Source organism: Malus sylvestris, chromosome 16, assembly GCF_916048215.2.
Source record: "Malus sylvestris chromosome 16, drMalSylv7.2, whole genome shotgun sequence".
Taxonomy (NCBI): Eukaryota; Viridiplantae; Streptophyta; class Magnoliopsida; order Rosales; family Rosaceae; genus Malus; species Malus sylvestris.
This window is the reverse complement of record NC_062275.1, coordinates 37,660,731-37,732,819: the sequence shown is the minus strand read 5'-3', so window position 1 is coordinate 37,732,819 and position 72,089 is coordinate 37,660,731. Positions and strand designations below refer to the sequence as shown.

Genomic DNA, 72,089 nt, shown 5'->3' with positions numbered 1-72,089 from the left:
AGCTTAACCCACAAAAGCTTGACCTACAAAAGCTTCACCCACAAAGGCTTCACCCACAAAAGCTTCACCTACAAAAGCTTCACCCACAAAAGCTTCACCTACAAAAGCTTCACCCACAAAAGCTTCACCTACAAAGCTTCAACACAAATGCTTCACCAACAAAAGCTTCACACTATCTTGATCAAGATAGTGTGAAACAAAATCAATTCATGGTGCCCAACAAAGCTTCAACCTCAAAGCTTCACCTACAAAGCTTTAAAAAATATACATATATTTATTTATTTTTTATTTATTTTTTCGGAATTTTGAAAATTCGAAAATTCGAAAATTCGAAAATTCAAAAAAAAAAAAAAAATTTAATTCGAAAAAAAAAATTGCCTAGGCCTCCTCTTCGTTAGGCCTAACAACTTTCATAACAAATATATATGAAGAAGGAGTTTTGGGCTACCACTTAGAAAGGAAATGCCTCATTCGTCAACTCCCTCGACTGGAGACTTGGGGGACTCCTACCATATGCTACTACACCTTGATACTCGGAAGTTTCACGACCACTCAGTGACTTGGATTTTTCAAGTCTCCAAACGAGAAGTTTTCCTCACTCAGGAAATTAAGGAAGCACTACCTCAACCTACATGCTTCACTCACAAAGCTTCAACATACAAGCTTCAACAAAAGGAAAAATTCAAAGAACTTAGTGAAGAAGGCCTTGGTGTATTTAACACAATACGTTTAAATGAAGCAAAGATTGTTTATTGATATCTCCAATAGGTTACAAATATGGACATATACATGAATCAAAATAAACAAACAAAAGGGAGCCTTCACAAAGGTTGCTCAGGAGAAGTCTCAGCAGTCGGCAGAGCCCCAGAAAGAGGAGGCACCGAAGGTTGATCATTTGGAGCTTCATTACGCGGTACAGCCCCAGAAGACGAAGGTAATAAATGCCTTTGGAACAAACACACAAACCTCTGATGATCAAGTAAAATCTGACCATCAGATTCCTGCAGCTGGTCGAGCTTCCTCTTCATGTTTGTAGCATAGTCATGTGCGAGCCTGTGCAACTGTTTATTATCATGCTTAAGCCCTCTGATCTCCTATTTGAGACTTATCACTTCAGCCGCCACTGATTCAACTTGGTGGGTTAGAGAAAATAGGCGTTATGCCATATTAGACACAGAACCTGCACACTAAACACTGAGAGCCAGAGAATCCTTAACAGCCAACTCATCAGACTGTTTGGAAAGTAGTCTGTTATCTTTGGGAGTGAGAAGGTTCTTGGCCACCACCGCAGCGGTCATATCATTCTTCATCACAGAGTCCCCAACGGTAAGAGGACCAGTAGGGGATAAGAAGGATGTGCACCATATGTTGTCTTGAGAAGGCATGGCTACCTCTTCACCAAAGTTCAAATCAAAACGACGGTCGGATGGGCCGGACATTCTCAGAAATGATGAAGGAGAAATGAGGTGCAATAAATCTCTGAAGTAAAGGGAAAATTCCTACAAGCAATAACTCTCTGAATGTACTCCTTGCACACAATTGGTGCCCTTATAAAAGAAAGGGCAATAGGGCCGTTGATTCAAAAATAGAAGAGGCACCATTCTCCGGATTCCGAAGAGGTACCATTCTCCAGATTTCGAAGAGGCACCACTTTCCACATGCAACATCAGCTCCTCGGGTACCATAGATAACTTTGCCAAAGATCTCTGACAAGTTTAGACACATAAATTTTGAAGGTCCAGCTACCCTACTATTACCCACAAGGGTAAAGGAACAAGCAGCGTCAACCTCCGTGCTCCGTCGCAAGGCAGACTGGTAAAAATGCCCAACCTTTACTCATATTCGAGAAAACACTGCCAACAAGATTGCTTGCTCAAAAATCGAAGAGGAACCACTCTCCGAATCTCGAGAGCCAGACTCCCAACATGATTACTTTCTCAAAAATCGAAAAGACACTGCTCTCCGAATCTCAAAAGTCAGACTCCCAATAGGATTTCTTTCTCAAAAATTGAAGAGGCACCGTTCTCTGAATCTCGAGAACCAGATCCCCGACAGGATTGCTTGTTTGAAAACTGAAGAGGCACCGCTCTCCGAACTTCGAGAGCCAGATTTCCTTGGATAAAGCTTGTCTGCAATCTTCACACACAACATCAGCTTTCCAGATACCATAGACCACTTTTTTAAAAGCACTCTGACAAAGTTAAAACATGTGAAGCTTGTAGCTCCCACTACATTGCTATGACCAAGAACGGTAAAGGAATAGCATTATTACTTGCTCAAAAATCGAAGAGGCACCGCCCTTCAAATCTTGAGAGCCAGACTCCCAACAAGATTACTTGCTCAAAAATCGAAGAGGCACCACCCTCAGAATCTCGAGAGCCAGAATCCCAACATGATTACTTTCTCAAAAATCAAAGAGGCACCGCTCTACGAATCTCAAGAGCAAGACTCCCAATAGGATTGCATTCTCAAAAATTGAAGAGGCACCGTTCTCTGAATCTTGAGAGCCAGATCCCAGACAGGATTGCTTGTTCGAAAACCAAAGAGGCATCGCTCTCCGAACTTGGAGAGCCAGATTTCCTTGGATAAAGCTTGTCTGCAATCTTCACACGCAACATCAGCTTTCCAGATACCACATACCACTTTTTCAAAGTTCTTTGACAAAGTTAAAACACATGAAGCTTGCAGCTCCCACTACATTGCTACGACCAAGAAGGGTAAAGGAATAGAATTACTACTTGTTGTTATGAAAACTCCTATATATGTCGACCTCCATCCCCCACGGACAGGCAGACCTGCAAAAATGATCAACCCTTCCTCATATCTAAGAGGGCACTCCCAACGAAGCCTCTTGAAATACTCAACTTTCTTCCCCCCTCCCCAATAATACCTATGCAAACCAGCCACACCAAAGCAAGAGTATCTCATATCATAAGGGTCAAAAGCAAGAGTATCCCATATCATGCTTTTTCCCTGTCTTTTCCTTTGCCCTTGTTCTTACCTGCAAGACAAGGAGAAAGAGAGTAATCAGTCAGCACTTGGAATCAAGCTTCTAGTTAGGAACTGACTGCCTGGAACCCTTTGCATGATTACTTACCTGGCATTGCTCTCGAGTACTCATCTTCAACATCTTATGCTTCCAGAAAAGATACCACATCTGCCTAAGGAACATATAGGGCAAGTAAGAAGGATACAAGGAAGCATGTGGAGACAAGCGCAACAGAACATGTGCCGATTCATCTATTACTTCGTCAACAGCAAAAGTATCCCATATCATCAAGGTTGAACGCACTCTTGATTTGATGGACTTGTTTTGACCTTCAAATTCTTGAGTCAGCCTTATACTCTAGAGGAAACCAGAAAACCCTCCAGCCCAGTTCAAGAATAAGCCTGTGGAAAGTTATTTCTTCAAAAGCAATAATATCTCATATCATCTCTTCTCCATTTGCTTCTCCTTATCCTTGTTGCTATTTACGACACAAGGAGAAGGAGAACAATCAACCGGAAGCCGAAGTCGAACCTCTGATCCAAGTTGCTTGCTTGGAAGTCTGATTGTTTACCTTGTCTGTTACCTCATTCGGCAAATCTCCTAGCTCAGCGACTTGGGGACTCCTACTATAGGGTTTTGTATCGCACTTGACCAAGCCCGAAACTATAAGTAAGCTTCAAGTGAAATTGATACATTACCTTGTGCAACTTCATCGGTTAAAGATACCACCCTTGGATGGAGGAAAAGTAGTTCCAGAGAAGATGCCACATCTACGTATGAGACAGATAACGCAAGTGAAAATGATACCACACTTAGGTACTTAGAAGTTTCGTGATTACTCAATGGTTTGGATCTTGCAAGTCCCCAACAGAAGATCTTCCCTCACTCGGGAACTTAGGGGAGCACTGTTTGTACCATACTTGACCAATCCCGAAACTACTGAGCACCGGTCAACGTTATACCGTCAAGGACCCAGAAGAGTTTCCCTCCAACCAAGAGGCCAATCACAGCGCGACACGTGTCGACATCAGAAGCCAATCATAGCACAACACGTGTCAACATCAGAAGCCAATCACAACACGACACGTGTCCATGTCAGAATGAAACTAGAAACTCTCTTCTATAAATAGAGATCATTCTCTCACAATATTTCCTAATGTCATTTGTACTAAATCATTCACTAGTACTCACTAAAGGAGAGCTTGAACCTATGTACTTGTGTAAACCCTTCATAATTAATGAGAACTAGATCATTCTCTCACAATATTTCCTAATGTCATTTGTACTAAATCATTCACTAGTACTCACTAAAGGAGAGCTTGAACCTATGTACTTGTGTAAACCCTTCATAATTAATGAGAACTCATCTACTCCGTAGACGTAGCCAATCTGGGTGAACCACGTACATCTTGTGTTTGCTTCCCTGTCCCTATCCATTTACAGACTTATCCACACTAGTGACCAGAGCAATCTAGCGAAGGTCACAAACTTAACATTTTCTGCTGTACCAAAGTCCTCACAGATTTTGTGCATCAACAACGTAAAACATAACTTTAAACCCTAATTTAAAAAAAAAAACAACATAAACCCTAATTTCAATGTTTATTAATATACATGGATGTTATTTATGATTATACATGGAGAAAGAATATTTGAGTGAGTACTTCAACCCTCATCAATAGAGATTTGAATTTGATAATATTCCTTGATACTTTGACCCAAAATACGTTACAATATTTATCTAAATCTGAAAGCTGCTGGGAAGAAGAAGAAGATTTTTGCAATATGTATTGCAAGGCTGGCAGCTGGTGCAATGACAAGGGAGATGTTGGTTCACTGAAGATAAGAGGAAAATTGAAAGAGCAAGGTTGCTAGAAGCCGTGCAGGAGTAGAAGAAACACTGAAGAGTTCATTTTGTAAACCCTAAAACTAAGGAGTTTTTATGTTTCAATCCTAAAACCGAGGAGTCATGCATGTAAAAAAAAAAATAACTAAAATATCTATATATATATATATATATATATATATATTGGTCGGTATGGTATATCACCGGTATACAAAATCTAATACTAAAGCCATACCATTAATAGTCGGTTCGGTATAATGCCAACCGATTATGAAAATATGCCAAAACTCTACCATACCAATATGAACCGACCGGTACGATTCGGTTGGTAAGTCGGTTTAGGGCAAAATTTCTCACCCGTAATTTTTATACATTTTTCAAACTTCTACAATAGTTATTGTTAATTTTATTAATTTTGCACTCAAATAAAAAACACTATTCGTGAGATTTGGAGTGTTTTAAAAATCTAAACGACCATGTAACCATCGTCTAAGCGTAGAGGATGCAATTATGAGCGTTTATATATGCTTTCACATTTTTCAAACTTATACATTAATGATTATGAATTTTATTTATTTTGAACTCCCTTAAAAATACTATCCATGAGGGTTTGTATGGTTTTAAAAATTCAAACGATAATATACCCATCCTCAAAGCATAGAAATGAGATTACGAGTGTTTGCATATTAATAAAAAAAAACATCTACTAACTTTATTAAATGATAAGGAAAAAGAGGTGGCGCATGACTAGAAAACGCAGTTGCAAGTATCAAACTTAAACCCCCAAAAAAAAAAGAGGTGGCGCATTTCCACTGCACCAACAACTCATAACAACCCAACTATGAGTTTTAACTTCTGGTATATTTATATTCCATTTACAGATCAGATAAAAAAAATTTGGAGGCCCCCCGAGATTGGGGGCCCTAGGTTAGGGCTACCCTCAGGGCCGACCCTGACCTTAGCGATGGGGATGAAGAATGTACTACCCTATGTTATCTTTGAATTTCAAAGTGCTTTTATTTCGAATAGAATGATTTTGGATAAAGTCCTTGCTGCTTTCGAGACTATTCATTGCTTGAAACAGAGGGAAAACTAGGAAGGAAGAAATTAATTTTGAAACTAGACGTGACCAAGGCTTATGATCGCGTTGAGTTTGGCATACTTGGAGAGAATGATGGATACAATGGAGTTCTCGGCCCGTTTTGTATCCTTGGTCATGAGTTGTGTTACTTCGGTATTGTACTCCCTTCTTATGAATGGTACGCCAAGTGGACAAATAATTCCATCCTGAGGAATTAGGCAGGGAGATCCTATATCCCCATATTTGTTCTTAATCGTCGCAGAGGGTTTCTCCTCTCTCTTACAATGGGCGGAGGAATCGTGGCGGAGGGTTTCTCTTCTCTATTGCGGTGGGTGCACCATCGATTAATCACCCCTTTTTTTGCAGATGATAACCTTCTATTCTGCAATGCTACACTGAGGGAAGTGAATGAATTAGAGATGATTTTTCAGGTTTATGAAAATGCACCGAATCAAAGCATTAATTTTACTAAGTCTGCAGTTTGTTTTAGTCCCTCTACTAGTGTTGAAGCAAAGCAACAAATCCAACAATTGTTAGATGTTCCAATCGTTCCGTCCCATGAAAGATACTTGGGATTACCGATGGTTGCTGGAAAAGATAAGAAGATGATGTTTCGGACCCTGAAAGACCAGATATGGAAGAAAATAAATGGGTGGGAAGGGAAATGATTGTCACTGTATTATTGTAACTTCCGTCTCACCTACTTCTTCTCTATCTTAACCGGAGAATTGCATATCTCTAGGGCTAAAGAATTTGTGGGATGTTTCATGAGTTAAAATTAAATTTCGATATATTTGCTCTAATGTGTTAATACGACTTCACTTTATTGTTTTGACTTATAAAGCATTTATTTATGTTCATGGAATGAACAATGGTACTAAAACAACTACCACACCGATTTTGAAAATCCGTGATACATCCCAACTAATGGATCGAAGTTCAACTTTTTTGGCCTTTACCATTTAATTAAGTTCCGTTATTGCAATGACACCGCCTATTGATGCGTCATGATTATTTTTGTTGAAACGAATACTACTCATGTCAATTCAATCATGCACGGGTATATGGCTACTTGTATAACGTGATCTTCCTTGTAACTGTCATATGTGTTTTTTTTGTTTCCAAATCCAAGTTGGGAAAGAATAAACCCTCGCTCTATCATATAATCGAAGATCAAAGTCTACTAAACTTTTGATTCATAATGTTACACACATACTACACTTCATAAAAGTATATTCATTTTTCACTTATCCACATTTTTATTGTTTTATCTTTTTCCGGCGGCCTGAATAAACAAATCTAGAATATTTTTTGAATAATTTACCACTTATAATTGATGCACTTGTGGCACGTAAATGCTACATTCCATGTATAAGACATGAGTATGGTACCAAATACACTGGGGTGATGTACTATTTTTGCTAATACTGTTTACTAAAATAGGGGTTCTCGCTTAATCTATTGTGCCATATACTGCCGAATAACAAAGTCTAGTTGCTTAATTTTTCCAACTAGTCTGTTTTTCACGCATGATATCGGACGATTATGATAGTTGTGACCACAACAATCAAGTTCAATATAAGCTTAAAGTTTTACTGCAATAAGCTAGTAAATCAATTAATTTCATAAAGGAAATAGTTGTGGCAATTAACAAATAGTTATGTGATCGTTGAGATTTAGATAAATAATTACAACTTGTAAGTTGCTTTTATCATACCAAATAAATACCAAATAGAAAAACTCTTGGATTTGTTAACTCATATCAATTAAATACGTTGATACCTCACTTCTGAGGTAACTGTATTCCGATCCGCCTTACTCCGACCTTGGAAAATCATGGATCCACAATTGCCCCTAACTATGTATATGAAAGGAATTTGTTCCCCTTGAGAATGGATAGTTATCTAAAGACCGTGACTTTTGGAGTAAGTTGGAATATGTACCGTTTATTCTTGTTTCTTCACATGTCGATATGAGTCTGTGGAGTAGTCGAGATGCTCTAGATTCAAACGTGTTGTGCCGTAAAAGTTGTAATGATGAAGAGCGATTTGCATGCACATTTTGCAATAGGCGGCCATTTGTATCTTTGAGTAGCTTCATTCTTGGTATACACAAATCTCAAGAAGAAACACTTCAAATTCAACTGTGAGATTTATTAGTATCTTGCCTTTAAATAGATCCTTCACAACAGTGTTTTTCAGATCAGCCCCCCTTCTAGCCGTCAGCCTATACTATGAAATCTCTTTTTTTGCATCATGACCTTCCTTTCAAACCCAGTTCTCTCTTTAAGCCTTCAATGATTAGGATTTTTCAGTCAAGAAACCTATTTTAACCATTTGTCTATGTCAAGGAAGATTAGGCAAGACAAATGTATAATCCACCTCCAAGAAACCTGGTGATTCGAGCAGTTCACTTGCTTTGGCACGACCATTTGGGACACTTAGGTCGAACAATGATGCAACGACGCATCTCCTTACCCAAAGTAAAGATCTTGTGCCTACAAGCACACTTTGCCAAGCATGCTTGTTAAGGAAAGTGAATTTCTATATCATCCCTAGCAAGGATAGTACATGACCCTTTTTTTATCAATGGATTGAAGGGAATAATTGTGGACTTATATAACCAAAATGTGGACCATATAAATACTTATGGTTTTGGTTGATGTATCGGCAAATTGGTCACATGTTTGTCCACACACATTGTTGCTAAACCTCATGGCTGATTTTAAGGAATCACCACCCTAATTAAACCTGGCAATTTCTTACACAACCCGTTAACACGACACGTAAATAACACGAAAATAACGGGTTTCAAGTCAACACAATAACTAATCTAGTCGTTATTGGGTCACACAATAAGAACCTGTTAATAACGAGTCCTTAACATGTTTACACAAAGGTGACACGCGGGTAACTTGTTTCGACATCTTAAGAAAAAGGTTATTTTGTTGATTTTAACTTTTTAAACTACTAAAAAACTTGCTATAAAATACAATAGCCATAGTGTATATGTATATTGTATATTAAATATGTATTATTGTATTATTATTCTATATAAATTTAAAAAAAAAATTTATTAATTGATTCTTATAGTATACTATAGGTGTCACATCTCAGTCTTGGCTCCGCCGTAGCACGATATTATCTGCTTTGGGCCTCGGCCACGCCTTCACAGTTTTGTTTCCTAGGGAGGTCACCCATCCTAGGAATTCTCTCACCCGAACTCACATAACTTCGGAGTTTCGATGGAATCCGAAGCCAGTGAGTCCCCAAAAGGCCTCATGCTATATGAAGGTGGGCATGTACATATAAGGCACATCACGCCCTCTCCGTTGGTGGATATGGGATGTTACAATCCACCCCCCTTAAGGGCCCGACGTCCTCTTCGGCACACTCACACCACACAGCAGAGTGGTTATGATACCATTCTGTCACATCCCAGTCTCGGTTCCGCCGTAGCACGATATTGTCTGTTTGAGCCTTTGCAACGCCCTCACGATTTTGTTTCTGGGAACCCGTATGAGAACTTCCTAGGGAGGTCACCCATCCTAGGAATGTTCTCGCCCGAACTCGCTTAACTTCAGAGTTCCGATGGAAACCAAAGCCATTGAATCCCAAAAGGCCTCGTGCTATATAGAGGTGGGCATGTACATATAAGGCACATCATCCCCTCATCGTTGGTTGATGTGGGATGTTACAATAGGCAAACAAGCGAGATTGAAAAATTATAAAACACATTAACAATAAAAGTATCACGTAATTTAAAAATAATAAACACATTAAAAAAATTATAATAATTAATTTACAAGTGCAAAAAATGTGAAGAAATATGCAAAGGCTTGCGATCGCAACCTCTACGTTTTGAGTACATCGTCGTTTGAATTTTTAAAACCATATAAACCCTCATGAATAATATTTTTAAGGGAGTTTAAAATAAATAAAATTCATAATCATTAATGTACAAGTTTAAAAAATGTAAAACCATATATAAACGTGCAAGGTTCCTCAACCTTGAAACGCAACTCTCTTCATTTTGCATAAGGGTGTGATATCTACACACCTCATTTTACTTCTCACACACCTTCTTAATTTTCGACCGTCGGATCGGATGAATTGAAGAAGATCAACAGACAAATTATCAAGAGGTATGTGAGAAGTAAAATATGGTGTGTAGATAGCACACCCCTTTTGCATATCCTTGAACATTTGGTATTTTATAGTAATGTACTAATGTTTTATCATTAGGCTCTTATTTTGGAGTATGTAATACTTGAAACACAAATGTTTTCCTTTTTTGTTTTTTGTTTTTTGTTTTTTTTTTGAAGTAATATTTATGTGACAATGTGATACAATATATTAATTTAGTATTATGTTTTCTATTCTTTTTTGAGCCAAATTATGTTTTTCATTTTCATTATTTATTGATTTAAAATATATTTTTTTTAATGGGTAACGGGTCTGTCATATTACCTGATAATATTAATAAGTCGATTTCGGGTTGGGTCATATTACCCATTTTCTTTAACAGGTGTTATACGACATGATCCGTTAATATATCGGGTATGACATGTGTTGATGCACAAAATCAGTGAGGACTTTGGTACAACAGAAAGTGTTAAGTTTATGACCTTCACTAGATTGCTTCGGTCATTAGTGTGGATAAGTATGTAAATGGATAGAGACAGGGAAGCAAACATAAGATGTACGTGGTTCACCCAGATTGGCTACGTCCACGGAGTAGAGAAGTTCTCATTAATTGTGAAGGGTTTACACAAGTACATAGGTTCAAGCTCTCCTTTAGTGAGTATAAGTGAATGATTTAGTACAAATGACATTTGGAAATATTGTGAGAGAATGATCTCTATTTATAGAAGAGAGTTTCTAGTTTCATTCTGACATTGACACGTGTCGTGTTATGATTGGCTTCTGATGTTAACACGTGTCGTGCTATGATTGGTTTCTGATGTCGACACATGTCGCGCTGTAATCACTGTTCTAAAAATCCCCGCTTAGCACCACCTAGGCCCTGCCTAAGCATCTAAGCCCCAGCCCACCGCCCCGATTAATGCCTAGGCCCCATCCCACCTCCTATACCATCTAGGCACCCGCCTAGACCCGCCTAGGTTGCAACTCACTTGACAGAAAATACATAACTTTCATTTTGCATTTTGTTTTTTTCCAATAAATTGTAAGAGACTTGTTGCATACTTGAATGAACAAACATTATATCTTTATTTCACACGTTTTCATTATGTTCCAATACTTCATGATATATATGCCTTCTATTTTATAGTTTATGATGAAATTATATATATTTCAAGTAGAAGCAGACACTTATTTACCTGAAATATGATAGATTTACTTAAATCCGCCTAGTCCGCCTAGGCCCCGCCTAGTCGCTAGTCCCCAGCCCGCCACCCGACTAGCACCTAGCGACTTTTAGAACCTTGGATGTAATTGGCCTCCTGGTTGGAAGGAAACTCTTCTGGGTCCTTGACGATATAACGTTGACCGGTACTCAGTAGTTTTGGGATTGGTCAAACAATGCTCCCCTAAGTTCCCAAGTGAGGGAAGCTCCTCGGTTGGGGACTTGCAAGATTCAAGCCATTGAGTAATCACGAAACTTTTAAGTACCTAAGTGTGGTATCATTTTAACTTGCCTTATCTGTCTCATACGTAGATGTAGCATCTTCTCTGGAAGTACTTTTCCTCCGTCCAGGGGTGGTATCTTTAACCAATGAAGATGCACAAGGTAATGTATTAATTTCACTTGAAGCTTACTTGTAGTTTCGGATTTAGTCAAGTGCGATACAAAACCCTATAGTAGGAGTCCCCCAAGTCGCCGAGCTAGGAGATTTGCCGAAAGAGGTAACAGACAAGGTAAGCAATCAGACTTCTAAGCAAGCAACCTGGATCAGAGGTGCGGCTTCGGCTTCCGGTTGATTGTTCTCCTTCTCCTTGTGTCGTAAACAACAACAAGGATAAGGAGAAACAAATGGAGAAGAGATGATATGAGATACTTTTGCTTTTGAAGAAGTAACTTTCCACAGGTTTATTCTTGAACTGGGCTGGAGGGTTTTCTGGTTTCCTCCAGAGTATAAGGCCGACTCAAGAATTTGAGGGTCAAAACAAGTCCATCAAATCAAAAATGCGTTCGACCTTGATGATATGGGATACTTTTGCTGTTAACGAAGTAATAGATGAATCAGCATGTGTTCTGTTGCGCTTGTCTCCACATGCTTCCTTGTATCCTTCTCACTTGCTCTATCTGTTCCTCAGGCATGTGTGGTATCTTTTCTGAAAGCATAAGATGTTGAAGACGAGTACTCGAGAGCAATGTCAGGTAAGTAATCAGGCAAAGGGTTCCAGGCAGTCAGTTCCTGACTGAAAGCTTGATTCCAAGTGCTCACTGATTGCTCTCTTTCTCCTTGTCTTGCAGATAAGAACAAGGGCAAAGGAAAAGACAGGGAAAAAGCATGATATGAGATACTCTTGCTTTTGACCCTGATGATATGAGATACTCTTGCTATGGTGTGGCTGGTTTGCATAGGTATTATTGGGGGGAAGAAAGCTGAGTATTTCGAGAGGCTTCGTTGGGAGTGCCCTCTCAGATATGAGGAAGGGTTTAGCATTTTTGCAGGTCTGCCTGTCCGTGGATGATGGAAGTCGACATATATAGGAGTCTCCCTAACAACAAGTAGTAATGTTATTCCTTTACCCTTCTTGATCGTAGCAATGTAATGGGAGCTGCAAGCTTCACGTGTTTTAACTTTGTCAGAGCACTTTAAAAAAGTGGTATGTGGTATCTGGAAAGCTGATGTTGCGTGTGAAGATTGCAGACAAGCTTTATCAAGGAAATCTAGCTCTCGAGATTCAGAGAGCGGTGCCTCTTTGATTTTTGAGAAAGCAATCTTGTTGGGAGTCTGGCTCTTAAGGTTCAGAGAGTGGTGCCTCTTCCATTTTTGAGAAAGTAATCCTGTTGGAAATCTGGCTCTCGAGATTCGGAGGGCGGTACCTCTCCGATTTTTAAGCAAGTAATAATGTTATTCCTTTACCCTTCTTGGTCATAGCAATGTAGTGGGAGCTGCAAGCTTAACATGTTTTAACCTTATCAGAGCACTTTGAAAAAATGGTATGTGGTATCTAGAAAGCTGATGTTGCGTGTAAAGATTGCAGATAAGCTTTATCCAAGGAAATCTGGCTCTCGAAGTTCAGAGAGTAATGCCTCTTTGGTTTTCGAACAAGCAAACCTGTCGGGGATCTGGCTCTCAAGATTCGGAGAGCGGTGCCTCTTCGATTTTTGAGAAAGCAATCATGTTGGGAGTCTGGCTCTTGAGATTCGGAGAGCGGTGCCTCTTCGATTTTTTAGAAAGTAATCCTATTGGGAGTCTGGCTCCCGAGATTCGAAGGGCGGTGCCTCTTCGATTTTTGAGCAAGTAATAATGCTATTCCTTTACCCTTCTTGGTCATAGCAATGTAATGGGAGCTGTAAGCTTCACATGTTTTAACTTTGTCAGAGCGCTTTGAAAAAGTGGTATGTGGTATCTGGAAAGCTAATGTTGCGTGTGAAGATTGCAGACAAGCTTTATCCAAGGAAATCTGGCTCTCGAAGTTTGGAGAGCAGTGCCTCTTCGGTTTTCGAACAAGCAATCATGTCGGGGATCTGGCTCTCGAGATTCAGAGAACAATGTCTCTTCGATTTTTGAGAAAGCAATCCTGTTGGGAGTCTAGCTCTTGAGATTCGGAGAGCGGTGCCTCTTCGATTTTTGAAAAAGCAATCTTGGTGGGAGTGTTTTCTCGAATGTGAGTAAAGGTTGGGCATTTTTGCCAGTCTGCCTTGCCACGAAGCACGGAGGTTGACACACATTAGGACTTTCTAGTTATCAAGCAGTGGTGCTGTTCCTTTACCCTTGTGGGTAAAAGTAGGGTAGCTGGACCTTCAAAATTTATGTGTCTAAACTTTGTCAGAGATCTTTGCCAAAGTTATCTGTGGTACCCGAGGAGCTGATGTTGCTTGTGGAAAGTGGTGCCTCTTCGAAATTCGGAGAGTGGTGCCTCTTTGATTTTTGAACCAACGGCCCTGTTGCCCTATCTTTTATAAAGGCACCAATTGTGTGCAAGGAGTTCATTCAGAGAGTTATTGCTTGTAGGAATTTTTCCCTTACTTCAGAGATTTATTGCACCTCATTTCTCCTTCATCATTTCTGAGAATGTTTGGCCCATCCGATCGTCGTTTTGACTTGAACTTTAGTGATGAGGCAGCCATGCCTTCTCAAGACAACATATGGCACCCATCTTTCTTATCCCCTACTAGTCCTCTTACCGTTGGGGACTCTGTGATGAAGAATGATATGACCGCTGCGGTGGTGGCCAGGAACCTTCTCACTCCCAAAGATAACAGACTACTTTCTAAATGGTCTGATGAGTTGACTATTAAGGATTCTCCGGCTCTCAGTGTTCAGTGTGCAGGTTCTGTGTCTAATATGGCCCAACGCCTATTTGCTCGAACCCGCCAAGTTGAATCATTGGCGGCTGAAGTGATAAGTCTCAAATAGGAGATCAAAGGGCTCAAGCATGAGAATAAACAGTTGCATAGGCTCGCACATGACTATGCTACAAACATGAAGAGAAAGCTCGACCAGCTGCAGGAATCTGATGGTCAAATTTTACTTGATCATCAGAGGTTTGTAGGTTTGTTCCAAAGGCATTTATTGCCTTCATCTTCTGAGGCTATACCGCGTAATGAAGCTCCAAATGATCAACCTTCGGTGCCTCCTCCTTCTGGGGTTCTGCCTAGTACTGAGGCTCCGAATAATCACCCTATGGTGCCTTCTCTTTCTGGGGCTCTGCCGACTACTGAGACTTTTCCTTAGCAACCTTTGTGAAGGCTCCATCTTGTTTGTTTATTTTGATTCATGTATATGTACATATTTGTAACTTATCGGAGATATCAATAAACAAACTTTGCTTCATTTTAACGTATTGTGTTAAATACACCAAGGCCTTCTTCACTAAGTTCTTTGAATTTTTCCTTTTGTTGAAACTTGTATGTTGAAGCTTTGTGAGTGAAGCATGTAGGTTGAGGTAGTGCTCCCTTAATTTCCCGAGTGAGGAAAACTTCTTGTTTGGAGACTTCAAAAATCCAAGTCACTGAGTGGTCAGGAGACTTTCGAGTATCAAGGTGCAGTAGCATATGGTAAAAGTCCCCCAAGTCTCCGATCGAGGGACTTGACGAATGAGGCATTTCTTTTCTAAGTGGTAGCCCTAAACTCTTTCTTCATATATATTTGTTATGAAAGTTGTTAGGCCCAAAGAAGATGAGGCCTAGGCAATTTTTTTTTCGAAATTTTATTTTTCGATTTTTTTTTTCGAATTTTCGAATTTTTTTTCTTTCGAATTTTCGAATTTTTAAATTTCTGAATTTTTGAATTTTCGAATTTCCAAATTTTTGAATTTTCGAATTTCCGAAAAAAAAAAAATTAAATATATATATATATATTTTAAAGCATTGTAGGTGAAGCTTTCGGGTTGAAGCCTTGTAGGTGAAGCGTTGAGGTTGAAGTTTTGTTGGGCACCATGAATTGACTTTGCTTCACACTATCTTGATCAAGATAGTGTGAAGCTTTTGTGTTGAAGTTTTGTAGGTGAAGCTTTTGTGGGTCAAGCTTTTGTGGGTCAAGCTTTTGTTGGTCAAGCTTTTGTAAGTGAGGCTTTTGTGGGTCAAACTTTTGTAGGTGAAGCTTTTGTGGGTCAAGCTTTTATGGGTCAAGCTTTTGTGAGTCAAGCTTTGTTGGGCACCATGAATTGATTTTGCTTCACACTATCTTGATCAAGATAGTGTGAATCTTTTCTAGGTGAAGCTTTTGTGTTGAAGTTTTGTAAGTGAAGCTTTTGTGGGTGAAGTTTTGTGGGTCAAGCTTTTGTGGGTCAACCTTTTGTAGGTGAAGCTTTTGTGGGTCAAGCTTTTGTGGGTCAAACTTTTGTAGGTGAAGCTTTTGTGGGTCCAGCTTTTGTAGGTCAAGCTTTTATAGGTCAAGCTTTTGTGGGTCAAGCTTTGTTGGGCACCATGAATTGATTTTGCTTCACACTATCTTGATCAAGATAGTGTGAAGCTTTTGTAGGTGAAGCTTTTGTGTTGAAGTTTTGTAGGTAAAGCTTTTGTGGGTGAAGTTTTGTGGGTCAAGCTTTTGTGGGTCAAGCTTTTGTAGGTGAAGCTTTTGTGGGTCAATCTCTTATAGGTGAAGCTTTTGCTTTTGTGGGTGAAGCTTTTGTATGTCAAGCTTTTGTGGGTCAAGCTTTTGTGGGTCAAGTTTTTGTAGGTGAAGCTTTGGAGTTGAAGCTTTGTAGGTGAAGCTTTGGACTTGAAGCTTTTGTTAGGTACCATGAATTGATTTGCTTCACACTATCTTGATCAAGATAGTGTGAAGCTTTTGAGAATTTGTAGTTGTCCTCCATTGATGAAGCTTTTATTGGTGAAGCTCTTGTGTTAAAGCTTTGTAGGTGAAGCTTTGGAGTTGAAGCTTTTTTTTGGTACCATGAATTGATTTTACTTCACACTATCTTGATCAAGATAGTGTGAAGCTTTTGAGAATTTGTAATTGTCCTCCATTGATGAAGCTTTTGTTGGCACAATAAATTGGTTTTGCTTCACACCGTCTTGATCAAGAATGTGTGAAACTTTTGAGAATTGTGGTTGAACTCCTTTGATGAAGCTCTTGTTGGCACCATAAATTGGTTTTGCTTCACGCTGTCTTGATCAAGAGTGAAGTTTTTGAGAATTGTGGTTGAACTCCTTTGATGAAGCTCTTGTTGGCACCATAAATTGGTTTTGCTTCACACTGTCTTGATCAAGAGTGTGTGAAGCTTTCTACAAGTTGTAGTGTTTGTATTGTTACAGAGGGGAAATGTTTGAAGCAGATGCAAGAGGGCTGAATAGCTTGATCTTCGTATGCCATGCATTGAAGTTGTTGGCTTGCAATAAGACTTTGTTTGTGACTATAACTCTTGTTGGGCATAAGTGCTCCTCTAGTTGAGTGTCAAGCTTGAAGGTTTCTGATTATTTGTGAATGCTAGGAGTTCACATGTACAAGTTGTACCACTTGTCTTCTGGTAAGTAGAATGAATGGTGAATTGCTTTCATCAGTTGGTTGGTGATACGAAGGTGAGTTCTTTCTTCCCCTGGTTGGTGACATGAATGGCAAGTTGCCAAATGATATTAGAGTTCGGGTTGTACATTTCATCACCTAGTTGGTGGCATGAAGGAGAGTACAGGTTGTACATTTCATCACCTAGTTGGTGGCATGAAGATGAGTTCCTTCTTCACCTGGTTGGTGGCATGAGTGGCAAGTTGTCAAATGATATTAGAGTACGGGTAGTACATTTCATCACCTGGTTGGTGGCATGAAGGAGAGTACAGGTTGTACATTTCATCACCTAGTTGGTGGCATGAAGATGAGTTCCTTCTTCACCTGGTTGGTGGCATGAGTGGCAAGTTGTCAAATGATATTAGAGTACGGGTTGTACATTTCATCACCTGGTTGGTGGCATGAAGGAAAGTACGGGTTGTACATTTCATCACCTTGTTGGTGGCATGAAGATGAGTTCCTTCTTCACCTAGTTGGTGGCATGAGTGGCAAGTTGCCAAATGATATTAAAGTATAGGTTGTACATTTCATCACCTAGTTGGTGACATGAAGGAGAGTACGGGTTGTACATTTCATCACCTAGTTGATGGCATAAAGATGAGTTCTTTCTTCACCTGGTTGGTGGCATGAGTGGCAAGTTGCCAAATGATATTAGAGTACGAGTTGTACATGTCATCACCTGGTTGGTGGCATGAAGGAGAGTACGGGTTGTACATTTCATCACCTGGTTGGTGGCATGAAGATGAGTTCCTTCTTCACCTGGTTGGTGGCATGAGTGGCAAGTTGTCAAATGATATTAGAGTACGGGTTGTACATTTCATCATCTGGTTGGTGGCATGAAGGAAAGTACGGGTTGTACATTTCATCACCTGGTTGGTGGCATGAATGGCAAGTTGCCAAATGATATTAAAGTACGGGTTATACATTTCATCACCTGGTTGGTGGCATGAAGATGAGTTGCTTCTTCACCTGGTTGGTGGCATGAGTGGCAAGTTGCCAAATGATATTAGAGTATGGGTTGTACATTTCATCACCTAGTTGGTGGCATGAAGGAGAGTACGGGTTGTACATTTCATCACCTGGTTGATGGCATGAAGATGAGTTCTTTCTTCACTTGGTTGGTGACATGAGTGGTAAGTTGCCAAATGATATTAGAGTACGGGTTGTACATGTCATCACCTGGTTGGTGGCATAAAGGAGCGTACGGGTTGTACATTTCATCACCTGGTTGGTGGCATGAAGATGAGTTCCTTCTTCACATGTCATCACCTGGTTAGTGAGAATAAGGGCAAGGTGTCTAAGCATATTGTAGCAAGTGTCGAATGACACAAAATATGTTGAACCCTTTCAAAGCACAGTTGGCTTATGTATGAATGTGTTGGAATGTATGATTGAACGAATATACTATGAAACTGTTCGTTTATTTGTATAGTCTTGTTGACATATACTTAGACTTTGTTTCATGTTGGAAGCATTCATGTTGAAACTTTGAACCCGAGTGTTTCATTGCTAGGAATGTAAGAGAATTAGGATCGAGTTGTCTAAATCACCTCTTTATTGAATTCATGCCAAATAGTCTTCGTTACATAGGATGCCGAACGGCTGAAGCTTAACACTTGTACAATGTGAGTTTACTTGTAATAATACTTCAAGTGATCAGTGTTCCATGGATGGCCACCAAGTTGGTTAAGGTGCATCCAAGTTGGCTTCGTCTGGGCTGGTATTTATGACTTGGTCATGTAAACAAAGGGTTTCCTTGGGCACAGGCAGGTTCTGTTGCTTGACCGAAGTATTGTAACATGATCGTGCACTAAGTTGATCTCCTCTGATATATCCATTGCCATAGAAGGTTGGAAATTTCATCAACAATATATCTGTGGATACCATGGCCTTGAGATCATTGATGCATGTGCGTCCGAAGATGACATTGTATGTAGTTGGGCAATCAATCACCAGGAAGTTAGTGGTAATGGTAGCTGTGTAAAGACTTGTACCAATGGTGAAAGGTAAGTGTATGCTCCCCAAAGGTTGCACGATATCACCGGAGAAGCTTATTAGAAGGGAAATCGAGCGATCGAGCAAGTGTTCAGCTACATTAAGTGCCCTGAAAGCTTCAGCAAACATGATATTGACCGAAGCCCCCGTGTCTACCAGGATTCATCGTACTTCAAAGTTGGCTATGTGAGCTTCCACAATCAGTAGGTCGTTGTGAGGGTGGATGATACCTCTTTCTTCCTCAAGGTAGAAACATATTGGATCCCAGTTAGGCTTTTGATACTTACCTCCCCTGATGTCTTCCACATGAAACATTTGGTGGCCAGACCTTAAAGCTCGTTCACTATTTTTCATGGCCCTGTTGGAAGATTTAGATATGGGTGTGCAACCACTTATGGAATATATCACATTCACCTGGCGTTGGTTACGGTTACCCCTTGGAGGGTGAAGGAGGAATTGATCAATTTTTCCTTCACGTGCCAAAGCTTCAATATGATCACGAAGGGTGATACACTTCTTGCCGCCATGGCCGTTATACTCGTGGTAACAGCAAAATGTGCCCGTGTTCTTCGTGGGCTTGTAATCCGGGTGCTTCGGCTTTAGCTTCGGTACCAGGTGTGCTATGCTGGGTAAATGGCCATGCATGTGGCATTCAAAGGTGTATATGCCTCATACCTCGGGGTAGGGGCTATCTTGACACGTGCTTGACCCACTGTGTTAACTGCCTGGGGTCAGGGATTATCATGGCGATACCCTTGGTTATCGCAGTAGTGTCCCTTACTCCTTTTACTAAAATGAGATTGGTGAGGATGGAAACGTTTCCTTTTGCCCTGAGATTGATATGTCTGTTGACTTGGCAAAGTATTAAGTAAGGTAGGGGAAGGCACCGCTGCTGTTTGGAAGGTCGAGGTCTTCTCATTTGGTTGGATTTAGCTTCCACTCCCTACTTGCTGATAAAGGGTGGTTGTGAGGGGTTTCCCTTTATATGTCCTTGCCTCGGCGGAGGCATGGTTGTAAGCTTGTGCCATCACCTCAGAGTAAGTCTTCCAAGTGTTGGCATTGATCATGTACTTGAAGAAACAATCACGTAGGCCGTCGTGAAGGCCTTGAGGGTGGTCTTGTCATCTGCCTCAGCGCAGCGAGAATACTCATGGCTGAAACGACCAGCATACTCTCGTAGTGACTCGTCTGGCTTCTGGCGAATAGTGTACAAGTCATCTGCAGAATGCAAGCGATCGGTCTGGAAGATGTGTTTAGAGACAAACAGTTTCCTTAGTTCCTCAAATGAGTCTACTGTCTCAGGTGGAAGACGACAATACCAGTTTAGAGCTCTGCTAGAGAGGGTGGAAGGGAAGAGAAGACATCGCTCTTCGTCGGTGTGCATCCGATATGCCATGATGGACTCAAATAGGTTAATGTGTTCAATTGGGTCTTCCCTTCCAGTATAGAGTTGTAAACCAAACTTTTGTTTTGTCTTTGCTTGAAGGGGGTGTTGTGGATCCTCCTTGTGAGAGAGCCAGGCCTGGGTTGGTTCCAATCAGGTATCTCAGCCTGACGTTCGGCCTTCAACTTGTTTACTTCCTCAAGGAACTGTAGGATAATAGGGTCCTGAGTGGAGTCATGTACAACTGGTATTTTCTTTCGTAAGTCTCCATCGCCTCTTGGAAGTAGGAAAGTTTGAGCAAAGACGTGTGATTTTTCCTTGGACTCGTCGTACTGACTTCTAGGGCGAGTCTGTCGGAATACCTCAGAGTCCCCTGTACCTTCATGTTTCTCTGGGACCTGTTGTTCCTTCCCTAGATTGGCAGCTAACCTAGGTCGTGGGAGGGGACCGAGTCTTTCAGGAACCCTTGGGTCATTGATCTTCGAGCATATGTGGAGGGAATTCTCTCGACGTTGCTTTAGGAAGTCTCGGCAGTCACGATAGACAGCTTTCGATCCTTCCAACCCTTCTACAAGAAGGTGTCTTCCTCCACTTCTCCTGCTTCGAGTCAAAGCAGCTGGGTTGAGAGATGTCTCATGTTGATCAATGTTTTGATGATTAGCTCGCTCTTCATCAGGGATACCCATGTCGAAAGAATGTGACCCTCCGTGTTGGAGGGCACCCAGATGATGGTTGATGTCTACAGGGGCAACGAGCTCGTGTGTTTGAGTATGCCTAGTTTCATGGAGCGTCTCAAATAGTTTCTTATACTGCTCCTAGAGGACCTCATTCTTTATTGCTATCTTGTTGTTTTGAGCTTCTAGCTCATCGACTTTAGCTTGAAGAGCAACTCTCTTTCCTTCCTTCTTTCGTTGCTTCGCACTAGGTGCAAGAGGGGTGTCATTCTGTGTGCTGTGGCTTCCTTCGCTCCCCATGTTGGAGAGGGATGCCTGGTCAAAAGAGAGTACGAATAGTGGAAACCAACTTAACAAAGCTGAAGAGAGTGGGAATAAGTGTCGTTCCCACAGACGGCGCCAAATGTTGATGCACAAAATCAGTGAGGACTTTGGTACAACAGAAAGTGTTAAGTTTGTGACATTTGCTAGATTGCTTCGGTCATTAGTATGGATAAGTATGTAAATGGATAGAGACAGTGAAGCAAACAAAAGATGTACGTGGTTCACCCAGATTGGCTACGTCCACGAATTAGAGGAGTTCTCATTAATTGTGAAAGGTTTACATAAGTACATAGGTTTAAGCTCTCCTTTAGTGAGTACAAGTGAATGATTTAGTACAAATGACATTCGGAAATATTGTGAGAGGATGATCTCTATTTATAGAAGAGAGTTTCTAGTTTCATTCTGACATTACACGTGTCGTGTTGTGATTGGCTTCTGATGTTGACACGTGTCGCGCTATGATTGGCTTCTGATGTCGACACATGTCACGCTGTAATTGGCCTCCTGGTTGGAGGGAAACTCTTTTGGGTCCTTGACGATATAATGTTGACCGGTGTTCAGTAGTTTCGGGATTGGTAAAGTATGGTACAAACAACATGAAAACGACACAAACACGAAAAACATGACACGAATGTTAAGTCTGACCCTGATTATCCCATAAAATCTAGAAGATTGGATAATGCTGGGAAGTTTATATCGAAGTTTTTTTTTTTATAATTATTGCATGCCTTTTGAGTTTGTAATTGAACATCGAATTCTCATGTTCACCCCAAAACAACCTTGTAGAGCGATCATAAACCACAATTTAATTGATCGCCTGAGCCTTGTGAACACACCAAGCTTTCGGTTTCTGCCTAGGGCTATGCAATCTTATATGCAGTTATGTTGGTCCACTTTGAGGTCCATTGCCACCCAACCTATTTTTGGTGTTACAGTTGGTTACTAGGTACGAACCTGATGTTTTCGTACTTACGCGTTTTGGGCGTGCATTCTCTGTGCCATCGTGTCGCCACAACGTAGTAATATGGGTCCTCAGAGAAAGTTGTGAATCTTTGTCGATTGCAATTCTCCTTTGAACTAGCTCTTTACAGTTCTTGCAAGCAATCTCTTTATCGTCCATTTTGCGGATAGTCACTTCAATGAGACAGTCTTTTCACTGTTAGGAGGAGTTTAGAATGTCAATGTTCTTGCAGAACGGCATAAATTTGTGGGGACGTTTGTCACTATGTCTCATCCTGATCCTCATACCGCACGAATGTGATAAGCAAATATCATGTATTCTAGCTTTCAAAATGTCATTCCAGACGTATTCCTCTTATCTAGCTAAAGTGACGACACCATAAACTAGCTGCAAACATGCCTGCGAGGATAAACGTGCTTAACGGACGTCAAGTTAACATCCCCGATGGATGTACTACCCCTAAAGGATGGTTTGGTTGCCCCTATTAGATGGTATGATACACCGACGAATAGCCAATCAATTTGTCTTGCCTTGAAGCATGACAGATCATTTGGTTCATAGGATTCACTTCCCTAGAAGAAGAAGAATAAGGCACAAAATGAATCCATACTCGATCACTGGCTCAATCATTTCCATCTCATGAGATTAATCTGGATTACTCCCGAGACTTGAAGTTCTTAGTATGATATCCTACTTTGGATGAGATGTAGATTTGGAATGAGATTATTATCGATGATGTTTTAACTTATATGGTAGCTGCCGACATAAATGAAAAACGACGATATTGAAATATGTTATGTTGAATAGTGACACCATAGAACTGATTGGACAACCGATATCACAATCCAAATTAAATTCTTTACCAAAGTGTGTTTGGATCTGTCGTTCCTACACTGTCTAAGGTAATGCACGGATTATGGCACAAGGTTTTTCTCAAACGCCTTGTCATTTATTGCAACATTATGAATGTGATTAGTGTTTCTCCATAGAGATATTAATACGGAGATTTGCATGTAAGCTCCTGAAGAATTACAATGATTAGTTCAAATAGTTCCAAACCATGGAACATCCTATCAACTTGTTAAGGCGTTCACTTTACGGATTGAAGCAATCTGGCGAATGTGGCATACCTATTTAAGTGATTATTTGATCAGTCAATGATATGAATTATGCCTTTGCGTGTTAAACTATAAAGTCATATTCTAAATGGCTAGGGTCGTAGTTTATGTTCATGACATCAATCTCACTAAGACTTTGGAAGAGCTTGAGAAAATTGTCTCGCACTTGAAGATGAAATTTGAGATGAAAGATCTTAGGAAACTAGTTTATGCCTTGACCTGAAGTTCAAACGTTGTTCTAACAGTATTTTGATCCACCAATCGAACTACCCTCCGAAGGTATCACCTTTGAGTATATCTATGATCTTCCATATGATATATACAAATAAGACCCCTTGAAGAGGTTATGAAATCTGAAGTTCCATATCTAAGTTTAACTTTGCACTTTGTTATACTTAGCTCATTGCATTAGATAAGACATCTCATTCGTTGTTGATCTTTTGGTAAAGATGCAGCATTGAGCCTACATGTAATCACTGAATTGGTATTAAAAACATTTTTCCGCTATCCTGAAGGTACTACGGAATTAGGCTTATCTTCCCGAGCGGATCTTACCCCTATGATTCTCGGAATGATGCTTGCTTTGTTTGTTATACTGACGCTAGTTAGTTATCAAACCCACACAAGATATTTTCCCAAAATGGTTATGTCTTTACCCTTAGGGATATCACAATATTTTGGAGATCCATGATATAACCTTAGCTGCGAAATATTCGAATCGTTCCATAACATAGTTGAGAGCTCTTGTTGAGCATATTCAAAGTACATGTTGTTTTCATCCATTGTTAAGTCTCGACAACAATCTATGAAGACTGCCGCGTGTATCAACTAGACCAAAGCATGATACATCAATGAAGTCAACAAGAAGATATATCGTGTCTATATCTACATCAACAAAGCATCAAGAGATTAAAATCATGCAATTCGATCCCAGACAACTTTACCGACCTCCTTATGACGTCACTGCAGGAGTTTACCTTCCAAAAGCTTGTCCGAGGAATTGGTATGTGTAATTATTCATAATGCAATGTTTGTAGTTCTTATTTGGAAGTTTTGTCAAACGGGGAGTATCCAAAAGTATATTCACTTGATCTTAATGTACTTTTTCCCTACAATTAGAAGCACTTTTCCCACTGGATTTTTACTACCTAACTAGGTTTTAACGAGGCACCCATCCTAGGCTAGTCATACCCTTGTAAGATTGCTACTTGCGTCCAGAAGAAGTATAGTTTTAACTTAATGCAACTTCTCCTATTTCTCCTTAGTCCACCTTAGGTTTTAGCATAGCGAGGTTTTGTGATTTTTACCTTTTATGCATTATGCTGTTAATTTGAGATTTGCATTCGCTTATTGTGCCTACGAGTTCTTCAACTAAACTTACATCATCGCTAAAGACTTGATGCACTATTTACCTGAGTATTTACACACTCAAAGATGAATGTTACAGTCCTAGTTTAGGAGTGTGATCGTATAATCCTATATTACCTTTGGATATCCTTGTGGGATTCTATCATATCTTATCTTTAGATATTATCCTATTAAAGTTGTAATCTTATTGGGGTAAGAAATGAACCTTCCATACTAATATAAATAAAGACATAGTGGGGGTGAGAAAACATACCTAAGAATTCACCCAATTCTCTCTGATTGCCACACCCTCTCTCTCAATCTCTCTATATATTTTTTAAATAATCTCCCTAATATTACCTTTTTTTTTAATACAATGATATATTATTACACTAAGGGCACGGAGAGTTTGGCTAAACCACAAACTGGACAACCTAAGTTGGTATCGAATCCATCATCCACAAGATTCAAACTTAAGACCTCTCAAATCTCAAATGAATATCATCATACCGTAGTACTGAGTAACCTCTAACATTACCTTCTAAATAAAAATCAAAGACTCTGTCTGAGTGAGTGTCTGAACACGATATGCTTCTCATTGTTTTGAAAGATTCTGTTCTTTTCTCAAATTTCCCCAAGACAGTAACACACTCTCTCTCTGTATGTGTAAATGCAAAAAGAAATAGCAGTCATTCAGTTAAATAATTAACCTCTAATATCTGCGTATTCACTCAAACAAAACCATTTCCCTCAACAGAATTTGGAAATTAAGGCAGAATGTTATACCCTTTAAGGGTAGGAATTATATTTGCAATTGAACACCAAATGTAATTTGTCTGTCTTAATCGGATGGTTTCATCAAAAATATTTAATGGGAATATTCACGTGCATAAAAATTAAAATAAGTAAAGACAAAAGCGAAATTATAGTGTGATGGTGGGAATTGGAATATTTAATAACTTATTTACAACGTATAAAATCCAATAAAAAAAAGTATAAAATCCAAAAAACGTATTTAGAATTCCCACCGTATCAAAGGAAAAAATATACATCTAGAATCCAAATTAACAAGGGGAAAAAAAGCTATTGTAGATCAGACAACAACGCGATAAAGCAATAGAAATTAATGTTGTTTGTATACCGATAGAATTAAATGGGCAAAGATCTATCAATATTCCATACATATATTCAAACAAACTCCTATATTAATTTTTTCAAACGATAAGACAATCTACTCTGTATTCATTTAAGCTGCTATATAAATTCACTGCCATTAGCGATAAGAGGATGAATTAATTAAAAGCAATAAATATTCATTGGAAGTGGCCAACCTGTGACGAGATCTGATGAAAGAGCAAAGCAGGAATGCAAGATCCACGAAACCGCCTTCACCGCGGTCTCCGATTCAGTTGATGCAAGGCGGGACCTGTTTTGCCCTGTGGCCGATTACACATCGAGCCACCTAGCTCACAGGCCCAGACACGGTAAAGTAGGGCAAAGCGGTTCCCGACCTGCACCAAGCGAATTAGAGACCGCCAGTAACTGAATCAACACCCAAACACACAGGCTTACGCCTCTACGCCTCCCACGGCAAAAACACGTCCGTCTGTTTGCTTTGATTGATGGAGGGGCTTTTAATCTAACCCTATAAAATCTGTGACAGCAGCTCGGACGTGAGCTACTTATACCCGACACAAACGAACACGATTGCGCCACGTGCTCTGTGAGTTTGAGTTTGCGCGTATGGTGTGATCAGTGGGGGGAATGGACCACGATGTTTACGTTATTTACGTATGTACCACCTCAGCCTAACAGTGCATGCACGTGCGCGTGTGGTGTTGCGGGAGGTGCTGCCACTGCCAGTCTCGCCGATTTCGGATTTAGTGGCAGATTTTTCTCCACTGTGGTTTCTGGTTGCGTAGCCACATCGACGGAACCTTGTGGAAATTCAGATGTGTATTTTTTGTTCAATACGATCTTGTACTTTCCATTGTCATAGTTTTTAGGTTACTTTTTGATACCTATAGAATCAAAATGTTTAAGATTTGTTATGTTAAACATTATATAAACGGAAGGAGATTCAATTAGCTTCTTACTCGTAATAGAATCCAAAATCAAACTTCAGATTTATAATTTCATTAGGATGGAAAAAAAAAATCAATACATTGATTGTTATAACGGTTACATATCTAGTTTTTTTTTTTATCATTTATATATCAGGATATGTGAGGGCTTATACATTATGCAATCTCCATGTTGGGAGATGGGCTTCTAATTTTACTGCTTCTATTGGCTACTCTAGTTCATTTCTTGACTGGTTGCATAATATGGTTTCTAAGCCTCGTCCAACATCTGACACGTGAATACGACTTTTAGAACCAAATAAATGACAAGTTTATTTATACTTGCAACTTTATATGTTAGGTTTAGAGGTGTGTTCATAACTTTCCAATGCAGTGTACATTGGCTACTCAGACCCCTTCCTCAATTGGTGGTATAGTTTGACTTGTGCACACCTTTCATCATCTAACAAGTGGATAGTAACATCTGTGAATAATACTGTCCAGTTGGGGATGAATCTCAAGATCACTGGTGGTTATATGACATTTACGTATCTATATTCTTATCCTTTTCAATCATAATCAAGATGTGTGAGTGGATTATACATTACATAATCTGCATTTATCAGTGAGGTATGGAGGTGTACTTCTAGTTGTCTTGCTTCTATTGGCTACTCTAGTTCATTTATTGATTGGTTGCATATTATGATTTGTGAACCTCGTCCAGCATCTGGCATGTGGATAGGACTTTCAGAACACGATGAATCACGAGTTATGCATTGCAGCTTTATCTGTTCGGTTTAGAGGTGTGTTCCTAACTTTTCAATGACCATTGGTCACTCATCACCTTCCTTAATTGACGGTATAGTTTGACTTGTTCACATCTTCCATCACCGGACCAGTGGATAGTAACGTCTATAAATATTACGTCTAAATGGGGATGAATCTCAAGGTCACTGATGGTTATGACAGTATCTATGTTTCTTGTCTTTTTCAGTCATAATCAAGATGTGTGAGCAAACTATACGTTATGTAATATGCTTTTATCCATGAAGTTTTGAGGTGCTCTTCTAGTTGTCATGCTTTTATTAGCTGATTTTGTTCATTTATTGTCTGGTTGCATATTATGGTTTGTGAACCTCGTCCAATATCTGGCACGTGGATAGAACTTTCAGAACATGGTGAATCACGACTTTATTTATGCATTGCAGCTTTAAATGTTAAGTTTAGAGGTGTGTTCATAACTTTCCAATGCGCATTGGCTACTCGGGCACCTTCCTTAATTGGTGGTATAGTTTGACTTGTTTGCATCTTTCATTATCAGACAAATGGATAGTAACATTTGAGAATAGATTGTTCAAATGGGATGTGTTTGTACCATACTTAGGGCCTTTGCATTTAGACCTCGTATAAATACTCGGTGGACTCAAATGTAATTATGTAATAAATGAAAGGGCAAATATGTAATAAGTGAGGAGCCCTTATTCTATAAAAGGACTCCTCACTCTCCTCATTAAGGAGGTCAAGATTCAGGCCATGGGAAGAGAGAAAATAGGCTAGAGAGCACTGCCTCTAGCCTTCTTGTATATTCACCATTCAGAGTGAAACAATATCAACATCAGTGTGGACGTAGCCCAAACATTGGGGTGAACCACGATACATCTTGTGTTCTTTACTTTCTTGCAAATTCACGGTTGAATTTACGTTGTTCTAAGACCCTCCGATTTTGTGCATCAACAGGATGACTCTCAAGATCATTGACGGTTACGACAATTACGTATCTAGGTTTCTTATCCTTTTCAGTCATAATCAAGATGTGTAAGCAGATTATACATTCGCTTTTATCCGTGAGATTTGGAGTGTGCTTTTATTGGCTACATGAGTTCATTGTTTGACTGGTTGCATAATATGGTTGGTGAACCTCATCCAACATATGACTCGTGAATAGAAATTTTAGAACGGGATGAATCCCGAGTTTATGCATAGCATTTTTATCTGTTAGGTTTAGAGGGTGTTTCATAACTTTTGAATGCCCATTGACTACTCAGGCACCATCCTTAATAGGCGGTATAGTTTGGCTTGTGCACATCTTTCATCATAACAAGTGGATGGTAACGTTTATGATTAGTGTTGTCCAAATGGGATGAATCTGAAGATCACCTATTTGATGTAAAGCACCTTTTTCCCATGAGTTTGGAGATGCACTTTTACTCTTAACTCTTTCCCTGATTGGTCATTGTTGGAACTAAATTAGTGCACACCGTAGAATGTGGACATGCACAAATCCAAGTTAGATGTAAAAGAACAAATAATCATAAGCAAGCCAAAATGCCAGAGGGGTGGGATGGATATGCTGGTGAAAGGCTCTCCAACAACCAAGTTAGTAAGAATATCAAGACTCAAGCAGTGAGTAAGAGGATAAGTGTGCAGAGGTTGCGTTACCAGAGATGAACCTTAGAATGGTTTATTTATACCAGTTGAGGAGATGAACTTTTAGGATAGTAGAATCCTTGTTAAACCGGGAGAATCCCAGAGATCAAGGAAATAAATATAGTATCCCTTGAGAAGTGTGATTACTTGCGGCCACGCCAATCCTTAGATGGTAAGGACTTCAACTTCCATATCTCTATCGACTAAATTCAGGAGGAAGAAGAAGCACCATGCTAATCTCCAAGAACTGAAGATCCAGTTTTCATCCTCCTTGCCCGATATTTCCTCCTCACTGGGCTCCACGTTTTCATCCTCGTCGTCTGGAACTTGAGGTTGGAGACCGAGTGTGGATACATCTGAGATATCTCCAAGAACTGAAGATCCAGTACCTGGTTCCTTCGTGGCTAATTCTGACACAATCTTTTAGCAACTGTTAATAAGATAAACTATTCAAACAGATGCGATAGAAGTGAGTTGTATTTTGTGATACTGCAAGGAAAATATGATATATATGAATTTTTACTCTACAACTTAATGCATAGATTAATTATTTAATCTGTTCTCTTACGCTATTATTTGGTTCCTTGCTGTATTTCTTCTTTTATTCTTTTGTAACCTCTTTTAACATGATTTGCGCATGCAAGGATCTTTTCTTTCAGCATTTTACATGCGACTTAATTATGTGTTATTTTCTTTTATTTGCAATTGTATGTTGAATTTTAATTTTAGGACGCAGTATGAGGAAAAAAAAAAACTAACGCAACACATCTTTAAGGATGCAAGTGCCACTGACTAAAAAAAGATGTTTCGCATGCGCGTGAGTGTGTGCTGAAAAACTAGTATCCATAGCATGCAGAAACTAAGGTTTTATTGGTGTGGTGCCAACATATATAAAAATACAAAAAGGTCCAGTCTATTTTTTTTATTCAATCAACCTTAAATATGTGCGGCAAAAAACATGGTATAAAACAGTTATATTCAATCAAGTACTAAAATGAATGAGGATTCTCTCTTGATCCTCTTTGTGAGGATTCTGGAGATCCTTAAATCGTGTTCGTTTATCGTACATCGTGCAGTCAGAAATTATTTTAAATACTTTTGTTTAAAATAAAAAATGAACAGTACTTAACGAAAACTGGTCGCACGATGTACGATGAACAAACACAATTTGAGAATTCCCGGGATCCTCACAAAGAGGATCTGGAGAGGATTCTCATTCTACTAAAATGAGAATTCAACCTCAAACCACACATAATTTTTTAGTGAAAATAAAAAAAAATTCATACACAGTTTAATTTGAAAAATGCTAAGGAGACTCTTTAGAAAATGGAAACTCTTCATAGATTCTCTGGCACATCATGTTTTGGCACAATATTTAATAATATTAGTATGAAAATTAATATTATACTGTGAGGTGACAGAAAATTAATGAAGATTCTCACTTTGAGAAAGTCTCGTTAGCATTTCTCATTTAATTTGATTATACCGTTTCTGTTGTTATTTATATTGGTTGGGCCCACAAACCCATTTATTTTGAAAATATCTCGTAACAGATTAGTGTCATTTTTAACACGACAATTTATTACAGATGACGCTTTACCGTAATGACGAAAAACAAGTATGCATTTGCATCTTGGTGCGTTTTTTATTCTTTTCTTTTTTTCTTTACTAACTAACAATTTAACTTACTTGCATTATCATTGTCAAAAAAACAAAAAAAATAAACAAAACTACGATCTAATGATATTCATATCCACTTATAAATGAGAAGTTTTATGTTAGAATCTCTTTGATTATTATAGTCTTACTATTGTGTGGTTTCACTTAAATCTCACACCTCTTCTTGTACATACATAATTCAAAGAGGCCTTAATTTGTATATAATTTGGAAGCTAGAAATAGTTTGTGACCTTTTACTTTCAAGAGTAAAATGCGCCTTGCCATTGCCAATTCTGTGAAACCAAGGAATACAGTTAAACTGACCGAGAATGAGACTCAGAGTCAAGGGCAGACACATGTCAATAGGTGACGGAGAACGAATACAAACTCTATCACCAAAACACAATGTTAAAATATCCCACCTTGTATCTCTAAAAAAAGAAAAGTGTAAATATCTTAACTCTACCCCAACTAATACCGAGACATTTTTGTGATAAAACACCACACTTGACGGATTGTACAAGTGATAATTACCTAGTTGGGTATAATATCGGTGTTGTTGGAAGTAAGTTTTTGACCCGTTTCTTTGATAATTTCATACACAACACAAAGATTTTAATCCAATCACTTAATCGTGTGCATCATTCCTTTAATTGCGTTACTCATCATCTGCATTTGGTCCCCCGCGTTGTTATCTAGATTTAGCTAGTATCAGTTGTACACGTGCATGTTCATACAAAATCTGCTACTGTCAATCGTCCACATACGCATTCATGCAAAATCTAATCAACAACTTGCATATTCTAAGGTAAAAAATTAACTCCACACATTTGTACGGTCTAAAAGTAACTTAAATTTATAGTTGTTGGATTTCACCGTGTGGCTCTCCTACAGGAAAAAACCGTTGAAGCTCAAAACACATTGAGTTGCCCAAAAATCACTATCTGGTTTCATTGCTTCTCTTTCGAGGGAACTTAACAAAACAATGCATGCTCAAGATAAAATCAAATAGTGTAGGGCACCTTTACTATACAAGCTCTCTAAACGATGTATATACAAAGAACCATTTCGTATTCCAGGGTCTACATATAGTACATGTCCGTATATGAAAATGAAGAGACAGACTAAAGCTAGGGAAAATGAGAAACCAATCCAGCTCAACGCTCGGTCGACAAAATTTAATGCCACAGGAACCACCGTATGCGCTACCTTCGGTAATGTCGTAAGTGTTCCAAGTATGAACCAGTTGAAGCTTAAGAGAGCAACAGCATCGGAAGCAGGTCTTTTCTTTATGGTGGAGAAAAACTGAACCACACTCTTCAATGACATACCAACCACGGAGAAGAGAGCCACAATAAGGGGCATGCAAGGGTCTTCAGCTTGCCAAACAATCATTCCAACCACAAGTGATAACACTGCACTGAAAAGACTGTTTGACTGCAATGCCCCTTCGATGGTCGAAAACTTCACTCATATCTAAACTTCTGAGGCTGATTTCAGGCATAACAGGATGTATAGGTCCAGTGGATATTGGTTCATTTCTCAAGATTTTGAGCAACTCCATTTTAGTTTTGCTTTCGTCCCCCTGAGTATCTTTGTGCATCAGAAGGTCTTGAAGGATGAATCCACTTCCATCATAACAGGATTTCAATGATGGGATCCCAATGGCTGTACTCTGGGCATTGCCTATTTGATCTCGACCTTTGTTGTTCCAGTATCCTTTCCCCTGAATTTCTTTTAGCCGCAGATTTTCAGTTCTCAGATCGTGTAACTGCTGAATCACATACAAGGGTCAAGTATTCAGTTAAGTATAATTGAAATGGGACATAATAATGCAAATGTATAGAAAGACAAATCTAAATTTGCATTGCAATCAACTTGAGCGAACACGCCTCTTGTTGTGTCTTGTTTAAGAACTGAGAGATAATACGCTTATCTGTTTGATGGTCTCACTAAGTTTTTTAAAAGTAATAGCGCCCTAAGTTTTTTAATCTGTATGTGGTTAATCATTGAACTTATAAGTATCAGAAGAAAAGCGACCCAACTTTTCAAAAGTTAACACCGCATAATATTAGACAATGTTTACGGCAAGATACAATAATAATCAAACGATCAAACAGTTTTCAACTTTTTCTGATTTTTTCACAGATAACCGTTAAATGGGATCTAAGAATTAGACGGTCCAGGGTAACCACAAGAATAATAATTCTTTTGGTTCTAATCAAAATGAATTTTCTTAAGAAGGGGGATCTTAGTATCAATTTTTAAATTTAATCATTACAAGAAATAGACATTCAAATCAACAATGATGTTACCGTTTCATCATAAAAGGCCACAGCCTCTCATACATATTGGCATGTCCTTATTCTGGATTGCTAGATATTGGCATGCCAAACACCAGAGCCAGAGGGCACGAGAAACTCTTATTCCGCAAACCATACTAGAGAAGTTATAAATTACAAGTATTTAATAGTCTCTGGCATAGTAAGAAATACATACATAAAGTGCAGCCAGACTAGTGGAATGCAGTTTTGGCCACTAGCTCAAGGCATGCATGGGGATGATAAAAGTCATTACCTCGCTCACTAGTAGTTCAACTTTGGCAAATGGCCTTGTCATGTTCCCCTTCAAGTTCTGCTAATATCAACTCCATCATTCTTTGTTCGTCAGTGGCTGTATGTAGATGCTCCTGAAATTCTTTTCTATCCCATGCTAGATTCTCCAGCTCAATTTGCATATCGGGTAAATGTTTTTCCAGCTGTTTACATAGCAACATTCTTCTAGCTAAGACATTCTCAGAGAATATGAAATTTAGGAACTATAATACAATGAGGAAAACAACCATCCAGCAGATGAAAAAGAACTAACAGCCCAACAGCTGGAAATAGACATCATCAAAAGCTAGATCAGACGTAGTAAACAAACAAAAGTAATCATCCTAGTCTCCAGCTAGAACACAAATCATAACCACCCATTATCCTAGACATCCTTAATCAAATAGCAGGACCTTACAGAGTCTAATAATAAGAAAGTTAATTCTTTCGGCCAAAAAAAAAAAAAAAAAACAGAGACGGTTAATCCAGAAAAAGGACTCAAGAGAAAACAACGGTAATATTTCTAGTCAGCTTTGTCAAACCTGAAAAGAGGCACAAGAAAACACCATATGCATGCACACGTACACACAATCCTTTCGCAAGCTTTCAGAGTTAAACAAACTGGTAGTAGCATGCAGCATGTGACGTACCAGAGGTACAAGAATGGTTCACATTATCACAGAGTTTATCTTGTAGTTTCTATATATTGAGCCACTCATCTATTATTTTGTTCCTACTTTTCTTTGGCACCTTTTCCTAACCCTGTAGTCATCCGTCCTCCCTTGTTAGTTCATGGCTCTTTCATTGGAAATTAAACGTGAAGTGAAATGGACAACTACAAGATTTTTTCAACTAAACTTTTGTGATCTGAAATGAGTAAGAAATTTACAAGTGTGAGATTTAGTAGGAAGTTATGCTAAATCACACAAGCAACAAAACAACATACAAATAAACAAACAAAAATATATAGTAGAGCGTTCATAAACTAAACCAAAACAAAAACAGTGGGTGAGAATGGGATGTTACTACATATAATTACACATCAACATGCCAGTCTACTTTCCTTTGTAAATGACATGCTCAATATATGTGTTTCCTTAATAGGAGACTAAAATTCACTGAAGGCAGATAAAATCAACCTGCCTCTCCCCCTCTGTAAGGTAGTCAAAACTCGCCCTGGCCGAGATATAAGTGCCAATGTCCATAGCATGATTCTCAAGAAAATGTTCACATGGAAGCAGACTCCTGCCCTCACCAACTCCATCCATGCATGAATGACAATAAAAGCGGTCTTTATGACAAACAAGCATAAGAGCTTCAAAACTGAGAAAGGCCGAGTCACCAAGATTATTGTGGTTTTGTCACAAGTTGCAAGACATGCTGTATCTTATTCTTGAGTTCCTGATATCCTGCATAATCAGTGGATCCTTCAAAAGGCCATAACAAAAGAAAAAGCAGAAAACAAAACTAAATAAATTATCAAAAGGCCCTCAGAAATACAGAATTTGGATACTACGCATTATCCGAATTTCAGTTCTATTGATGAGAGAGACTCAAGCATTTATCGACTACGCGTCTCATGAAATTTGCTAACTTTAAATGACCACAGTTCTCAACAGTGCCAACTTCCATGGTAACTCCTGAAAAATGAGACTTTTAGTCTTTACTCTCGCACCCCCCAAAAAAAAACTCCAATCTCTAATACAAAATAACGGTGAAACAAAGAAGATGGGTGAACAAAATATTCCCAATCACAACAAAATATTCCCACTGCGTTCCGAGTTCAAACCTCCCACTCCCCTTCGTGTAATTTAGAGTTGGAGTAATAATACCACTTGTAATCAAAACAAATATTATCAATACAACTAACGCAATACAATAGAAAACTGAGCCAAGCTAAAGAATGCTTCAACCTCGATCGATTCGAATCAAACTACTTCGGATTACATTAACTAAAATGAATGCAGAAAACAAACCCAAAAAATTAAAAATAAAATAAAACGCGTTAAATCATACCCAAAACTGTTAACCGAAAAAGTAGCAACAGACCACAAAAAATTCGTTTAAACCCTAAAATGCCTCAGAAGCAGGCCGAGGAACCAGCAAAAGCAAATCTAAAACGAAATTCTTACGAGAAAACACAATAAGAAACTCTAACCGATAATTTTTAGATAACCAACACGGAGGTAAAACGCCCCACAAAGCAGAAAAAGATAGTAACATTATTAGTTACAGAAGAGAAAAAGAACACTTACGCAGCAGGAGGGCACAGAGACTACGAGTTGAGCTTAAAGTGAGAGAGAGGATATGTGCACCGCTTGTGCACATCAACAGCATATGCGGAAGTGCAGAGGTAGCAGCAGCACCATGGCCAATGACAGACACTTAATACGGTGTGGTATTATTCATCTTCACTCGTAAGCTTATAAGCGAGGGGTAGTTTTAGGTTCCATTCTATCAAATTTGAATCACACTAAACCCACCCCCTCTCCCTTAGATCATCTCCAATGGTGGCTTATAACCTAAAATTCCCTTTTTTTCCCCCCCAAACCCACTCCAACCCAAAACCTAAACCAAACCTAAAACTTAAGATCTAAAAGAAAGGCAAATATCAGCCACAATTTAGCCCACAAAATAAAATGGGATCCACGGGTGAGAGTGAAAAGTGTGCTGTGAAGCCCACACCCCAAAACCCAACTCGCCTCACGCGCCTTCTTTCTTCCAGCCGAAGGCCCACCCACGTGGGTTGGTCCCCTCTGCTGTCATGGTTACTATAGCCCAACGGCTACTTTTGTTCATCCAACGACCAATTTAATTGGACCGTTGGTTAATACAACGGTCCACGTTCAATTTTTTTTTTTTATATTTATATATTTATTGAATCTAACAGTTTAGATCGAATATAATCAAATCTAACGTTAAAAAAAAAAATCTAATGGTCCAAATTTACATCTAACAGCTAAAATAATTTTAAAAAATTATTTAACTTAAAATTCAACCAAAAACTCTATAAATACCTATGTATTTGTTCAAACATCCACACAAAACTCACTTTTCTCCTACAATTCTTCCAATTTTTCTTTCTACCATTTCTTCTCATTTCCAAAATTTTCAAGATGGCAAAAGAGCATGTTAGAGGTCGTAATTGGACCTTTGACGAAGATATTGCTTTATGTTTGGCATGGATTTCTGTTAGCGAAGATGGTGTCGTCAGCACCAATCAAAATAGAAAGGTTTTGTGGGGTAAAATCGTTGATAAGTTCCATGAAAACTCCAACGCCGGTCGAAGGGAAGTTGGTGGTGTTTATGATCAGTGGAAGATTATCAACAAAGCGTGCATTTTGTGGAATGGATGCTTGGAGAGAGCCATGGTTGACATGCCCAGTGGAAGGGGCACCTCAGAAATTGTGAGTTTCTTTGTTGATATTTTAGTTGTCATGTACATAATAGTATTTTGAAACTAATTGTTTTTATGTATTTGTTGCATAGGGTGACAAAGCAATGACAATTTACAAGACAAGAACTACACCAAAAAATCAAGCTTTTAAGTTGCATCATGCTTGGAACATCCTTAAGGATTGTCCGAGGTGGGGAACCGATGCGAATCAACAATGTGGAAGATTATTTCATAATGAATCCCTACCCCCAAATGATGTCAATGAAGGTGTGAATTTTGCCGACAATGAAGGTGTCAACCAAATGCGCCCAACTTCTTCTTTTCCAAGGCCCCCGGGTAGAGATAAGCAAAAGGAAGCAAAGAGAAAAGAGAAGTCCCAAGATTCGATACGTGCACAATTTGCTAACGAAATGGCAAGAATGAATGAAAACCAGTGCCGTCGGCAAGAAGAATTGGCCCAAATGCTTTTGGTCATGAAGGAACAAGGGGATAGGGAGCAAGAAAGGTACGAAACTAATTTGATAATGGAGGACCTCGACAAATACACTCCAGAGAGGAAGAAATACTTACGTGGTAAGCAAAAGGAAATTTTACGAAGGAATGCCACAAGGTGATATTTCAAGATGATGATTCATCTCAAGACTATCACCCAAGTCCATCACCAAGTCAAGATGGTGGATATCATTATTAAGTTTATGTAGTCTATGAGTTTTCGATTGTATTAAGTTTATGTGGTTTATTAATTGTCTTTTTTTTTTAAGTTTATATGGTTTATTAAATGTCGTTGGTATTAAGTTTATGTGGTTTATCATGATTTTCATGTATTGATTTAGTGATTTTTCAAAATTTATCGGAATTTAAATATTTTTAGGTTAAAATATTCATAAAATTAATTTAGGATAGTCTATATAATTTTTTTTTTAAAGTTAAGTTTAAAAAAAATAGCCTTAATTCATTCTTTGATAATCTGGGGTTAAAATTTTAGGCCAGAAAGGTTGGAGTAGAAAAGCTGTTTCTGAGCTAAAACTTAAATTTTATGTGCTAAATATTTTTTGGTTTTAGGTCACCATTGGAGATGGTCTTAGGCCAACTCCAACCCATGGCCTAAAACCTATTTTTCCCCTTCTATTCCCCCCAATCCGAATTCTAATTTGAACCTAAAACCTAAAAAAAAGCCAGAAACCGGTCTAGATTTAGCCCAAAAAATGGTGTGGGCCCTACCATTGCGAATGAAACCCAACGCTTGAGCGCCGACTCCCTCAGGAGACGCGCTCCACGCGGGCGGTGCGCCAAGAATGAGATCGGCATGGCCCCACCCATGTGGGCATGTCGGCCACTTGCACTAGAGAACCAACGGCTCTTTTTAATCCAACGACTTACATAAACAGGTAGTTGGTTGATCCAATGGCCTACATTCAAATTTTTTTATATTTATATATTTATTGAATCCAATGGTTGAAATCAAATATAATCAAATCTAACGGTAAAAAAAGAAGATATAACAACCCAAATATAAATCCAACGGCTAAAATAATTAAAAAAATTATTTGACTCAAAATTCACCCAAAAACTCTATAAATACCTATATATTTGTTCAAACATCCACACAAAACTCACTTTTCTCCTACAATTCTTCCCATTTTTCTTTCTACCATTTCTTCCCATTTCCAAATTTTTCAAGATGGGAAAATAGCATATTAAAGGTCGTAATTGGACCTTTAAGGAAGATGTTGTTTTATACTTGGCATGGGTTTCTATTAGCGAAAATGGTGTCGTTGGCACGAATCAAAATAAAAAGGTTTTGTGGGGTAATTGATAAGTTCAATGAAAACTCCAACACCAGCTGATGTGAAATTTAACTAGCACTCAAATTAAACCCTCTTATTGACAATTGTAGTAAAGATGTAAGTAGGGAACGTTCTAGGCCGAGGATTAGGAGGGATTGCTAATCTACTTAAACTGACTCAAAAACACTAAACTAGGCTTGAAAACACTAAAAACAGCAACAAACAATAAAAAAGACTCAATTCTAGACCTAACAAGTGATTTTGACGAAAATAAACTTAATTTGACTCCAAAGATTAAAAGAAAACAGAGTATGACTCAACTAACAAGACTTAATGAATTGGGGATTGTTTTTGACGATTTTAAAACTTAAAACAGAAACTTTGCATAAAACACTTTATAAAAACGAATTTAAAGTAAATTGAAAAGGGGGAAAGGCTAGCTAGATCGTCCTTCTCCACACATGACATAAGCATACAAACCAATTTCCAGTTATTATTCCTTTAGACTATGAATGACAACACCCCAAGTTAACCGTGATAGCACAAATTAACCATCAAATTTTCCTTAACTCATTGAATTGGACGGAATACGCATCGCAACCAAATTATCCTTATCAAGTTCCCTAACTATGAAAAGCATGATAGAAAGACACATCAAAGGTCATTAAGTTCTTGGAAAACCATAAGCATTGACGAGACATTCGTAACTATGAAAAACATGATACTCCTGCCAAGGATTTACTTAACACAATCATGACTAGTGACTTCCACTGCTTGTGAATATAAGTTCATAACAATTAGATGAAACTCCCTTATACTCTAGCATCAAATTCATGCATGCAAATTAAGTATCAACCCTCAATCAACATACATAAACAAGTTTTGATAACTCAGATAAGCAAATCACATTCAAGACTCAAGAAACAATAACTGGATGTAATCAATTCATATAAAACATATAATCATGGCTTCGAATTCACCTCCAACTATAAAGAAATTAGTTCCTCATGTTCGCAATTAAACAAAGACAATTAAATTTAAACATTGAAACAACGGATAGAATACACCTATAAACGCTCCAACAATCCAACGTCTTGAATGGCAAGCACAGCTCCAGGGGTCTCCTCTCCTATCTCCTTGCAAAGCTGCGGCACAATGGGATGAATGTGTATGAGGGATGTATGGGACGAAATTGTGATGGAAGGTGGGTAGAAATATATAGGGGGTGGTTTCTGAGTGTTGTGTCACTTTATATTTATAGGGAGAATGTAAGGCACGGCTAGGGTGAGTAGGAAGAGAATTAGGACTCCAAATCATCAAGGAATAAGGAGTATTTAATTTCAGATTCCAGAGAGGAAAAGGATTGGTCTTTGCAGTAGGAAATATGACTTCTAGAAAGGCTAGGTGGGGCTGATTTGTAGGAGAAGGGATAGGGCTTCTAGAAATATGTTTTTATGTGTCGAAGTCTGAAAAGAACTCCCCCTTGTAGCTGTAATTAAGGTATGATAAGATTAGGATATGATAGGTTAAGATAAGGTTAGTTTGGATAAGATAAGGTTGGATAAGGTTTTGGATAATGTTCATCCATTTTAGCTGATTCCTTATCTTCTTTGTCTTGAATTTATTTTCTTCATCTTTTCAGCACATTTCCTAGCCTCTTGAACTTCAAAAACGTCCATCCACCTTGCTCCATGCATGTGCTATCCATTCTTGGCCCAAAAATGCTCCAAAATGCTCCAAATTGCACTTTCTTGCCAACTTTGTCATTTGGACCTACAAACACACGAAAATAGCTCAAAACACTATAATAAGTAGAAACTAACAACATAAATGCAAGAAAACAAGCTAACTAAGTCGCATAAATATGTTCCTATCAAATTCCCCCACACTTAGCTTTTGCTAGTCCTCGAGCAAAACGAAACAAACAAAACATAACCTGGACCTTCCAATGTTTGCCTCAGGAAGTTCCAATGAAACATGACACATTAAAAATCACTACTCCCACAGATTTTAGCCATTCTTACCCTCGAGCACACACTTAATCGTAGTCACCACTCACTAGCTCGCATTTAATAAATTAAAACAACATTTTGAATGTAGTAACAGGCCTTAGAGAATTCCCTCAATTCCTCACCGGATATACACTCTATTTTCACATAGATTTTCTAACTACACTCCCTATACTAGGTATATGTGAGAAGATTGATGTAAACATGTAGACTAGCCACTCACATATGTTATAATCAAAGAAAGCACTTTCTGGAATTATTAATACATGTATAAATATGATCTCATGAATGGAATGCCACTACTTAGACGCGAGAACCAGGGATACCATATGCTCATACCAATCCTAAACTCCATAGATTGAAACACATGACAACCAAAATAGAAGTCTAAGGGTTGTAACAGGGCTAGGGGTATTGGCTAACAAAGAAAGGTAAAGGATAAACAAAGGTTCTTAAAGCAATAGTAAGCAAAGTAATGAAATTGACATTTAGAATTCACTTTTGAATGCAGCAACCAACTTTGAACACAAAGGGGTGGATTTATACAACTTTTAGGGCCAGATTCAAACTTTTTGGACCATTTCTTCAACAACCAATACTTGTGAGTTCATTCTCACTTATTTCTCCATTCTTTTTCTTCTTCTTTTTTTCTTTCTTTGTTTTCCACGTTTTTTTTCTTTTTCTTTCTTTCTTTCTTTTGTTGGAAATAACCTTCCCCCACACTTGTTTTCTGCATAATGTTGATCAAAATGAATTCCCTCTAAGTCATACTCTACTATACTTATGTATAGTCCTATTCTAGGCTAGGTAAGGATAATGTGGCTAACAAAGAAAATAGGCTAAATACGGCTCAAAGGGGTTAAATATTATGCACTCAATTTTAAGCTTTGAATAAAACAACTTCATCTTATTATATGTTATGCACTCAATTTTAAGCTTTGAATGAAACGGGCATGAGTTCTAGTATTTGGAACTAAAATGATGAAACGCATTCTAAGTAGCAACCAAGCAAAGAATAATGAGATCATGCAACGACTTTAGAAAACAACAAATCACAGATTAATAACTCTCCAAAAAAAGGTTTAGGCTCAAGTCTCTTAGGGTTGTAGTGTTAGTTTGAGTTCCTTCCTTCAAGCATGTTACAAAAACTGATTTTTTTCCTTTGTGATTACATGTGAATTCGTTAATGACAACTACAACCAAGTATTAACCAAAGAGCATATCAAACTTCCACCCATGTTTGTAACTTTCTTTAACAGTCATGCAATTAAAAATCAAATCCTCATCATTGTGTTGGAAGGTACCTTAAAACACAAACAAACACACAAAAACGACTCTATAATGACTCTTTTGGGTTTTTCAAAACGTTTTCTAATTTTTTCTTCTTCAAATTTTCGTATTTTTCTGTCAAAACACACTAAAACACTTCAAAACACACTAAAAACACTTAAAAACAGTGAAAAACAACTCTAGTGGTGCTAGGTGGTAAAATCCCACAAAAATTCATGCAAAAACACTTTGTTTACCCCCCACCACACTTAAACCAAACATTGTCCTCAATGTTTCAAACAAAAACTAACACGCAAGCAAACAAACAACACAACTAACAATCACGACAAGCATGGCAAAGTAAAAGCAATAAAGAGTACAGTTTAAGAATGCAAATCTGGTTATGGAGTTGGAGCTTCCTAGGTTTTCTTTATTTGAACGCATGGGTTACCTCCCAAGAAGCGCCTGCTTTAACGTCTTCCAGCCGGACGATACCTCTTTTTAAGTTTTATTGGAACCCGTGGCATGAAGGGGTATTTCCTCCATAACCTGCCCCTCGAAACACTTCATACTTTGGATCTTTGAATGGAAAAGGATAGTGATCCTTCCTGATTGTGGTGTTTTGCTTCTTTAAGTCAACGTGAACTCTCCCACCACCTTGAATTTGATTAGGTACCTGCATCAAAGGAGGTAACAACCTATTAGTTGAAATGGGAATGGGAATTGGAATATGTGGCTCACCAATGTGCTGTGATGAAGTGGCAGCACAGTCAACAGATGCACAAGGGTTGCTCTTGGCCAGATTTGATGGTTTGAGGGTTGGGGCATATTCCTTGTGCTCCACTCCAATTCCCTCTTCATTGGTGGTTCTAGATACATCCTTCATGATTGGTGTTGAACGTTTCTACCCTACATTTCTAATTACATCAATGGCAAAACAAGAACAAACATCATTAGGATTCTCAATAGATTCAGAAACTTTAAAGTTAATCATATCACCACCAAACTCCATAGTTAAGGCTCCCTTGGCCACATCAATCTTGGTGTGGGCTGTTTTCATGAAAGGTCGTCCAAGTAGGATTGGTGATGGTAGAGAGTGGCCTGAGTCCTCCATGTCAAGCATGTAGAAATCTGCAGGAAAAATCAAGTGGTCTACCTGCACCAAAACATCTTCCAACATTCCTTTCGGGTATGCATTAGATCGATCGGCTAATTGAATAATAACACTATCATTTTTAAGCTCTCCTAGATTCATAGATGCATAAACAGAATATGGCATGACATTAATTGATGCACCTAAATCTAGCATAGCATGTTTAAACCTTGTATTACCAATTACACAAGGGATAGTGAAACTACCTGGATCTTTGCATTTAGGTGGCAGCTTTCTTTGCAACATTGCAGAGACATTCTCACTTACATGTACCACCTCATTCTCTGAAATCCGTTTCCTTGTTGTACAAAGCTTCTTCAAAAACTTAGTGTACTTCTGGATTTACTTTATAACATCAAGGAGCGGGATATTGACATGCACCTTCCTAAACGTCTCCAAAATGTCTTTTTCATCCTCTTTGTTCCTGGCTTGCATAAATCTGCTAGGAAAAGGTACATTTGGTGGAATAACATTAGAAGGAATTGAATTTGAACTTGTTTGTTTTGGACGGCATAGAGGGCTTAGGAGGCTGCGGCAAGGGTTGTTCTACCCTTGTCGTGGATTTATCCAATGTTTCCTCTTCTTGCTGCAATTTTTCATCCTCCTCTTGGCTAGATTTTGACATTTTGGGGTTGGTTCCAACCTCCTTGCCACTTCTCAATATGATAGCGTTGGCGGTTTCAAATCTTTCCTTCGGATTCACAACGGTTGAACTAGGAAGTTTGCCTTGTTCTCTAAACTGCCTAAGGAACTCTAAAATCTGCCCTATTTGCTTCTTCATGTCACTTATCTCTTTGTCTTGGTTTGCTATTCAATTATTTTGATTTTGTAATCCCTGCAATACAGAAGTTAGTAATTGAATAGCTTGATCATTATCCATGGACATACTTGAATTCGATTGGAATTGTTGTGGGGGAGGTTGTGGTGGCTATAGAGGTCTTGAATAGATGATGCGTAAAATAACTAAACACACAAATTAAACCCTCTTTTTATCAATTGTAGTAAAGTATGTAAGTAGGGATCGTTCTAGGCCGGGGATTAGGAGGGATTGCTAATCTATTCTAAATTAATTTAAAAATATTAAACAAGACTCAAGGACACAAAACTAGGCTAAAAACTCTAATAACTCGAAACACACTTAGAATGACTCAAAATAATGAAAACAATCAAATTAGACACTAGGAATTGAAATGGACGGAAATTGAATTAAAAGACTAACAACAATGAAAACTAACTAAATAATATAATTTAATAATGGGGGGGGGGTTTGGTTTTGACGAGAAGTAAATTAAACTTAAACAAATTACAGAATTGACAAAAGCATGAAATTAAGGTGAAAGGATAGGTGACGGACTAGCTAGAGGGTTCTTCTCCACACATGACACATATGCAACCTAAATTGATTTTCAGTTGTTCTTTCAATAAATTGTAAATCTCAACGCCCCAAATTAACCGTGAATTGCACTAATTAACCCTCAGTTTTTCCACAAGTTATTGGGTTGGATGATTGCATACGACAACCCAAAACATTCCCTACAAGTTCCCTACATGAATTGCATAACAGAGATACAAGCAAGAATCATTAAGTTCTATGAAAAACATAAGCATTGACGAGGCACTCGTTACTATGATTTGCATGAAACTTATGCCAAGAATTTACTTAACGTGATTGTGACTAGCAACCTTCACTACTTGTGAATATAAGTTCATAACGATTAGGTGAAACTCCCTTATATTCTAGCGTCAAATTCATGCATGTAAATTAAGTATGCATTCTTAATCGACATACAAAAATAAGCTATCAATCAAGCAGTTAAGCAAATTAAATCACAACTCAGAAATCACAACTGAAGGTAATCAATTCATATTACAAATATATTCATGGCTTTGAATTAACCTCTAGCCAAAATAAATTTAGTTACACATTATTAAAACAGAAATAAAATATAAGTTTGGAAAGATTTAACCGAGAGAGAAGGCAGCTTGCTGCTTCTATCTGTCCGTGCCTTTTCTCCGTTCTTTCTATTTTCTTCTCACGTCTGACTGCTCTCTCCCCCTCACTACTCTCCGATTGTCCTCTCTCTTCTTCTGCCGTGTCAGTCTCTCTGCTTCTCTGCCGTGTCAGTCTCTCTGCTTCTCTGCCGTGTCAGTCTCCCTGCTTCTCAGCTGCTTCTGTGCTCTTTTCTTTTTATTTTTCCCGCACAGTCTCGCCCTCTCTCCCGTTCTGTTTCTCCCCTCTCTCCCCCTCGGTTTCTTCTGGTCACCCCGCTGTCTCCTTCAGTCTTTTTTTCCACTTGTCCCCTTTATTTCTATTTTATTCTTTTCTTTTCAAACCACCCTCCACTGCTTCTTATCCCGCACTCTTCTCTTTTTCTTTTCTTTTATTCTTCCATTAGTCCCTGCCATCCACTTCCTTTTATTTTCTGTTTTTAGTTTTCCGCTTGCTGTCATGCATTCCATTCTTCTTTTCCATCATTCCCATGTCTCCCACTTATTTATTTTCTTATTCTTCTTTCTCCGCACAGTCCGCAAGTCTCTCCCTTTCCTCTTTTATTATTCAATTTCTTGATAGTCCACTTCCTTCCTTTGTTTAATGCCGTGTTGCACTCTGTCTTTTCTCTATTCTTTTCTGCCCATTTTGTTTGAAATTAATCCTACAATACAATTAATTGTACATTAACACAAGGTAAGGTACATTGCTACAATTTTAACATAAAAACATCACAAAAACTTTAGAAATGGATGGTATAAATGCATGAAATATATGAGTGATCAATAGAACTCCTCAGATTGCTGCCAATATTCATCTTGTTGAAATTGTTGAGGTTCCCTCCACATAAAATTTGAATAATCTATCCAATATGAATTGTAAGTGTTGGAAAACAGGTTGTTCCTTGATTGATTATGGCCTTGATAACCCAAGGCACCTCCATTCTCCGTTAATTGAGGACATTGATGAGTTTGATATCCTTGCCTATATGACACGACACATGTAGGGACACTTTTCATTGTCGTCCTTTAGATATACTACGACAACTGAGAAGTAAGATTCGTTATTTGAGCTTGAATATTAGCAATTGCCATGTCTTGCTTCTATAGTACCTGAAATCAAAGAAAGAAAACTAAATCAAATATCAAAAGTAAAAATAAAAAAAAAAAAAGGTGATTAGCAATTTTACTAATCCTCGGTATCGGTGCCCAAATTTGATGTGAAATTTAACTAGCACTCAAATTAAACCCTCTTATTGACAATTGTAGTAAAGATGTAAGTAGGGATCGTTCTAGGCCGACGATTAGGAGGGATTTCTAATCTACTTAAACTGACTCAAAAACACCAAACTAGGCTTGAAAACACTACATTAGACTCTATAGACTCAAAACTGACTCAAAACACTAAAAACAGCAACAAACAATAAAAAAGACTCAATTCTAGACCTAACAAGTGATTTTGACGAAAATAAACTTAATTTGACTCAAAAGATTAAAAGAAAACAGATTATGACACAACTAACAAGACTTAATGAATGGGGGATTGTTTTTGACGAATTTAAAACTTAAAACAGAAACTTTGCATAAAACACTTTATAAAAACGAATTTAAAGTAAATTGAAAAGGGTGAAAAGCTAGTTAGAGGGTCCTTCTCCACACATGACATATGCATACAAACCAATTTCCAGTTATTATTCCTTTAGACTATTAATGACAACACCCCAAGTTAACCGTGATAGCACAAATTAACCATCAGATTTTCCTTAACTCATTGAATTGGATGGAATACGCATTGCAACCAAATTATCCTTATCAAGTTCTCTAACTATGAAAAGCATGATAGAAAGACACATCAAAGGTCATTAAGTTCTTTGAAAACCATAAGCATTGACGAGGCATTCATAACTATGAAAAGCATGATACTCCTGCCAAGGATTTACTTAACACAATCATGACTAGTGACTTCCACTACTTGTGAATATAAGTTCATAACAATTAGGTGAAACTCCCTTATACTCTAGCATCAAAATCATGCATGCAAATTAAGTATCAACCCTCAATCAACATAAATAAACAAGTTTTGATAACTCAAATAAGCAAATCACATTCAAGACTCAAGAAACAATAACTGGATGTAATCAATTCATATAAAACATATAATCATGGCTTCGAATTCACCTCCAACTATAAAGAAATTAGTTCCTCATGTTCGCAATTAAACAAAGACAATTAAATTTAAACATTGAAACAACGGATAGAATACACCTATAAACGCTCCAACAATCCAACTTCTTGAATGGCAAGCACGGCTCCAGGGGTCTCCTCTCCTATCTCCTTGCAAAGCTACGGCACAATGGGATGAATGTGTATGAGGGATGTATGGGACGAAATTGTGATGGAAGGTGGGTAGAAATATATGGGGGGTGGTTTCTGAGTGCTACGTCACTTTATATTTATAGGGAGAATGTAAGAGTTGGAAGAGAATTAGGACTCCAAATCATCAAGGAATAAGGAGTATTTAATTTCAGATTCCAGAGAGGAAAAGGATTGGTCTTTGCAGTAGGAAATATGACTTCTAGAAAGGCTAGGTGCGGCTGATTTGTAGGAGAAGGGATAGGGCTTCTAGAAATAGGTTTTTATGTGTCCAAATCTGAAAAGAACTCCCCCTTGCAGCTGGAATCAAGGTATGATAAGATTAGGATATGATAACATGAGATAAGGTTAGTTTGGATAAGATAAGGGTGGATAAGGTTTTGGATAATGTTCATCCATTTTAGCTGATTCCTTATCTTCTTTGTCTTGAATTATTTTCTTCATCTTTTCAGCACATTCCTAGCCTCTTGAAATTCAAAAACGTCCATCCACCTTGCTCCATGCATGTGCTATCCATTCTTGGCCCAAAACTGCTCCAAAATGCTCCAAATTGCACTTTCTTGTCAACTTTGTCATTTGGACCTACAAACACACGAAAATAGCTCAAAACACTATAATAAGTAGAAACTAACAACATAAATGCAAGAAAACAAGCTAACTAAGTCGCATAAATATGCTCGTATCACCAGCTGAAAGGAAGGTGGTGGTGTTTACGATCAGTGGATGGTTATCAACAAAGCGTGCACTTTATGGAAGGGAAGTTTGGAGAGAGCCGTGGTTGACATGGCTAGTGGAAGGAGCGCCACATAAGTTGTGAGTTTCTTTGTTGATATTTTATTTGTCATGTACATAATATTATTTTGCAACTAATTGTTTTTCTATATTTCTTGCATATGGTGACAAAGTAATGGCAATTTACAAGACAAGAACTACACCAAAAAAATCAAGCTTTTAAGTTTCATCATGCTTGGAACGTCCTCAAGGATTTTCTGAGGTAGGGAACTGATGCGGACCAACAATGGGGAAGATTATTTCATAGTGAAGCTGCACATACAAATGATGTCAATGAAGGTGTTGATGAATTGACCCCAACTTCTTCTTTTGCAAGGCCCTCGGGAAGAGATAAGCAAAAGGAAGCAAAGAGAAAAAGGAAGTCTAAAGATCTGATTAGTGCACAAATTGTTACCAGATTTGCAAGATTGACCGAAAGCCATAGCTCTTGGGAGGAAGAAGCAGCCCGAATACATTTGGCCATTATGCACGAAAGGGATAGGGAGCAAGAAGGGTTCGAATGTAATTTCATGATGGAGGACCTCAACAAATACAATCTAGAGAGAAAGAAGTTCTTATGTGATAAGCAAAAGGAAATTTTGCGAAGGCATGCCACAAGGAGTATGTTTCAAGATGATGATTCATCTCAAGGCTATATCCCAAGTCCACCACCAAGTTAAGATGGTGGATATCATTATTAAGTTTATTAAGTTTATGAATTATCGATTGTATTAAGTTTAAGTGGTTTATGGGGTTTATTAATTGTCGCTTGTATTAAGTTTATGACTTATTAATTATCGTGTGTATTACATTTATGGCTTATTAATTATTGTTTCTATTAATCTAGATGCCTTTAATAATTATTGTACTTATTGTTGCACACTTTGATGTACAATAGATGCCTTCAATAATTTTGACAATGTACTAGACAAAAGACTTGTCACAAGAAGACACTTCAATTTATTACTAGAAACTACCAACATAGTACACTTAAAATTATTACATAACTTTAACAACATAGCACACTTAAATTTAACACAAGAACACATTAATACACCAACATAGCACATTAATACACCAACACTAACACATTAATACACTTAAGATTATCCATCATCAACGTTCTCCTTCTCGACGCCATATATGCTCAACCAAATCCTTGCAGAGTGTGTCATGACCTTGAGAAGCTTGAATTCTATTTAAACATCTCATTTACTCACTAAGTGTGACCCTATCTTGTTGGGTCTCGTATGTAGTTGCAGCGAGATATTCAACATCTCTTGACATAGCTCTTGCATATGTTGGTTGGTCATCATCCACATCATCGTCAAAATCTTCTTCAATTTCTACGTACTCATCTTCCATAATCATGTTACGCAAAATTATGCACGTCATGATGATTGAATGGAGATCTTGACACGCCCAACCCCTTCTCCAAACACCAAGGTAGGGATGTGCTGGCCGACACTTGAATGTGACGAAGCCATAGTAGGATGCATGAGAACTAAAACAATTAGCCAACATAAATAAAACTTGTAAATTTGACTATAGTGAATATGTAATTGAAGAATGTGTTCAGAGCATACAACTAAACCAAGACACTAGAAAGGAAATAATATAAAATTGAATGAACAAAAGAATGGGTCTTACACCGAGAGTACTCGAAGATGCCAATGTGGAAGTGCCTTGACGCTGGCATTGTACGCCTCAATTCTAAGTCCTCTCGGTGTAAGTAATACTGAAACAATTATTCATCAACGTACTAACCCCCAAAGTTTTAGAAAACTCGTATAGCATAATAAGTAATAGGTTTTTCGAAAACCCTAGCATGCCATAAAACCTTCAATAAAACATATATCGTATATAGTGTGCTAAGTAGTGGTATCATTATTGCTCGAAGGCAAGTCATTCGCCCATAGGCCGATCATACACCCGTAGGCAGAACATATGCCCGTAGGCAGAATATACGCCCGTAAGTAGAACATAGTGACCACTAGATAAGCACAAAAGTCATTGAACATAAATCTTTCTAGAATATAAGTATATATACATCTCAACGGAGCTCAGTACCTCAAACATCATATCTTAAATCATCATCATAGTATATAGTCATCCATCATATATACCACAAAGAAAGTAAATTCGATAAAGCATGAAATATCATAAAGCGTAAAACCAATTTACTCATAAACGTTTCATAAAACGTAGCCATTAAATCATGATTTCATGTATTCATTTCTAATAGTAAAATATGCATTTTGGAAGGGGCCCACTCACAGATACTCTGTTGTCGAAAAGCCGTTTGAAATAGGAAGGACAGAAATGCCGTTAACAAACGCACCTAAGCACATAAAGGGTCTAATTAATAAAACTCTACCATAACAATTGAATTTATGGAAACGAACGTCATAAACGGATTCAAGACGTCAAAAAACCAAAAGGGGGACCTCGAGTACCCCCACGCGCCATTTTGGGTCACCGGAAAGTTCACCAAAAAAGTTGCCAGCACCGCCGTGGACGACGGTGAAGCACAGTACCTCTGGTGGAGGCGCGTGTGCTCCACGTGCTGTCCAGGACAGAGGCCCACATGCCACCCATGACCTAGCCAGGGCTCTGGGAATCCGATTAGGTTTGGGTTGGATCCGGGTCTGGGCTGAGGATTTGGGCCGCAAGGTTAGACCTGGGCTTGGTTCTCAGTTGGGCTTGGGTTTAGTTATAGGCTGGGTTTAACAAATGGGTTTGGACCTAAGTTCATTGGGCTGAAGGCCTACCAGGTCGGGTTGACCTGATTTTAAAGTGGTTTCGATGGAAAAAGAGGCCGAAGCTTCCCGAGCTTCGTTCAACTCCGATTCTCCACCCTAGCATGCGATCTACCTACCAAAATGAAGACCACCAAGAGTAGATTAGGATTTTACCAATTTTAGGTTTAGCCGTGGTTGGAAAGTGGCCGGGAATTGGCTTGAAGCTGTCAGACCTTGTCGGAGAGGTGGATGTGTTAGGTTCCAGATAGGTATCTCTGTGCTTCATAGAGGATGACGGAGAGAAATTAAGCCCATCACGGTGGTGGTGGTGTCGTCGTTCATCGTGGTACTTTGGGTGGGTGTGTTTGTGTGTGTGTTGGTCTTCGGGGAAGGGAGGATGCAACAAGGGAGGGAGAGAGAGAGAAGAGAGAAAATGAAGGAGAGAAGGAGAGTGACAGAGTGATAGAGTAAGTCACGAAGAGGGAAGAAGATAAAGGAGAATGGGTCGGGGGATAACCCAAAAGCAAGTGGCCCCACAGGGCACACAAAACAAGGCCCAAAAGAAATCCTATTTCAAAATATCCCATTTTTTATGAAATTACATAAATGCCCTTTTGTTTCAAAATGCTCCGAGACAGATTGTTACAATCTACCCCCGTTAAGAAAATTTCGGGACAAAATTTGAAATAACTTGCTATACTAAAAATACTTGAAAATAGGAAGAAGAAAAAGAAGAAAAAAATATATATATACACACACACAAAAGAAATCAAGTCAGAGCGGTTGCGTAAAAGGGAAAATGCCACCCCGTCGCAATCGGGTTACAATGATTCCATCTTTTCATGCCTCCAGGCTCACACCTTCTTCCTCCATCAGTGTATTTAATATATGATAACATCAAAATAGATATGTAATGACATAGAGGTCGAAAACTCGTTATGAACTTAAAACTGAAAATGGAAGAAACTTCCCCCAAAACATTTGTAACGTTAGAAAACACATATATAACTATAATAAGGTAACTTAAAATACTTGTGCTGAAAATCCAAACCGAAAATGAAAGTGGGTCTCACCCAAGCATACGTAACGTCACGTACTACGAAAAAAGGTGTGTGTGTGTGTTTGGGTCGAGTCCCAACAATAACTAATCAGTAACTACTACCGTAGACATGTCAATCTGCCCATTTGCTTAACAAACCCAATGAATAAGCCATCGATATCACAGTTGGCCGCCTGCGATATTGACCACACATTGTTGTCTCAATAAGCAAGCAATGATTTCCTAAGGGTGCACAATTTCCCACATCGTAAATTCGATCCTCCGAATACAATTTTGCAAAACTCATCTGTCAACCAATGTTGCCTATAGAAACTCTCGTACCGTGTTGCAAAAAGTGCCATACCCAAACCTAACAAAATGAAAATTGTCGTTGTAACAACTTCATCCAACACCAAGCACCTCATCCTCCTAAGTTCTTCTAAATATGACCAACTACTCCAATGTTTTGCCAACAAAGAGCCCGTTGAAAAATGTACATTAGGATTCAAGAGAAGTGGCTATCGTTAATAACAAACCCAAGAGCTCAAGCCAAGCAAGCAAAAAACGAGAAGTCACCTCCCCCAATAAGCAGTATCTATTGGGAGTTGTTGTAGTGCTCAATCCACCTCTCCATTTTTGCTTAGTTGCAGATTTCTAGTCAAACAAGGTCAATATTTGTGGAAAGAAGAAGGACTCGCAAGTGATCAACCTAAAAAAAAAAGAAAAAACCATGAGAGCACACACCTTTCGAGAGAAGTGCAAATTCTAAATGTGCTAAAGCCACAAAACTAGTGAACACAACACGTCCTCCAAGGTCTAGATAGTTTGCTTAGACTGTCTAAATGTCTGGGAATGAAATGTGGTACCCATAGGCTTCAAGAAAAACTTCACAAAACTTAGGAGTGGAACGCGCAACACGGTGAGGTACAAAAATGATGGCATACCCCAAAACCGAAAAGGTGGAACACACAGCCAAGTAAGCTGATTCAATGAAAATTTCCCTCAAATTTAGCCAGCGGCTATTTAGAGAAGGCTAAAAGAACACTTAAGAATTTAAGGGTCAAAACAACTCCAAGGATATTTCGCATTTCACAACACCTTGTGAAGATTTTCAATTTCCAATAGTCACAACCCCTTTTTGGAAATTGATGAGAATATTGTCTATTATCGAAGAGTCTCCCAAGAAAAGTATTTAATCTAAACGAAGTCAATGCTAAAAGAATTTGGTGTAAAGCTAATTGTCGATGGTTAGGGGACTTGACTTCGTTGTTGGAGTAAGCAAGAAGGTTATCGATAGAATAATCGCCAAGATTTGTTTTAAAGATCCACACGAATTTCCTTAACAGGAATGAGTACGAGAACATTGATTCGATCCCACCAACTATCACTTACTAAACTTCGTAACAACTAGCTCTTACTCGCTTCCTCCAACACGTACTTCGAATGTTCCGAGCAATTTCCATATAGATATGACTCTGCCGGTCATTCCTAAGGAATGCATGTCACAGAGTAACGTCACCATTTCGGGTCTCCAAACTCTAACCACTTAAATTTTTCCGTTTCAACGTAGATATGACTTTGCTTGCAATTCCTAGGGAACACATGTTGCAGAGTATCAATCCGATGTTGAAAGTCGTCCGACAATCCATCATGTCATTGATGAGGCACAATCCCAACACGAAATTTCTTCTTCTTAAATAGGATGTGACTATTCACGCAAAATGAAGGTTGCACAACTATGTCAAAAGACAACAAATCCAAAAGTTGTGACATCCAAATCATATCATGACTAACACACTACTAGAGTACGATATGAGCCTATGTATGCTTTGAACAAACCATGCTCTGATACCATTGACACGCCCGACCCCGATATTCTCCAAACACCAAGGTATGCATGTGCTGGCCAACACCCGAAGGTGAGGAAGCCATATTATGATGCATGAGAACTAAAACAATTAGCTCACATAAATAAAAATTGTAAATTTGACTATAGTGAATATGCAATTAAGAAATGTGTTTAAAGCATAGAACTAAACCGAGACACTAGAAAAGAAATAATATAAAATTGAATGAACAAAGGAATGGGTCCTAGCATGCCATAAAATCTTCAATAAAATATATATCGTATATAGTGTGCTAAATAGTGGTATCAGTATTGCTTGAAGGTAGGTCATTCGCCCATAGAAAGATCATACACCCGTAGGCAGAATATATGCCCGTAGGCAAAATATATGCCCATAGGCAAAACATACGCCCGCAGGCAGAACATAATGACCACTAGATAAGCACAAAAATCATTGAACATAATCTTTCCAGAATATAAGTATATATATATACATCTCAATGAAGCTCAGAAGCTCGGACATCATATCTTAAATCATCTTCATAGTATATAGTATCCATCATATATGCTACAAAGAAAGTAAATTTGATAAAACATGAAATATCATAAAGCGTAAAACCAATTTACTCATAAACGTTTCATAAAATGTAGCCATTAAATCATGCTTTCATGTATGCATTTCTAATGGTAAAATATGCATTTTGGAAGGGGTCTACTCACAAATACTTTGTCGTCGAAGAGCCGTTCAAAATAGGAATGACGGAAACGCCGCTAACACACACACCTAAGCACATAAAGGGTCCAATTAATAAAACTCTACCATAACGATTGAATTTCAGGAAACAAACGTCATAAACGGATTAAGGACGTCGAAAAACATAAGGGGACCTCGGGTACCCCCATGCGCCGCTACGCGCCATTTTAGGTCTCCAAAAAGTTCATCGGAAAAGTCGCCGACGCTACCATGGATGGCTACGTAGCACAGTACCTCTGGTGGAGGTGTGTGTGCTTTACGCGCCACCCACATGCTGGCCAGGGCTCTAGGATTCATCTGGGTTGGGGCCTAATCCGGGTCTGGGTCGAGGATTTGGGTCATAAGGTTAGGCTTGGGCAACTGGACTCGGGCCTGGTTCTCAGTTAGTCTTAGGTTTAGTTATGGGCTGGCTTAAGGGTTTTTAGGCTAGGTTTAACAAATGGGTTTGGACTTGGGTTCATTGGGCCGAATGCTAGGGTTTGCACAACCCAAAAGCCTGAGTTCAATGGGTTACTAGGTCCGGTCAACCTGGTTTCGACGAAAAAATGGGCTGAGCTTCCCGAGCTCCGTTCAACTTCGATTCCTTACCCTAGCATGTGATCTACCCACCAAAATAAAGACCACCAAAAGTAATTTATGATTTTACCAATTTCAGGTCCAGCCGTGGCTGAAAAGTTGCCAGGAATTGGCTCGAAGCCATTGGACCTTGCCCGAAAGGTTGGTGTGCTGGGTTCTAGATGGGTGTCTCTATGCTTCACAGATGAGGAGGGAGAGGGAGGAAGCACATCATGGTGGTGGTGGTGTCGTCGTCGTCATTCATCGTGGTACTTTGGGTGGGTGTGTATCTATGTGTGTTGGTCTTTGAAGAAGGAAAGATGTAGCGAATGAAGGAGAGAGAGAGAAGAGAGAAAGTGAGGGAAAAAAGAAGAGTGAGAGAGTGAGTCATGAGGTGGGAAGAGGAGAAAGAAGAGTGAGCCGAGGGACAACCCACAAGCAAGTGGCCCCACAGGGCACACAAAATAAAGCCCGAAAGAAATCCTATTTCAAAATATCCCATTTTTCATGAATTTACAGAAATGCCCTTTTGTTTTGAAAAGTTTCGGGACGAGTTGTTATAGGTCTTCCACATTCGACAATCACGCAGCCCCTCTAACAATGGTCCATCAAGCATGTAGGATCTCGAATGCTCTCTCCACATCCTTCTTATAAGACTCTTGTTTCTGCAAAAATAATTTCTTTTTCGCACTATCGAGATGAGAATAACTTTTCATAAAGGTAGACCAACTAGGATAAATACCATCAATTAAGTAGTAACCTAGCTCATGCCTATTACCATTTACCTTGTACCTCCATTTTGGTGCCCATCCATTGACAACATCATCGAATAAAGGAGAAGACCAAAGAACGTTGATATCATTGTTTGACCTGGGAGTGCCAAAGATTGCATGCCAAATCCATATGTCGTCAGACGCCACAGCCTCAAGCATGATGATTGACTTGTTGTGACGGTCCTTGAATTGGCTAACCCAAGCAGTACGAGAATTCTTCCACTCCCAATGCATACAATCGAGACTTCCTATCATGCCAAGGAAGCCTCTTTTGTTTGCCTTGCGTAGAAGCCTCTTCATGTTTCACGATTTGGCTTACGGAGGTATGTGGTTCCATATATGGCTTCAATCTCCTTATAGAAGTGCTTGAGGTTCTCAATAGTAGTACTCTCCGTAAGTTGACAATATTTGTCAGTTGAGTCTGCAGAGCAGCCATTAGCTAGCATCTGAAATGTAGTTGTGAGCTTCTGATGAGGTGGTAGACATTGTCGGCCTATGACATCTATCTTTCTTGCAAAGTAGTGGTCATGATGGACAACTGCGTTCAATATGCTTTCAAAAAGTTTTTTCCTCATCCGATACTGCCGCCGAAAATCATGAGGAGGATATCTTGGACGTTCGATGAAATAATCTTTCATCATCCGATCATGACACTCTTCTTTACCACACTGCACAAATCAATGCCCCGTGACAGAACCACAATAGCTAGATTTGGCATGGTGCTCATATTGCATAAGCAAGTTTGCAAATATGGCTTCTTCATTGTTCATTTTTGCATCCGCAGTTGCAAGGCTTGCTTGGTATTATGCCATCTGCATTGCCAAGCTATGCTTTCTTCTATCACCCATTGATGAGGTATTGATGATTTTGAGGAAACAAAAACACTTTGAAAGTTGGAAGATTAGTGAATATGTTGTGTGATGGTTAGATATTCAATATATGCTTATAGAGGATAATTGAAGGTTTGCTTTTCATGTGTGTAGGTTTGTGTTTCATGCGTTTCTTGTGTTTTGTTTGTATATGGTGTGTGTTTCGGGTGTGTCATCTGTTTCACATGTTTGGTGTGTTATACATCTCTATCATGTGTTTTGTATGTGCTTCATATATGTTCTGTGTAGGGCTGGTTCAGTATAGGATACCGAACCGAAACTCTTGTCCCTATTCCCAAATCGAAGTTTTTAGGAATCCCAATTTCAAGACAGATCCCAAACCAAATTTCGAGAATCCCAAATTTCGGGAATCCCGAAATAATTTTCGAATTTCAGGACAAATAGGGAATCCTGAATAAAATTCACACAAAATTGCTGGCAGACTACTACAATTGTACCTGATATGCATCTGCAGAACTTAAGACACCTAAATTCCCAATCCAATTCAATTTGCAAAAACTAATTGCATCTGCATAATTCAATCATCTCAAAAGAAACTAAAGCATGAAACTTGCAACAATCACACAACAAATCATCATAAAACATTGTAGCCAACCAAGTAAATGAAATTAAGCCACAAAACCACGTAATTTCACATAAATTTTCTCTGCAAAAGCATCCACTAAAATTTGTTCATCACAATTTGAGCCCCCAATTCGAAACCCTAAGCCCTAATTCGAAACCCTAACCTTATTAGAAACCCAAGCCCCCAATTCGAAATCCTAAGCCCCAATTCGAAACCCTAACCTTATTCGAAACCCACATAGAGAATCAGAGGTGTGGATGAAGCCGTGACGTGTGGTGGTGGCCGGAGCGGAGAGAGTTCGTCGAAGTGAGACACTGAGGGTGGTGGTTGCTGAGCTTCGAATTCGATGAGAGACTGTGACATCCCACATCGCCTAGGGGAGTGATCCTTAAATGTATATTCTCATCCCTACCTAGCACGAGGTCTTTTGGGAGCTCACTGGCTTCAGGTTCCATAGGAACTCCGAAGTTAAGCGAGAAGAAGGCCAGAGCACTCCCAGGATGGGTGACCTACTGGGAAGTTGCTTGTGAGTTCCCAAAAACAAAACCGTGAGAGCGTGGTCGGGGCCCAAAGCAGATAATATCGTGCTACGGTGGTAGAGCGGGCCCGAGAAGTGATCCGCCCCAGGCCGGGATGTGACAAATGGTATCAGAGCCTAACCCTGGCCGTGGTGTTCCGACGAGGACGTCGGGCCCTTAAGAGGGTGGATTGTGACATCCCACATCGCCTAGGGGAGTGATCCTTAAATGTATATTCCCATCCCTACCTAGCACAAGGCCTTTTGGGAGCTCACTGGCTTCGAGTTCCATAGGAACTCCGAAGTTAAGCGAGAAGGAGGCTAGAGCACTCCCAGGATGGGTGACCTACTGGGAAGTTACTCTTGAGTTCCCAAAAACAAAACCGTGAAGGCGCAGTCGAGGCCCAAAGAGGACAACATCGTGCTACGGTGGTGGAGCGGGCCCGGGAAGTGATCCGTCCTAGGCCGGGATATGATAGAGACAGAGAGAATCTGAGAATGAGTGAATGGACAAAGATGAGAAATGAGAGAAAGTGAGTAGGGATGTGTCGACTCTGGTTTGGATTGAGTTAAAGGAAGGTGGCTTCTGCCTTTGTGGGTTACAGATAGAGATAATTCCAAAGAGAGTGTGTGAATGTTGAATTCTGTAGATAACAATATAGTACCCATGTGCTTTGAGTTATTTAATAATATAATAGGCCATATACATATTCCAACGTATATATATATATATATATATAAGGTTTAAACTTTAAAGTTCAGGTCGGAATTATAATACCGAAATATTTTAAAGTGTGAGACCGATCCCATACTGAACAATTCGGGATCAGTTTGGTTTCGGTATAAAAAAATTCAAGATTTTCGGTTTGGGTTTTTTTCAGTTCGGTTTTGGTATGGTTTGGGATTTTCGGTATTTTTTTTCCACCCCTAGTTCTGTGTGTCTTGCATGTTTCATGTATTTTGTGTTTATACATCTCTATCATGATTTTCATATTCTTCCATAGTGTTTCATGAGTTTCATGTATCAATTTAGTGATTTTTCAATATTTATCGGAATTTAAATTTTTTTAGGTTAAAATGTTCATAAAATTAATTTAGGATAGTCTACATATTTTTTTTAAAGTTAATTTTAAAAAAATAGCCTAAATTCATTCTTTAATAATATGGGGCTAAAATTTTAGGCCAGAAGGGTTGGAGGAGAAAAGCTGTTTCTGGGTTAAAACCTAAATTTTATGGGCTAAAAATTTTAGGTTTTAGACCAAGGGTTGGAGATGGTCTTAGTGTAGATAATATTATTTACTAAAAAAATATGAATTTTTTTTGTAGCATTTTTGCTCACCACAATAAACTATGGTGTATGCTCACCATACACCTAAGAGCATCCCAAATGAGGACTTTATTCACCATGAGGTTACTACATTTTAAGCCTTAGTGAGAAATTTCATACCCATTGAGCCGGAAAATGGGGCTAAATACACCACTTGGGCTAGCAAATTTCTTTCTTGGGTACCATAAAATTAGGTTATATCTAGCCCCAAAAAATAGTAGGTCCCACGAGAAAAGTAGCAACCCATGTGAACCAAATTCTATCGAGTAATGTTATTCATACCATGTTTTTGTACCACATTTTCATTACACCTTAAGTGGCATTTGATGTGGACAACCACATCATTTAAATTAATCAGATTTTTTATTTTAGTTCATTATTTAATAAACTAATAATTAAAAAAAACTAGTTAATTAAATGATGATTGTAGTATACAAGGAGTCTTCCTCCTTCCTTTCCTTGGGTTTTGCAAATTTTTCAAATGATGTGGTTGTCCACATCAGATGCCACCTAAGATGGTACAGAAATATGGTATAAAACATGGTATGAATAGGCATTACTCACTCTCCATCCACTTGCAAATACACTTATACTCTCATTTTATTCTTTTTTTCAATTCTTTTTTCTTACATATTTTTTTTCCAAAGATCCTCCTACATTTTGTTTGTATGTTTAATGCTTAAGACATAAAATGATATAAGCTATTCTGCTAAAAATGCTCACTTTTATTAATCTAAAAATTTAAATTTCCCCCTTAAAACTTTAACACATCATATATATTTTTTCCTGACTTAAACCCGTTTATTGGGTTTTAACAAAAAATAAATAAATATTAAATTTGTTTTATGACTCAGATTACAAATTTTATAGTCCTAAATGCCCCTTATTATGTGATGAAACATTTGGTTGTGTTTGTTTATCATTTATTGCAATTTGGCTAATTAATGATTGTTTTAAATTCCATAAAATTAAAATTTCAAAATGATTTAACGTTCACGGGTATTGGTGGGTAAAATTTTCAAATAATTTTTTTTTTAAATTGTGTGATACTAATTTACCAATCGATGCTAGGTAGATTGTTGTGTTGTACGCAAAAATCAAATTATTTCAGATAACGAAGTGGAGATTTGTATCTTTCAACAGATGAGATTGAAATAAGAGAATCTAATCCAACAAACAATTTATAAACAATGAAATTGAACTTTGTTAGAATTTGAACTTTTTTAGGTTGAAAAGTTCATAAATTGTTTTTAAGATAATACGTCAAAAATCAACCTAGGAAAAGTTAACACAAAATAATAATCACATAATCAAATTACTACATAAATAAATATTTATAGTCCCATTTAGAGCCCGAAAGAAATAGCCTCACATTGGGAGAGATTCTTTTATAAGCCTTAAAGATTCCTAAGAACTCTAAAATGGTTTATATCCACCACCACTTTTTTCAGCCCCATATAGAGCCCCTCATTGGGGATGCTCTAATAAATTGTCATGTGTCTTTTCACTTAACCTTGGCTTAAAAAAAATTCAAAATTAAAAAAAAGTCACATTTAATGTAAAAGTTAACTAGAGTTAGGTGAAAGGACACGTGTTAATTGATTAGGTATATGGTGAGCATACACCATAGTTACGGTGGTGAGCAAAAATACTCCCATATTTTTTACACCAACTATATTCATTATCTTTGAGATCTGTGCAGTACGTACACACAAATCTCAAAATTTAATTTCATATAATTATAATAGGTAAGGTGGTGAACATTACACCACTTGAGGGTGGTGAACATTGCTCTCAGCTACTGTTCTAGAAATCGACCTAAGCAGTAGAGTACCGATGCGATTCAGACCAAAAAGTAGAGAAAAATCTGGTGAGGTCTAGGTGGTGTGGCTAGGCAGTTAAGGGTTTAGCATTCCATTGTTTATCTTTTTCTTTTCCTTTTTAATTAAGTTGAAGGGCTTTTTGGGTAGCCTACCCAAAAAATACCCATATTATTTCCCTTGCCATTTCGTGTTTCTCTTCTCTCTGTTTCTTTGCACTAATGTTTTCACTCTCTCTCTTTCTCACCTCCGCTCGTGCTAACTCTAACTCTGCCTATGTCGTCTCTCATAGCTCCCGTTGCCTACACTAGCGTGTGCCATTGCCTGGTCTCATTTTGCAACCTCCTCAAACTTTGTGAGTAGGTTTTCAATTTTTTGTTCTTTTTAGATTTGAATATTTAATTTTCTTCATATAGGAATTGAATAGTGTTGAATTCTAGATGCACGATCCTATTTACATATATTGATTCATTGAATTATTGATTAATCTATGAAGGAAAATGATGTCAATGATTGAATTTTCGAATTTGGTTTTGGGTTTTGGGTTTTTTTGGGTTTTTCCTATATTTGATGCATCAGTCTGTGATGAAGCCAATGCCATGATGACTTAAGTTTAAGTTTCCCGAATTCTCAATACAAATATTTTTTTTAAAGTATAAAAAGGCACCTATATTTATATGTTATATAATAAATTTAATTAAATAGGCAAAAAATAATCACAAAAATCTTGGAGGCGACATGTGGATTTTATCCCGAAGAAGGCAAGATTGTCCTCATTAAATGGACAAGGCATACAAATACTCCCGCACGCAGCTCAACATCCCTGGAAGTTTAAACAATTGTTTATGACTGCTCAAAGCTCTCCTGCTTGTGGCATGGAAAAGTTAAAGGTAATAAAGATAAGGATTAATAACTAAATCTTATCCTTAATACATCCCCAATTGAAGATCAACTTCATCAAGTAAGTAATCCATATCACAATCAATCAGGGATACTTCCACCATTATCCAAAGATATTTTCTCCTAATTAATTTCCTAAGAATATCCTTTTCTTATTCATCTAACAAATGACACACATTGACCAATAGGATACTGGCACGTGTAAGGCGACTCCTTAACACTATGGCCGACCACCTCTTCCTATAAACCTTCATCTCCACCAAATTTTGGTAAGTTTTTGCTATGCATACGGCCCTAAACACTTACTCTTTCCATAGATACTAACTTAGGCATCAGAGTTCCACTGGCCAAACCACCCCCTCTTGGCTGTACGAGGCTTTGATCTTTGATCGATCAAATGTGTTGATTGTTTTGTAAGTACAAATTCGTCAATACTGAAGACGGAAAATTTTTACTACCATAATTACGGATAACTTCGCTAAACTGGGCTTGCCTTCCTAAAGATTCTTGGTGGCATGACTCACTAGTTGGATTTTGAATACAAATAAAAGAGCCACAATACCACATCGATCAAAACTGGTTTTGTTAGACTTTATAAACTCTTATGCCTTGTAATTAATTGAATAAAGATTGGAGTGGTGGCATGGACCTTGGGCTTATTTATATAGTCAAGGATCAGAGCTCTTGGAATTGATTGAGACACCCGAAACAGAAGATTATTTTTCTGTTTTTGCATTTTGGACAGTAGCAACCTTTTTTTTTGGATTTTTTTTAAAAAAAATGATATTATCTACACTAGGGCTGGGCAAACGGGTCCTGGACCCGCAGGTAGGGACGGGTAATGCTGGTACGGGGCAGGTACATATATTGTAAATTCAAAACGAGGTGGAGCGGGGCGGGTCCATTTAATTAATGGGGCGGGGCGGGTACAATTTTCCAATAAAGCGAGCCCCCGGCCCGAACCTTTTCCACCATTCAATTATAGGGATTGAATCCCCACCGTTTATTTTTCACACAACCACATTTCGAGTCCCCAACTCCTCTCGACCTCAATCTCCAAATCTAGATCCAGACCAGAGTCCTCTCGAGTCCTCCACTCATTTCGAGTCCCCGACTCCTCTCGACCTCAATCTCGACCTTGACCTCGTCCTCGATCTCAACCTCGACCTCGACCTTGACCTTGAATTCTTCGTTTTAGCAACCATTTTCAGCCTCCAGAATCCAAATCTCGACACCTCCAGTCGTCGGGGGTCTGTCGGTCGCCAGATTCCTTTCCTATTTCAGCCATGCCCGGGAAGGACGACGCTCATCCGAGAAGGAGAAGAACCTCAAGCTCTTCCTCAAAGTCAAATTGGACGAGCGCGCGACCAAAAACACCATCGCCAACATCGCCAGCCTCACCGTCGTCATTCACGAGGTACTCAATTGTTGATTTTCTTCTTCTTTTGCTGCTTAATTTTTGGGGTTTTCCGATTTAAATGCATGCAATTCATAATCCCGCGGATGTATACTTTTATTTTACTTATTTTGTTGTTCTTGAATAATTCCAGGCCGTGTTTACTAATGGATCCAGTTTTCTGATTTGTCTCCGGTGGCTCTTCAACTGGGAGTCTGGTGGGATACTGAAAATTAAAGAGAGAGAGAAAAAAAAAAAAAGTACCCGTTGGACCCGTAGGAACCGGCCCGTTTTATACAGGCCGGGTTAAGTCCGGTTCTCATTTTCAAAATAGCAAAACCCGTCCCGCCCTGGCCCGTTGTATTTTCAAGCGGGTTCGGCCTGGTCCCTCGAATTTTGGGCCCGGCCCGGCCTGTGCCCAGCCCTAATCTACACTAAGGGGTGGGGGCACAATGGAGTTGATTGGGGAAGGGTGGGTGTGGTTGAATCTGATTAGGACCGCCTACATATCTCCAAGAAGGAGAATCATTCTACGGGTATAGTTCTAAGGAAGAATAGTGTGAACCACTCTTGATGAATAGCATGTGGTAGGGCGTTAAGGAGATGAGTTCTCCATGGACGTGTATACGTGTTGGGGCCTCTGCTAGGCATAAAGAAAATATGTAGGGGTCTTGTGGAGAATAATAAACTTAGAGAGAAGTCTCAAAGAGAGATAGATGTCTTCCCTGATAAATACCCAAGTTAGAGTATTTACAGGGATCTTGAGAGTCCTTGCAAGGAAATTAATTTTCATCAAATCAGGAGACTATTTAGGAAGAAATCTAGGAAAAGATACTCAATCTTTACGTTGCCTAATCCCCAAATATTTTAACATGACTTTAATTAGGGTTTCTTTACTTGGGAGACAAGTAATATCTTTAATAGGTTTTAAGCCTAGGACGCCGGATTACGCTTAATAGGTTGTGTATATTCCGATAAAATCATGAGACAAAAAAAATCATGATCCCACAATCTAAGTCATAGTCAAAATGGTTAAAGGCACATCTTGGCCTTGGTCATTAATACCAGCTTGAAGAAACTCCAACAAACCTCCAAACAAAAAGCCAAGAAAAGACAATCACAAAAAACAAAATAAAACTAAAAAATGTGCTTTCTTTAGGGCCCATCTACACATATTTTTTGGATTCTTTAGAGAACTTCCACCATGGGCAATTGTCCAGCGGATTGGCAACGAATCCATTGCAATCCCCCCTAAACCCCTCTAGCACACTCAGGCAATTAGGCTAAGGGCAGCCCAACCAAGAGATCAGGTGGAAATTAAAGGCCTGAGCACCTAGATGGATGTGATATTAGGCTAACGTCAGCTACGTTCTAAAAGAAATTTGCATCAGGCACGTGGGGGCGCATCTCCAACAGCAATTTAGATGGTGGGGTCTACGTGGCAACCCACTCAGTTACTGTTGCTAGGAGCAACGTGGCTTTTTCCAAGCCGTTAGATTTTCAATGGCTATTTTTATGGGCCGTTGGATTTCCATCGCTAAAAAAAAAAATTTCAAGCCTCCCCCGACAGCTAGATGACATGACAATCTGGACCGTTTGATTTCTAAATTAACAGTCCATGTTTTCCGGCTTTAAAAATTTTATATAAAAAAAAATTGTTACCATTAGGCTATGAGTCAAAATCTGGACTGTTGGATTTCAATTTTTTTTGTAATCCAATTGACACACCCCGATCGAGATCAAGGCATGCTGGCCGTCACGTGAGGGTGACATAGTCATGTGCACAGTACCGAAAGCTACTAAAGAGCACTAATAAACAGGAAGTGCTATGAGTGAAATACAAGTGTAAATACTCCTATTCAGAGCATAGAAAGTCTAGGTGTCGTCCAGTAAGACAAGTACTAATTATACAGTACCATAAAATGTTCTACTATTATTTTAATAGGTCAGAACCGCCGGAATCCTCGTACGCCACCAATAGCAGTCTACCTAAAACCTGGAGGGGCGCAAAACAGAAAACGTGTGTGGGCAAAAACAAATGTTTTACAAAAACATTTCATTTCTCAACAGTTCTAACCCCTCGCTGTAAAACATGTATAAATTTTCTCAGAAGTAGAATATAAACATATGTATAAACATATATGTAAATATATCAATTCAAATCATGCTTCACATATTCATAATCATAAGTATGCCATGCCAAGATATAACATAGTAAGTAATTCAGGCGAGAATAAATTCATGGAAATATAACATATTAACCGGAACCCCTATGGAAGTCTGTACGGCTGAATTCATAGCTCAATAGTCAAATCTAGCCAGAGTCACTACAATGACCTATACAGCACTCTACTGCACACGAGTCAAAACAAATGAAAAGGTTTGTACGACAATACTGGGTGTAATATAAATATGCTCGATACTACTCTCTCATGATAGCTGGGCCATAAATCGCTAGTCACCTATGAGTAGGAACCACCTATAATGGTATGTACGACAGGACTGTGCACTTAAATTGGATCCAATGTGAGCATATGGTGCGGGAGGTGACATCAATAACAGGCATGTGCCATATCTCTGGCTAAATCATAATCACCCTAGGTGCAGGTTTATGTTCTCAATCATATATCACATCATCGATGATTCACATAACCAAACATAACTCACCTGGTACTTACCTGAGCTTCCACAACACCACAATTATATATTATGCATCATATACTAGCAAATACAAAATATAAATCTATATGCATGACATTCAAGGCATACTTTCATTTAATTGCATTTTTGGGGAAAATATCAAGTATATAAGTATATACTGAAAATCCAAAACCCACTCACTAGTATGTCGAAGGGTCGTAGCCCCCGAGTCGCCCTTGACTACGCTCGTCCTCGGGATAAGTCTCACCTATATGCGAATTAACTGAATAAACGTTAATTTAAAGCACCTAACCAAAACTAACTAATAACTTCTCATACAATGCGCAAATGGGGTGTTTGAATATACAACGTGATCTACACAACTCCACGAACATCCTCATATTTTTAGAATAATTTTCTGACCACTTACGCTTTGCCACGCGCCGGCCAAGGCACGGCAACATGCGCCGCCCACGAGCAGGGGCCCTAACAGAATCCCTTAACCCCGTTAGGAATATTCCATGGAATATTTTGTTAAATAGTAACGAAATCCGTTAAACTAACCAACGCCGTTAGGAATATTTCGTCAAAGTTGACGGAATATTCCATCACCCCTAACCTCAGGACTCCGGCGACCGACGCCGGCTCTGGAAACTAGGAATTTCTTTAAACCTTTATATCTCCGTCGTTTTTCAGCCAAATTTCACGAATTATATATCAAAATGAAGCTTAGGACATGTAGAACAAACCCATACCAGTTTTAGGGCCTAAATCTCACGGGATCTCACTGGAGAATTTCAAGGAAAACCAGCCAAGCTTGAAACTGACGATCCCGACGTCCAAATCGCTTGGTTTTTCTTCTCTAAGCTTCATAGGGATGTTTTAAGCTTCCTACAAGCTTCAAATCACCTAAAACCTTCACATTTACGTGTGCATGAATAGTGCACCAAATCGGAGGTTAGAGTTCTCGGGCTTTTTGAGGTTTTCAGGTCTTAAAAATGGTATAAATGAACTCAGGGACTTGCAAGGAGTTCGAATCTTACCTTCTTGACGTCGATCCACGCTTGAAGTGTGAGTTTGGCGTTCGTCCGTACATGAGGGAAGGAGAGAGAGTGAGTCCGAGGGAGAGAGCACGGGAGAGAAGAGAGAAGGAGAGTTTGTGTGTGTGTGTGGTCCACGTGGGTCACCAACCAAAACCACAAAAATTCCTTTCTAATTTCTTCCAAAAATTAGCAAAAAAATGTAAGTTTGAACCCCCATCTACATGCATAACACACCACAACGTTCACATCCAAGGGTAAAATAGTCAATTCACGTCATCAATAATTTATTTCGGGACGGGCTGTGACATAATCCAATAGTCCAGATTAATTAAGTTAATAAAAAATTTAAAAATTAATTTAATATCCGAAAAAAATCAAAAACAAAATTTAAAAATTATAATTTTTTTTGCTTCTATAAATATGTAATTTGTATTTTCTTCTATAAATATATAATTTTTAAATTTGAAGTTAATAACACCATTCGGTACTTTATGTAATTTGTATTTATTTAATATAGTACTTTATATAATTTCATATTTATTTAATTTGGTACTTTATGTAATTTCATATTTATTTAATTTGGTACTTTATTTAAAATAAAACCCTATCTGAATTAAAAAAAATATTTTTTTATTATTTTATAAAATAAAAAATACTAATATTTTAATGCGAATTGCTTTGGCTATTCAATTTAGGGATGGAAATGCAATAGGCAACTACAATTCATTAAGGGCGGTTACTATTCCTTGAGGGGATTGAATTGCCTATTACCAAGGGGAGCCTTTACACACTGGAAGTGCTCTTAGTTGCTTCTAGGTAGCTTTACCTTGTTCTTTGCTTAATTTGCACGATTGTCATGGCTTGTCATTTGTTCACTGAATACTGAAAGCTTCATTTGTTTTTTTTTCTTCAATTCTTATTGCTTAAGGTCATACTTAGAGTATATACTGGCCAGTAAGGGCTATATCCTCGTTAGCAAACAGGGTTAGTTACAAGTAGCTTTCAGGTCGACTACCTGTAATTTTCGAGCTAACTACATTTAGTCATATGGATGAGGATCCTCTCTGGATCCTCTTTGTGGGGATCCTCACATCATAACCGTTCATCGTATATCGTGTGGTCAGCTTTCGTTAGGTACTATTTATGTTAAATTTTAAATAAAAAATTCAAAATAATTTCTGATCGAATGATGTACGATAAACGATTAGGATGTGAGAATCCCTAAAATCCCCACAATTTAGATCCGAATATGATCCAAATCCTAGTCATATGACAAAAAGCTTTTGGTGGAGCCCGTGTGGATTTTCTATGTCCTTCTCTCTCCCCTTATTATCGCTTCCAATACAACAAACTATTATAGTCATGTATTGGTAGAGATGAAAACTACGTAACCAAAACTAGACACTAAAAATAATGTTTTAGGGAACTAAAACATAATCGTGATCACTCTTAGCCCTCCACGGTTGATAAGGGACTAAAGGAGCTTCTCAATAAACGTTCCGAAATACAAGCGTTAACATATTTAAGAGCTACATTAGCAAAGCCATCATTTGATTTCAGAAAGCTTCATATAAGTGTTTTTTATTGGTTGCGTAAAGGAGCTTCCAGGTAGGTTTTGAAATTACAACGAACCCTTTCTTCTTTCTTCGTGAAAGAGAAAAATTTAGAAAGGAATACAAAGAGGGGAAAAGCAAAAGAGAGAGACTACATTCACCGATTATTTGTTTTTCAATAATCCTAATCCTGAAAATTGAAATGAAGCCTATTATTTTAATGGAGGAAAGGAGAAGAACTCAATTTGCGTACGTAAAAATTGAAAGATGACAATGGATCTGTGTTTTGACTATTTTTCCCTTGAGCTGCAAGGTGAGTTCCATTTGAAGGATGAAACTTGAGCTGACAATTCAAATGACCCCAGAACTTAACTGAACCAAGCAACCCTACTCTCCACCTTGCCCTCAAATTCCCCTTCAAGTTAAAAACAATTCTGTCCCGCTTCATCCATCAGCTCCGGATTCAGCGGAATCTACGATGATTGCACCAAGTAATGGAAATCAACCAAGCTATTTTTATTGACTTCGAACGGATACGCCACCAGCCCCGCAATGCTCAGCCCTTGGAAGCTCAGCATGAAGCTTGTATCCGAAAAGCTTGCATGCGCATTGGTGTTGTCGTTCTCCGCCCTTATAACAATGGTGATCTCCGTTTCAAGAAGACCGGCCTCGGTGTTTTGAAAGTTATCGAGATAAGCAGAGGTGACGGTGATTAAAGGCACCCTTGGATGGATGATCATGTAGCCGGAAAACACCACGATGCCTGCAATGATCACGGCTATGGCTACGACGGTGCAGATTATGGCTGCAAACAAACCAAAGTGTGCGTGGCTGATCCTTGGGTTAATTTTCTTGTCATTAAGGGCTAACCCGAAAAGCGACAACATATATAGGGCAAAAGTGTTTTCGGGGTATTACGAGCAGTTTAATGTTGGATCAGGGTGGTGGTGGTGGTAATTTTAGGGTTGAGTGGCTTCCCCCAAGACATGGAATTAAGTTGAGGTTGTTCCTGGTTCTTATTGGTACGGAAGGTTTTGGTATCTTCTTTTCCTTATTTGAAAGCATTTGTGTATGTATGTATGTATGTGTGTTTGTGTGTATATATAGGTGTTGTAAGCTGTAGGTACCCCTTCCATCTAGGTATCTTGCTCACTACTTTTTTTCTTGTAAAGCAAAATATGTTGGAATATATGAGTACACACAAGTCAACAACATAATCAACGTAGCGATAGGATTACATCCACGAACAACCTCAACACACAACTCTACATGCAATCTGCAAAACGACTTACCTGATGTTGCTGCCATTGAATGAACAAGTGAATCAGTCTTCTACTTCCAGCACACAGTGATGATCTCTACTAGTAAATAGGGTTTAGTTCTCGAGAGTCTTATTGTGTGGAAGCAAGGACTTCTTCAATATGTATATATACACCAAATTATCCTATCAAAGTTCCACACTTACCGGCCTATTATCAGTAGTGAAGATAAACTCTATCCTCATAACAAGTTCAAGTCCCATCGTGATTCTAATATCTCAGTGAATACCCTACAAGTACTCTTGTTAATTGACTGCACAATAACTAAACTCCACAACTCCTATTATATCAAGGATCTCATATTCCTTCAACCACACAACTCGCACAATGAGTTTACGTGTGATTCAAGAAACCTGGTTGTTATCTCATTGTCATTCACACATAGTCTAACATTCTCCCACTTGAATGTCAATGATATTCCTCAATACAATAAGAATCATGATGATCATTGAGTTTACAAAAGCTTGCAACCACTTTAGTTAGTAACTTCTCATTCCAAGAAAAATGCAGAACCATAGAAAGCCCAAGTACGAATAACCTGTACTTGATACTCTATAATTACATACACATTTATCATGAAACACTATGTTACTACCAGAATCACGATGTTGAGAACCAACAAACAAAAACATTGGTTCCTCAAAACAAACTGAAATTACTTTCAGTACCAAAACTATTTGAAATGACAAATTGCATAGATTATCAAAAACAATAATAATTCATAGCATTGTTCTGAAACTAGCTACTAACATCAAAATAAACAACCAAAATAAAACAAGTTCAACACAATCTTTAGAGTGCTTACTCCCACTCATTAACTTAATCAAAGAACTCTCTTACTCCCATGTTAAAAACATGCCTATTGAAGACTCCCATTGGTAAAGCCTTTGTCATTGGATCAGCAACCATCAAACTTGTATTAATATACTCAATATCAATAGTCCCCTTCTTAACTTCATCTCTCACTTTCAGAAACTTTATGTCCATTAACCTACTCGCATAAGACCTCTTATTATTCTTCGAAAAGAAGACTGCAGCTTTATTATCATAATAAAGTTTGAGAGGCCTTTCAATATTGTCAATAATCACAAGTCCCTTCATCATATTTTTAAGCCAAATGGCTTGTTGAGTTGTTGCATAACACCCCATGTATTCAGCCTCCATCGTAGAAGATGCAATACTCTTTTGCTTTGAACTCTTCCACGAAACTGCCCCATTAGCTAGCAGAAAAATGTAGCCATTAGTTGACCTCATATCATCTATACACCCTGCAAAGTCAGAGTCGGAGAATGCCACCAACTAAAGTTTGTCCACATGACTATATGTCAACATAAAATCCCTGGTTCTTTTAAGATACCTCAAGACCTTTTTAGTTGCAACCTAGTGAGATGGACCAGGATTTGATTGAAACATGCCCAGTACACTCACCGCAAAGGCTAAATCCGGTCTTATACATACTTGTGCATACATCAAGCTCCCTACTAGTGATGTATACGGCTTGTCTTTCATTCCTTCTTTCTCCAGATCATTCTTAGGACACTACTCGCAAGTCAACTTGTCTCCTTTTTCAATAGGAGCTCTCCATTTGAACATTTATCCATGCTAAATCTTTTAGTCACCCTATCAATATATTGTCTTTGTGAAAGACCAAGGGATCTATTGGCATGATCCCAAATGATTTCTATCCCTAAAACAAACTGAGCCTCTCCCAAGTCTTTCATATCGAAGTTCTGAGCTAACATGCCCTTAGTCAACTGTAACAAAAACATATCAGAGCTCGCCATTAATATGTCATCTACATACAATACCAAGTATATTACCTTGGTACCACAGACTTTAAAATATACACACTCATCCAGTTTATTCTCTTGAAAACCTGACTTCTCCATCACATTATCAAACTTTTTGTTCCATTGCCTTAAAGCCTGTTTCAACCCATAAATCGACTTGTTCAGCTTACAAACCATTAATTATTTCCCCCTTTCAACAAATCTTGGTGGTTGGCTCAAGTATATGTCTTCTTCAAGATCCCTATTAAGAAAAGTTGTTTCAACGTCC

General features: G+C 38.5%; 2 protein-coding genes and 1 pseudogene across 2 annotated transcripts; 1 reads left to right on the top strand and 2 right to left on the bottom strand.

Annotated features, from left to right (window-relative positions):
- Window positions 1-31,983: 31,983 nt before the first annotated feature.
- Window positions 31,984-36,078, bottom strand: LOC126606474 (uncharacterized; annotated as a pseudogene).
- Window positions 36,079-36,586: 508 nt separating this feature from the next.
- Window positions 36,587-48,738, top strand: LOC126607699 (uncharacterized). The gene is made up of 3 exons (XM_050275402.1): window positions 36,587-37,012; window positions 37,095-37,192; window positions 48,577-48,738. Exons 1-3 carry the CDS (start codon window positions 36,722-36,724, stop codon window positions 48,578-48,580), a joined length of 393 nt encoding a protein of 130 aa, XP_050131359.1. The 5' UTR covers window positions 36,587-36,721; the 3' UTR covers window positions 48,581-48,738.
- A 19,970-nt stretch (window positions 48,739-68,708) lies between these two features.
- On the bottom strand, window positions 68,709-69,615 carry LOC126607697 (uncharacterized). Its single transcript, XM_050275400.1, is given in 2 exon segments — window positions 68,709-69,158; window positions 69,160-69,615. Coding segments are annotated over 2 exon segments (669 nt in total). The 5' UTR covers window positions 69,600-69,615; the 3' UTR covers window positions 68,709-68,929.
- Between the last annotated feature and the right edge of the window lie 2,474 nt (window positions 69,616-72,089).

Coding starts and splice junctions, on each gene's coding strand:
- LOC126607699 (XM_050275402.1), top strand. CDS start 36,722: ATGGCAAAAGAGCATGTTAGAGGTCGTAATTGGACCTTTGACGAAGAT. Junction 37,013..37,094: donor GAAGGGGCACCTCAGAAATT/GTGAGTTTCTTT, acceptor TTTGTTGCATAG/GGTGACAAAGCAATGACAAT.